The 68,386-nt window shown below is 44.7% G+C and overlaps 11 protein-coding genes and 1 pseudogene across 12 annotated transcripts in view; 6 read left to right on the top strand and 6 right to left on the bottom strand.

Moving 5' to 3' along the window:
* Positions 1 to 22,282: 22,282 nt before the first annotated feature.
* LOC128274014 (uncharacterized) lies at positions 22,283 to 23,267 on the bottom strand. Its single transcript, XM_053012098.1, has 2 exons — positions 23,162 to 23,267; positions 22,283 to 23,092 (listed from the first exon to the last, which is right to left on the bottom strand). The coding sequence occupies exons 1-2, from the start codon at positions 23,207 to 23,209 to the stop codon at positions 22,412 to 22,414; spliced, it is 729 nt and encodes a 242-aa protein (XP_052868058.1). The 5' UTR covers positions 23,210 to 23,267; the 3' UTR covers positions 22,283 to 22,411.
* Positions 23,268 to 24,281: 1,014 nt separating this feature from the next.
* On the top strand, positions 24,282 to 24,956 carry LOC128270734 (uncharacterized). Its single transcript, XM_053008148.1, has one exon. It carries the CDS (start codon positions 24,282 to 24,284, stop codon positions 24,954 to 24,956), a length of 675 nt encoding a protein of 224 aa, XP_052864108.1.
* A 793-nt stretch (positions 24,957 to 25,749) lies between these two features.
* On the bottom strand, positions 25,750 to 28,107 carry LOC128270733 (ATP-dependent RNA helicase vasa-like; annotated as a pseudogene).
* A 1,926-nt stretch (positions 28,108 to 30,033) lies between these two features.
* LOC128270732 (RNA-binding protein 10-like) lies at positions 30,034 to 34,479 on the top strand. The gene is made up of 9 exons (XM_053008147.1): positions 30,034 to 30,112; positions 30,410 to 30,500; positions 30,721 to 30,870; positions 30,934 to 31,005; positions 31,076 to 31,229; positions 31,316 to 31,385; positions 31,721 to 32,740; positions 32,808 to 33,976; positions 34,058 to 34,479. Exons 1-9 carry the CDS (start codon positions 30,106 to 30,108, stop codon positions 34,196 to 34,198), a joined length of 2,874 nt encoding a protein of 957 aa, XP_052864107.1. The 5' UTR covers positions 30,034 to 30,105; the 3' UTR covers positions 34,199 to 34,479.
* Positions 34,480 to 34,546: 67 nt separating this feature from the next.
* LOC128273374 (phosphoglycerate kinase) lies at positions 34,547 to 36,668 on the bottom strand. Its single transcript, XM_053011319.1, has 3 exons — positions 36,476 to 36,668; positions 35,977 to 36,325; positions 34,547 to 35,786 (listed from the first exon to the last, which is right to left on the bottom strand). Exons 1-3 carry the CDS (start codon positions 36,535 to 36,537, stop codon positions 34,950 to 34,952), a joined length of 1,248 nt encoding a protein of 415 aa, XP_052867279.1. The 5' UTR covers positions 36,538 to 36,668; the 3' UTR covers positions 34,547 to 34,949.
* A 2,508-nt stretch (positions 36,669 to 39,176) lies between these two features.
* LOC128270731 (ATP-dependent RNA helicase vasa-like) lies at positions 39,177 to 40,896 on the top strand. The gene is given in 4 exon segments (XM_053008146.1): positions 39,177 to 39,206; positions 39,282 to 39,336; positions 39,397 to 40,846; positions 40,848 to 40,896. Coding segments are annotated over 4 exon segments (1,584 nt in total).
* A 964-nt stretch (positions 40,897 to 41,860) lies between these two features.
* Positions 41,861 to 46,146, bottom strand: LOC128275707 (protein transport protein Sec24C). The gene is made up of 6 exons (XM_053014299.1): positions 45,991 to 46,146; positions 44,569 to 45,915; positions 44,331 to 44,499; positions 43,652 to 44,248; positions 43,384 to 43,577; positions 41,861 to 43,307 (listed from the first exon to the last, which is right to left on the bottom strand). The coding sequence occupies exons 1-6, from the start codon at positions 46,117 to 46,119 to the stop codon at positions 43,164 to 43,166; spliced, it is 2,580 nt and encodes an 859-aa protein (XP_052870259.1). The 5' UTR covers positions 46,120 to 46,146; the 3' UTR covers positions 41,861 to 43,163.
* LOC128270730 (basic salivary proline-rich protein 1-like) lies at positions 46,120 to 46,880 on the bottom strand (the record flags this gene model as incomplete). Its single annotated transcript, XM_053008145.1, has 2 exons — positions 46,767 to 46,880; positions 46,120 to 46,695 (listed from the first exon to the last, which is right to left on the bottom strand). Coding segments are annotated over exons 1-2 (690 nt in total), but the record flags the coding sequence as incomplete, so codon positions are not given.
* A 1,096-nt stretch (positions 46,881 to 47,976) lies between these two features.
* Positions 47,977 to 49,569, top strand: LOC128274801 (peroxisomal biogenesis factor 19). Of its 2 annotated transcripts, XM_053013112.1 has the most exons (4): positions 48,037 to 48,074; positions 48,125 to 48,240; positions 48,315 to 48,444; positions 48,523 to 49,569. In XM_053013112.1, exons 2-4 carry the CDS (start codon positions 48,159 to 48,161, stop codon positions 49,214 to 49,216), a joined length of 906 nt encoding a protein of 301 aa, XP_052869072.1. In that variant the 5' UTR covers positions 48,037 to 48,074; positions 48,125 to 48,158; the 3' UTR covers positions 49,217 to 49,569. The 2 variants fall into 2 exon arrangements, with proteins under 2 accessions (XP_052869071.1, XP_052869072.1); XM_053013111.1 differs by having other exon boundaries at positions 47,977 to 48,240.
* LOC128274800 (ubiquitin carboxyl-terminal hydrolase 3-like) lies at positions 49,463 to 55,694 on the bottom strand. The gene is made up of 7 exons (XM_053013110.1): positions 55,226 to 55,694; positions 53,423 to 53,570; positions 52,821 to 53,364; positions 52,241 to 52,738; positions 52,030 to 52,172; positions 51,804 to 51,950; positions 49,463 to 51,726 (listed from the first exon to the last, which is right to left on the bottom strand). Exons 1-7 carry the CDS (start codon positions 55,488 to 55,490, stop codon positions 51,495 to 51,497), a joined length of 1,977 nt encoding a protein of 658 aa, XP_052869070.1. The 5' UTR covers positions 55,491 to 55,694; the 3' UTR covers positions 49,463 to 51,494.
* Positions 55,695 to 57,528: 1,834 nt separating this feature from the next.
* On the top strand, positions 57,529 to 63,773 carry LOC128269678 (galactosylgalactosylxylosylprotein 3-beta-glucuronosyltransferase S). Its single transcript, XM_053007064.1, has 6 exons — positions 57,529 to 57,733; positions 59,115 to 59,195; positions 60,109 to 60,462; positions 60,559 to 60,821; positions 60,933 to 61,287; positions 61,607 to 63,773. Exons 1-6 carry the CDS (start codon positions 57,631 to 57,633, stop codon positions 61,666 to 61,668), a joined length of 1,218 nt encoding a protein of 405 aa, XP_052863024.1. The 5' UTR covers positions 57,529 to 57,630; the 3' UTR covers positions 61,669 to 63,773.
* Positions 63,774 to 65,558: 1,785 nt separating this feature from the next.
* LOC128270729 (apolipophorins) overlaps positions 65,559 to 68,386 on the top strand; it is a 9,786-nt gene continuing 6,958 nt past the window's right edge. The window contains exons 1-4 of the mRNA XM_053008144.1: positions 65,559 to 65,637; positions 66,133 to 66,791; positions 66,872 to 66,916; positions 66,989 to 68,386. The exon at positions 66,989 to 68,386 is cut by the window's right edge and continues 1,476 nt beyond it. Coding sequence (XP_052864104.1) covers positions 65,559 to 65,637; positions 66,133 to 66,791; positions 66,872 to 66,916; positions 66,989 to 68,386 — 2,181 coding nt within the window. The remainder of the gene's footprint in view (positions 65,638 to 66,132; positions 66,792 to 66,871; positions 66,917 to 66,988) is intronic.

Here is a 68,386-nt window from a genome sequence, read left to right as displayed (position 1 = left end):
TCTATATATGGCTGAAAAGAAATACGCGATAAAAATTAGTTTCTAGTTGTTGACTTGATTGAAAATTCGATGGACTACAATTGCTGTATAAAAATATTTGTATACAAACGAAAATTGATTTAAAGTGTCTTCCACAATCTCTGGAATCGGCATTGTGAAAGTACGCTGTCTTTGCTCGGTTTTGGTCTACGGAATTGATTTTCAAACAATTATTAATTCTCTCATTGCTGACAGGCCTTGTCGACGGTCTTTGTTACGCTCCCGGTGCTGAAATATCTGGAAAACATAATCAGCTGCAGTCATTTCGATGATGAGCACTTTGCTGCCTCTTCATTGTTTGCGATAGATTTTATTGCATCTTCTGTCGCTCAGAAAAATATCGTTTTCAAACAAGGGTCCGCTGCGGGCACCACTTTACTGGCGCTTCAGTAGCCAATTATGCCTCTCAAAACCGAAAACCGGCGAATGATAATGTTTCCGCCATTGCCAGTCAAAATTAAAATATTCCGATGGGCGTTTGGTAGGTTGAATGAAACCGGGAACTGGGTAGAAAGAATTATTATTCCATTTTTTCAACTTGTGCTCGACACAAAAGGAATAATTTCACATTTAATGATGGCAAGACTATCGATTACGAAGATAATTTACAGTGTTAATACAATTTCCAATGTATCATCCATTAGAATGTGACGACCTTAGCCTTATCGTACAACATAATACCGTATTTGTATAGTTTTACTCAACCGGACACAATTCCATGTCATGAATGTCAGGAGTTCAAAGCATCCCTATACTGATTTTAATATTAATATTAATATTAACTTATCGTGGAAGTAGTTTTCGACAAAGATGCTACAAGAGTCCCCGAGTAGTGATTGTAGCAATGCAAGTTTTAATTAATTTGTTCCATGCGTGCATGCTCGCTTGAAATGCTTTTTGCATAGCCCCTTAAGGACACATTTTTTGAAGCGTTTTATCGAGGCTGTCGACATGTCAACAATATGCTAATTTTGTCGTCACGTTCTTGTAAGCCACTTTTTCGTCTGTCATGGCGTACGGACCAATCCTGGAAGCGAACCATCTTGTACACTTCTTATAAGAACAGGAGGCAGGGTCGAAACATGACAATGTCTATCATGCGTTTAAGACGTCTTATTGTAAAAAGTGCAAATATATTAAATAAAGACACGATAGAGCAGTATATAACCTGCAATAAGATTGTAAGGTCATAAGGTATAATGAGTTTGGTCATTTTACGAAACCTTTAATTTAACTATAATTTGAAGCAATTGATAAGAAATTATAATGTAATTATGAGCAACGATAGTAAGCCATTCATAATTTGAATATTGGGCAAATTTTACGGAACCGCACCCACTAACAATCAAAGCTCGTTGAAACAGCCGACATTTTGCAGCGAGAAATGAGCAGCTCTCGCAAGTATCGTTTCGTAAACGATAAATGTTATCAAGATAAGGATGTCCTTCACCACCAGTTCGAAAACATGTTCCGGGTTTGGGGTTTTTGCCGCTGTCGAAGCCTATTGACAATCGTGTTTCATAGTGTCTTTCCTTATCTCTATCAATAAATTTTTACGAAATGGAACATCCTGAGCTGTCGTTATGAACAGACCCTGTGGCCCAACATTTTGTCTCATAATGATCGCAAGCTAACCAATTCGGTTGTCGCAAATGACTAATCACCCTTTGATGGGGTATCCTATTTAAAGGTTTTTCCAACGAACTATCTGGATATTGGACCCTGAACGACGAACAATTGTACGCAAAGGATGTTTTGGAACTTGGTAATTTCTTACAATTGCCCAAAAAACGCTACTAAACGCTTGCATTAGATTTGAATTATCTATGTATTATATATGATAATGATGATGATGATGAAGATGATGTTAATATGTTGATAGTATGTGTGCATATGTGTTTAATAAAAATAAAACTCTCAAATATGTTATTCGACCAAAAAATTCACGAACCATTCCTTAGAAATGCGTTCCAGTTTTTAGGGAATTGATAGCATAGCAACGCAATGTGTGTGGCAGAAATATGGATAATGTTTCGTGTCAAAGAGGAGGATTATATTTCTTAGATGTACATAACGGCTTTCCGGCAAAAAAGCTTTCCTCATTTCACTCATATTAGCAACCATACGGGGACGTAATAACATTGCATTAGCAATCGTGTCATGTAGAATTGTAGCAACTCAGTTAGATGGCGGCAGAACAGTTCATTCAGCACCGGAACCGCCATAAAATTTGAATAGCACTAAGTATCTATCGCTTAATATTAATTGAAGAAGCGGAATAACCTGAGTGCTCCGCACGTGAAAATTTATTGTAGCGGATGACTATCCTATGGCACATTAGAAAGCATTGGAAGCGCTGAATCGGATACTGAAGGATATACGAGGGCATGACGAACAGTTCGATGTTACGCTAATTTTATTAGGTGGGGATTTTGGACAAACTCTACCTGCTATTGCACGATCAACGGCCGCTGATGAACTAAACACATTTCAAAAATCATCAGTTCTATGGCAATATGTACAGAATTTGTCATTCAAAAACAAAATGCGTGAACAATTACTAACGGATCGTAATCCGAAACTTTGTAATGGTACTCGGTTCACTAATGAACAACATCATCGAAGCCACCATTTGAAATGGAAAACATAACGGAAAAGCCTACTACTACTACCACCAAGTACCACCAATTTCCATATTACCTAGCGATATGCCCTTACAATTGAACAGTGTCGCATGTTACTGGCTTTTGCGAGGACAATAACCAAATCGCAAAGCCAACCGTTACAAGTATGTGGATGACACCATCGTCAATAGTATGTGGGCTGCTCACGAGTTGGAAATCCATCAGAATTGTGCGTTTATGCACCTGGGAGGAAAACTAAACACACACACAACAAACATGATTTTCCCGATAAACTTTCCTGTTCAATGAAACCAAAATAAAATACGCTATTCGAATTATATGAAAACAATTATACCAGATTACCGTCACCCTTATAACGAATATCAACTTTAAAATTCCCTGAATAGCAATGGCAGCTAAAGACTGCGAAATAAAAAGAAAATCCACTTTAAGAAGCGAAGCAACGCTCGCACCTGGTACAGCTAGCATTTTATAAAACTATTGCCACATAATTAAATCAAATTAGGAAAAATGCTCGAATAAGCGTAAAAGCCGGCTAAAAGCGCTTTTCAGATGCAAGTAGTGATCCCGGCATCTTATGCTTCAAAAGACTCTTTTCGACCGGTCAAAAGCATTTATTAGGACGCCGCTCTGAATATAGCAATAACTTGTTTGCTCATTAAATACTTTAACCCGGGTGAGGGCCACTTTGTTCCAATTTTATGACGGTGTTGCGATTTCTCCGAGGGAAACGCCGGAAGAAATAATTGAAAATTATGTCCCCAGCCAACAACTTTCGTAATCTATTTCTAAGATCTCCATCTGTACCCCTTTTGGGCGGCAGTTCTAGAAGCTCTCTATAGGGTATGCAAACCTTAGGGATTTTGTGTATCTTTACTAGTCTGCTCCGCAAAAACTGGCCTGAACCTCGTTATTAAAACAGAACTCTCTGTTGTGTGCCCTTCAGATAACGACGAGTTTTGTCTATAAGGGTGATCTCGTCGAAGTTCATAAAGTACATCACAAAACAATAAAAGCAACATAATATTCTATTGACAACGAACGGTACGCATGTTTCGATGAAACCAATGTTCAATAAAAAGTGGCTTGTAAAATCGATTTTAAACATTGATCGTACAGCGTTGAACCTTCTTCTTTCGTGCATCAGGTTGCGTGTAAATGTTTAACTGTATATTTCAATCTGCGCAAAGCCTATTCAATCTTTAACCAATTATCTTCAACCGATCAACCTTAAGTCCTTTAGGTCACAAAGAGGTTTGAATTAAGCGTAGAAATCCCTCATATCAACAGTAAAGCCATACAACGTTTCATGTTGTTGACCAAGTGAGTATGTTATCGTCTAAGGAATGCACAACCAGACGGTCAGAATCGTGACTAACGAGGAATGAACTTAGCTTATACTGAGCAGAAGCCATGTCCTTTTTTAAGCTGTCAGTAAACATTCGATGGATTGAATTCGGTCCGAACAGATAACACATGTTTCAACGGTTTACTCATAATGTGGCAAATATAAAGATTTTATCGAAAACTAGTTTCAACAACTTATTTTATTTGTGCTAATTTTAGCTCTAGTAGTAGATCAATTAGTAAAACATTGTTTTTAGACATTTAAAGATTGAATGTAAATGAAGCATAAAGATTTCGATAGGGATTGTGTTTTACTACAATTAATCAACGTTAAGCCATAAAAATCATACGGCCAGCACGCACCATGCGTGGTTGGATATGGATATTTGTTAACCACAATGATCCTTATTCTGAGGCATGGTTTTTGAGAAGATCATTCTTTTTGCATCTTGTCCGAATGTATCCCCTCCCCGATTGGTAATTGGGCTCATGGGTCCTTGGAAGCCTATTCCGGAAGGTATTTTTATGTACATCCTTTGATTTGCGTCTCCGCTGAGTTCAGCAGCAGAATATCAATGCCCGTAGCTTACACGGAAAATAAGGAAACCGACCCGATGGTGCTTAGTACGTGACCGGCCTGCTTTGACGACTTAAAGTCATGCCGATTGTCGGTGCGCTACCTTTTCTAGAGATAAAAATTCAGCCGTGAGGTCACGTTTGCGGTCCCTTACGGTAGCCGTGATTAGTGCCATGTATTGATTGGCATAATATTAAACAATATCCAGTTCCATACATCAACAAAATCATGCAAAATTGCAAGATAGGGTTTCTAATGTGTGTTGCTGTATACTTTTTTATGACACACGAAACATTTCAACAACAAGAACAGCACGGACTAGCATAACCAGTCAGTCGAATATATTTACGAAGCCTTTAAGTAGCCGTAAAGTCGCTGCTCATAAAACTAACGGCCAAAAACTCTGCATCATTTGCTGGATTCTAAAGAAAAGTACCAATAGTAACTATTATATTATGAGTACGCATATTCTTGCGAATGACAGCGGAAGACAAGTAAATTTAGTAACCATTTAACCATATAGAAACATTGTTCTTTTATCTCCATTTCGAAATTGATTTTGAAGAATTTAAGCCCATTTTGAACATACTATTTACTAGGCCAGAAAGCGTAAGCATAAGCACAACAAGTCGTTTCTAGCGTCCAGTTTTTTGCCTGGCGCATAATAGAGAAGTTTCCCCAAGAAATCGCATTGTATTAATTATTAAATTTTAATAACACTCCAAAGTATGCACTCTACTCTGAGTAACAGCTCTGTACGGAGAGGTCGGTTGGGCCGCGTAAGATCCTAGAGAACCATATTCTCTTTATAGAAAACAGTAACGTAAACGCAATCGTAAACTTGATTTACTCTGATTTTTTCAAAAAGGATTCTATGTATTTAGGCGATTTATATTTCCAGTTTTATAATGTAAAAATATCATAACTGATTATTCGGTAGATCATTAGTAACAGTCATTAGTATGCACCGCAGCATTCGGCATCCGCAGCACCACTATCAATGCACGCAGGTTCAACTTGCTACGAATGCCATTTAGAAAGAAAACTCACTCGGAACGAATCGTGCACGTACCTTTCGGAGAATTTCGACCTGCATTGTAAAGACGCATTTTCTTCGCAAGTTATCCCTTAAGGCGGCAAACATTCGTACGATTCAAAAGCGGAACCGTAACGATCCATTTCGGCATTCCCGAGCCGAAGGTTTGGAAAATTGAGCAGCCGTCTCCCTTTTCAAATATTTCATTGGAATGCACGAGTGTAACAATCCTAATGCCACTGGTTGACAAATTGATCTCCTTCTTCGCTAAACTTTTCGCTTTTCTTATGCTGAAAGAGCCGAACGTCAAAAGAATGCAGAAAGATAGGGTTGTGGAAAGTCTGCACGGAAAAGCTTTGCCCGATGCTCTCCAGCTACGACCCCACAAATGTTTTCGTGATTGGAAATATATTATCCTCACATGTCATAGCACGGAATGCCTTGGGGAGCCTTCTGGAAAATGCTGGACCAACCACTATAGTTTTGCAAACCTCTTCAAGGGAAAACATGTTATCCTCAAACGTGTGAGTGCCAGAAGCCTTTTACTATCGCCATTATTATTATTTTCTTTTCGCACCAAGAAAAGAATGCTTTCATGCTTCTGTCAACCCTTCCAATCCAACCAATTATGGAGTGGAAGGGTTTAAATTACCCTAGCATATACACTAGAAGTAACATTACTGAAAATGTTCACATTTGCACGTTTCGGAATGTATGAGAAACTATTCACGGCAGCTGGCATGTAATCTTGTCAAGAAAAAAACCATGAGTTTGCTTAAATCAAACCTTTTTCTCAGCAAAAGCAAACATGATATTTAACATATCAAAAAGAAATATTTTCCAATGCAAAGTATCTCACCTGATTTGTCCAAAAACCAATTCATTAATGTCTATGCAGTGTCATAGAAAACTTTGACGATACATTGATGCATGCCCAGGAAAATGCAATAAAAATCGTTCATGGTATCCAAAGTGACGGCTCATGCTTCGGACTCGTTTTTGCAAATTATACCGTTTATCACAACATTTACCATATCAAATCTGGTCAAAGTAAGACGAGTAAGTCATAAATACGGCCCGGCTCGTTCTTCTAAGATTAAAAAAAAAAGGTGTGTAAGTGTGGCTGACAGGAGTCCTCAGTTGTGTGACGTCGTGTTTTTCTGAACATACGCTTTTTCTAAAAACATTACACACTAGCATAACCGTACTTGAGTGTGTTCTAAGGTAGCCAACATACCACCTTAAATGCACGGAAAAGGTACTTGAATGCACGGGACGAAAAACTACCAAAACTTTACAACCTTAAATGCACGGGAAAGGAGTGATTGATGGACAGAAACTGTGACAGAAAAGCTAGGGACATTGGTGCATCCAGTCCTGCCAGAATCATAACTTGAGATCAAACCGGCATCTGTGTCAGTGCATCGATACATCCGATCAACAACAAGCTGAACTTATGCATGTCAATTATAAAAACTTTATATAAGTTTCCGCTAGCAATTGGTTTGTAAATACATTGCTGAGTGAATGTTTTTATCTTTCTATTCAAAAAAAAAGAGAGCAAAAATCAATTGTTGAGCTATCAACTAATCAAACAGCTTGAAAGTTATTTAATATCCTGTATATATCCTGTATAGTTGCTTCTCATAGGTAGAACGCGATATTTTACAGCGGGTTTTCCTTGAACCATTCAATGCATTTAAGTAAAAAAAATGGAAATGCTTTGAACTCAAGCTACGTTGGTCTCTTAATGAACTTGGAAGTGTTTCCCCATCGACATCGAGGAGAAGTTATGCTCCTGGAAAATAACACAAATTCTCCTCCGAAGTTCACTAGCTTGTTCATTTCTAGAAACAAATGTTCACGAGCATCTGTGGTTCGGTGGATTATTTTTCCGACTCAAAAGTTAGTCGATTCCGGTCCTGTATTCGAAACAAGTCTCATTCTCGATTCTTATTTTGATAATTCGTGCAGACAACCGCGATGGTCATAGGCTAGGGCAAACGAAATTATGATGAAATTTAAAGAGTGACAGTTTTCGTTTTTCTATGGTTAGAACTATAAGTAGTTCTTTTTTCAAGTTTACTCCGTACCATGCTGTGAAATCATGCGGTCATGGGTGCTGAGCTCCACTTGAAAAAGGGCTTTTTTGCAAATGTTGATAGAACACATTTCACCAAGATGTTTGTTGCGAATTTTCGTCAAGTACAAGCGGTACACTGCAAGGCTCCAACGGCTGCGTAGCTGCTTCGCAACGCATGCCGAGCGAGAACCGTGTGCTCGTCTGCGAGACCATGGAAATGTTCGACATTTGTTTACCGATGTTGATGGGGTGGAAACTCCGTTTATTTATATTGACTGATTAGTGTTACCTTTCACCTAAAGTTTCAGCACAAAATAGCTGCTTACACACAGAGCTCAACTTTGTTTTATAATATTGTTAAATTAATATTATCTGAATTGCAAACAAAGTTTTTATCCAGTACATACCTTTTTATGACATTGTTTTGCTACTCTTCTCGAAGGTAAAGTTTTCGCTCCACTATATTAAATTCTTGTATTCTCTAACACAAATCAAACCACCTTCGATCAATTTTAAAGCTGGCAATTTATCAGCAACATTAAACAAGCTTCAGGAATGCCTCCACGTTGTTGTAAATTCGTTTACCAACGCATGTTACGTATGATGTCACTGTTGCCGAGCAGAGAGTACTGTGCGTGAACTAAGTAATGAATTCATAGTTACTTGTTACAGCATTTTTAGAGTAAAGTATGACAAGTAACAATGTTTATGATGTTTTCAATCAAGACTCATATACTGATTGCTCCCTCTTCCATTGAGTGTAAAACGTTTCGTAACCATTACCGGGAAGCTAACCGCACGAAATCAGTCAAACATTATATGATTTACGGCAATGCTTAAGAAGGGGCGACAGAAAACTGCCTGGGCCGTTATTTACGATTATCTCCGACAACTTGTTACAAAGGTTTCAAGGACACTAGAGAAACGCAAAATAATTCTGGGAAAGAGGCACGTAAATCAATGGCACAAGTAATACTTTGCGAAGCACCGATCAAATGGAACCGACAAACGTTTCGTAGATTCTGGAATAGAACGAGTTGGTATGATATAATCCTAAACAGTCACTGTCCAAAGCATTACCAATAGTAAAGAAGAAAACGGTTAACGTTTACTTGACTTTATGCGACTAAATTTTCGTACTAAACATGCAATAAAATATTTCTTTCCCAATTTTTAATTCGAGAGTGGAGGGCAATCAATCCACGGCATAACAATCGCGATGCTAACACAAACAAAAATGCCATCTATAATGTTTCTCAACTCACAAAACATCGATTGGGTTTCCGGGGACGATATGGTGAAAGACCAAGCCAGAAACAACAATTTTACGAAAACTTTATCGCCGAAAGGGCGCCCGATTAGATGCCGTAGTATTAGTGATCGATTGCACCGCAGCACTTGCAGCCAGCAAACTGATTGATGGCACCCAGAAACATCAAACTGCACATGACCTAGCCAGCAGCGCCCTTATTATGGTTTACCGTGCGACGAACGAATACTACAGCGTAACAATAAGCAGCATGTTGAAATTTCATTTCAAATATCTGTGCACTGTAAACTGAATTTTCCGCAAAGTCGGACAAGTTGAAATCCTGTAGTCAATACCGTTGAGCTACAGTAGCACTATTGAAACGCTGTGCAGAAATATCGAAGTATCTAGTTGAATACTTGTGCACTGCCGACCTCAGAGGTCAACAATGCCCTGTTACCAGCTGATGTGGATAATTAGAACCATGGCGATGGCCAACCGCGAAGGTCCTACCGACGACATGTCCGTATCGAAGTTCTGATTTTATCATTCGTTAAAGAACCGACACGTACGGCTCGTCCACAGACAAACTATTCACGAATCTGATTCGAGTCAATAGTTTAATGCAAGTTCCATGAATTTGAAATTCCAGAGCTTTACTCCAGCTGCTCCTGTCGAGTGGAGAACGTTGGTTGGTCTGGAACGCTCGTTTCGGGCCAAACATTGGTGCAGATGGTGATGGCCGGTAATTGTACCAACTATAGGGCACAACTTTTCATCATACTTTTCACTTCACTAAGCCCACCAAAGCCGTAGCAACGCCCACCCAACCTCCGACGTACCGAACAGGGTAATAAAACGTATGCCTTTTAAAATTCTCAGTCGCTGAAGAGGTTCTTCGCAGTTGGCCGGAGCTCAACGCTCCGGTTGGCGCTGCCCTTTCGCTCGAATGGTGTACGACTTTGAAATGTACACTAAAAGCCTTCCGTAAAATCGGGAACAAAAGGAACGAAACCATTTTCTGCAGCATCTGCACCGATTGCCGGTTTATCTTATTGGAGAGATGAGACATTATGACGAATTTGGGAAGTGAAGCATGCTTGAATGCATCGAATGCTTCATTGGATCGTTTAATAGCCTCATGTGGCAAGTTTTACGTTCTTGAGGAACTTTCTGAGTGTTTCAGTTTAATCGCTCTCGTTCGTCAATAGCCAATTATGGCTGACTCAGATTTGGCCAGCCTCGAAGCAAGATGTGCTCAGCAAATAATTTTACAAAGTATGGTAAATGAATTTCATTAGCCAAAAAGTAGACTGCTGATGTCGGTACTTACAGTGGTTCAGGATGAAGAAACCAGCCTTTTTTAAGTTGCTGGTACGTTATGAAGGTTCTCGTTATGTTTATCATACGTTTTAAATTTATCATTCTTTAGAAAAATTATAATTCAGCTTATTTTCATTATGGAAACCTGCCAAACAAACCTGTTCCAAAACCTGTGTACGGATTACTTTTGCTCATCTGACCACGGCTTACTTTGTGCGGCTTGGCTTATGCTCAACGGACGACGAGATTTAATTGCCTCGGTTTATCTTCATCATTAATTCATCGATATGGACACTGCTTCGTCTTCGATATCTTGCGGGCATTTATTACAGTACTTACTGGCTGAGTATGGCTATTTATTGCTGTATTTGAGACATTCATAAAAATGTAGTTTAATGTTAAAAAACGTGTTTCGTCTCATGCTCGACCTAACCTAGGCAAACCATAAATCGATACTTCTCAACCGTTGTTCATTTGAAAGGATCGTTGGAAATAGTACCTCGGCTAGGCTTTAATAATGAAATGCACTTTTCAAAACTCAATACAAAATTTAATAATATTTCTGCAACTCAGTCAGAACATCGCAGAGTAGCTATTTTTGAATCAAATGATAAGGCTAGATAACAGATTCTCCACCATAGTAGAACCAACAGAAACAATTCGAACAACTGTATCCAAATCAGTCTTGAGTGGATAAACGTTACCAAATTGAAACCGATTTCACTATCGCGTGAATCGAAATCAATTTAGAAAATGGATTCCTGCATCAACAAGACTCCCGAGAGTTGCAGACATGACGACAACTCGTCCGATGCTGCGGAATGAAAATGCGAATGATCAAATGATGCGAACTGAAACGGTCGCTCGATTTGCTTGAGGTTACATTACAGCAAATTAAATCTTCGCCTTCGGAAACGCGTAACTATTTTCTAATCGATAGCTTCCACCCGGGCCAGAATAGTACCGTTCCTGTGCACGTCGTGTGCTGTAACTTCTGTGTGAACATTCGTCATCGCTGTTTCCCCGGTAGATATTGCGCCGGGCTAATGTAATTAATAGCAATCAATAGAAGCGAATATGAATCGTTTCATTATGGCCGCAGGAATACTCTGTAGACATCCAAAATAAGACGCATGCAACGACATTCAACCTTTGGTCGTTTCATTTGCTCATTTCACGCAATGACAAAGGCAAGACTTCATCATCGTGCGCTCTTCATCATCTCTGAAACAATGCCGGCTTCATAGCTGGTTTGGTTTTGAATGCAGCAAACTCAATTTAATTTCTTTGTGTTTCTATATTAATTCAATAGAACGTACGGCTGCTTTTTATATTATAAAAAAAGACAGGTTCCTTTGAAAAAATTATAGAATGTTATGAAACCAAAAATAATATAAATTTTAAATAACTTACTTTACTTTAGCAATAAAATTTTATTCATAATTACCGTTCTCTTACGTTACAGTGGCCACAAAATCAATTATACAGATCAATCCTTTCAATTCCCTACAGATATAAAAAACCGAAGAATCAGCGAAAAGATTAGATAAACTTCTAAGAGTAAGCGTAGCGTAATACAAATAAAAGTTTTTATCGTTCTTTCATTCATTTATATGGCAGTTTTTTTGCCCATTTAATATTTCTACCTATAAAAAAACTTAACCACTGCTGCATTAATAGACAGCAGTTTTTGGAAAAAAGCTCTACTCATGTTCTAAATTCCCATCAAATCGACACGAATACTTTGAAAGTGTTAGATCTTTTGCTGAAGTCTTGTTGATGATGCAACATGAAACCGAGCTGACCTGAACTGGAATAACTGAAACTTATTTTCTCCGCTTGATTGAAAGGTTTCGCGTGGATGAGTTTAATGAACATTAAAGGAACTTGGTACACGTGTACGGTTCTGGTTACTGCTCATAAAATTTAGGAGATTGAAAGTACGAATTTTACACGCGTTTTAAAACTGGCTGTTGTTTGATATTTCAGATAATTTCTCAAGTGTTTTGTTTACGTTGAGATGACCTTTAGAACATCTTATTTTTTTCACTAATCCGATCAATTGTGTGCAGAAAGTGCACAAAAAAAAAGGCCAAAAAAACTTTGACTTATGTTAACTATTTTGATGATACGACGGCAAAAACTTGGAGCATCAAAAGTAGAAATTGGGAATCCCCAGATCTATTTGTCAAGCATCCTAACGTATCTTTGAGTCCGCACTGTACTGCTTTCAGTGGCTTTCAGTGGCTTCAATAGATAAATTAGATCATAAAACGGGCCGCTTTGTTTTGACTGTACGATCGGTTCCCCATACACTAAGGTATAATTTTCACGACCGTGGAGCAACAGTAGTGATTTTAGAACTAAAATCATCAACGCAACGCAAAATTCTTCAACTAGGATCTACGGATCCCGTAACCATTCTAAAATCATTACTCGGTTCACTCACGAAATATTGAATGAGGACACCTTCTGACTTGCTTTTATGTGCACAATATTGTTCCTCTCAATAAGAGACCAGTAAATCAAGAGTAATTTGCAAAGCAATTCGCCGACAGCTCATTATCTGAATGGTGAGCCCAAAGCAGCAATACCCAAACTTTTTGAATAAATATAAATAATAAATAAAATATGTATATAAAAAGTATGTATATAAAAAGAAACTTGCTCAAAATGTTAGATCATTGATAATATTTCTAGATAATATATAATTCTAGAAGTTGTTGTGGTAACTCTTTGAATTGCTGCTACACACGTCAAACTTGAACATTCCAAGCACATTATAACTCAGCTGCCAATATCATCCGTCGAAAGGCAAAATCTCACACAGCTTCCACGGCCATCATCAACTATTCGGCGTAATTGATTTTCCAGAAAATGTTGCGGTTGTGACTCTAAGCGTGTAACTAACCCAATTAAAATGAAAATCATGAAAATGTCGGAGCATCGCGGTTGTCCACAAAGTTGTCCCATTTTGCTGGCTTCATTCAATTAGAAGACTTCCTTCATTGTGCTGTCAAAAGGAACAGTGATAGGCGCCTCTAGATCGCACGAGGTAATATTAATATGGGACGCGGAACATGTCACTGCGTAGAACTAATGCCAACATTGACGTGCGTGTACGTTATTTCCGGTGGCGTCCAATTTTCCGCTAATATATCTAATGCCGTAACGTCTCTTCAGAACGTGACTATTACTGCCTCTACCGTTCATTTACTTTGGTTTGCAGTGTCAACTTTCCTGAATAACAGTACATTCTTGAAATATTTTTTCTTGTCGACAACTGCAACTTACTAGTGAACAAACTTGTACTGAAATTCTCGTTTTTTGTGCTTTTAAGAGCGTGTAAGGCTAAAGCGATCAGATGGCGTATAGATGGCGTTTATTTAAATAAAACGTGAGGGAAAGAACAACTCCAACCCTTTTCCCGATTTATCAACGCGAAGATCCGTACCCCAAGCTGGGCCATCAAATTATTTCACAGCATAAAAGTGCCTAAAAACTTTGTTTACTCGTATCTCCTAAGGGTGCCAACGAAAAGTTGGTTCACATGCGTACTTCCCGCTTCCGAGTGTGTAATTTTTCCTTTTTAATGAATGAAAACAAATTAAAAATGAAAATCAAACATAGCATTTTACTCCGCCATTCGGCACGGCACAGGTAACGCTGGCAAACGGAATCTTTGTAAAACCGATTGTTTGCCTCAAAACAAACTCATACAGAAGAAGACTTTCTAGCTTACTTTTAAAGCATAGGTCCTCGGGGTTTGTTGAAGATGTATATTTTTTGCAAGAAAATGTTTTAAATATTTTTCTATAACAGACACTCAGCATTTCGGAGAAGGACGTAATAACGAGCAAGCAACAAGATGTGGAACCGTGAAGATTACCCCTTACCGTTTTTGAATATTGTTTGCTATTACCTCTTTTGCAAATTTTCAATCTACATTGGCCGTGTTTGTATCGAAAGCGATGGAACATTGATGGCTAGCGTAGATAACTTAAAATAAAACCATTCTCAAATAACCACCATCCATTCCAATTAACTGACATATTTTCGTTTCGTCGATACTTCGAACGGCGCCTATTCTCTAATGATTATCTACAACCCTTTCCACGTACTGCAAACCACTACCGACGCGTGTCAAGTAAGGAAGTTATAAAACAATCGTTCGGTAAGGCTGAGTTGCCCAACAAATGATTAGCTTCTTAATGAAAACATAATTATGGTATTTCGACGACTCCGTTCACGCAAAAAGCTCTTGTGACGGGACAAACCGAACATAACAACAACGCGCTGTCACGAATGAACATCGCAAACTGTAATTTAATTATCTCCCAAGGCTTTGCGTTGATATTTCAAATTCAATTAGTGACACGCGTAACACGCAAAACACGGCTAGAGTAATCGGAAGAAAAGTTGCAAATTCCAAATGCGGGGTCCCAAATCAGGGATTACACATTAAAAACCTGTGCCATTACTTTTGCTTCAACCCGTGCTCTCACTTCGGACAGGTTGTTCAAATTTTAAGACAGGTTTATTAAATCGTAAAAATGGGCGAAGCAGATGTTGATTTAATTTCAGTTTCAACTGTTTCAAGTTTGTCATTAACTTCAGTATACAGGCAGACTTGGTTTCGAAACGTTTGTAGTTGTTTTGTAGAATTGATCCCTTAAATAATGAATCTGCAGCAGAGTTTTCGTAGGCAACGCAAAATGCGCACAACTGTTAGATATAAATACTGTAAATATCAGCAACGAATACTCTGTAGCTGGTAAGATATTTTACATCCTTAAAAAGTTCGTCAAAACCCTTCCTTTATCGGAAATCGATTAACGAGCGGCTGCCCTTCGAGTGTAATAGAAATACCTTTCCGGGCGGAAATTCGGAAATTGTTTGTCTGCGGCATAATATTCAATTATTTTGCGCAACCCCAACCTCTAGGCCCCGTAATCTAATTGGCGGTAGGAGCCACAATTTGCCTCGCAGCTTTCTTGGACAAACACCACCGCATAAATCCCGCATATCGTTCCCTGCTCGCTGCGAAATTGCCTTAAAGCTGTACAGGGTTCGTGGAGAGACTGAAGGTATCATGTTTACGCCATCTGGTTCTACCCGCATTAACACACCCGTTCTCGGTGGAAAACCCCTTTACAATGTTCACACAGCTCACCTTATCTCAGTTCGACTGGAACAGGAACCATTTTCAAACCCGAAAAAACTGATTGTCCCCAGATGGGCCTTCAACTTCTGCTTCACGGTTTCGTTTGAAAGTCTCGCTGTGTACACACTACCGGAAGCAACATGTTACACAGATAGCGTTTGGGGGCAAAAGATAAGTTTCCAGGGAACATCCTTCAGTTGCACGAACTCCTGCCAGTTGAACTGTGTTCAGTTTGGATATGAGTTTACTGAAGCCGGAATGTTCCCACTGTGCAACTTATTTAACACTAGATTCACCAGACCAGTCGTTTTAACTGGTCGTGTAATTTCAATTTAAAATTACCACTACCTCTGAAAATGGGAGATGCATGTTTTTATAATGAAATTAAATTACAATGAAAATTTTATTCAATTGTTACTGGTGCAAGCATTACATAATACATTATACAATACATTAGACAATGAATAATAAATATAAATAAATATGTAAATATGATAAGTATATTTAATGCGTTTTCCAAACACATTAGTGCCTCATTACTTGTTAAAGTTATTTTTTACTTACCTTACTGCTCTAGTCGTGCCTTACTGCTAGAGCAGTAAGGTAAGTAAAAAATAACCTTACTGCTGCTCCCCCTTAGCCTTACTGCTCTAGTCGTGAGTAAGCGATAGACAGTGCATAGTAATGGAACTTAAAATGTTTGAGCCCCACATCACAAACAATATAGAGTGGTGCTGTGAGAAAAATTTGAGTATTCTGAATCGCGAATTCACGAGTAGAGCAATAAAGTTAATAAGTACGAAAATAACTTTAACACTACTGTTCACGCACACGTTGCACCAATGTATCAGGAAATAAGCTCAATGTCCCAGTGCCCCGAAAACTAAAAACACAGATTTCGATGGTAACTTTCGCGAGTACATCATCAGTGTGCCATCAGGAGCAGTTATAATAATTGAGATAATCAAGCACCGTGAATGCCGGGTGGCTACAGCGCGGACGTAGATATTTTAATCAGGCCAAGTTGGTACGATGCCTTGGAACACATTTTCTCCGTTTTCAGAAATAATATCCGGCAAAACAATTAAAACTTCTACCCAACAATGGTGTGAAACATTTCCTGCAGCACCTCAAAGGGCACCCAGTCGTCGTCGGGACCAATTAGGACTCTTGGGTTGGAAGCTACCGATCTTCACGGTGCACCGGGAACTGCGTGGCAAAGCGAAAACTTATCCCACACCCAGCTCGTCTATAAACTCCCAAGAGCAGCCGCGGAAGGAACTGAAACCAATCGAAGTTTTTCGTTTGTATGTTACACGCGCGATACAAAACAGTCTTGAAATGCACCGCTAACCGTTTGGAAAGATGGAAGATACAAATGAAGTAAGAAATGGAAGCCAATTTGGTTTCAGTGTAAAGTAATTGATCAGCAGCACCAATTGGCCCATTCCGCAAACGTGTCACGTATCATTCGCTGATGATGATATTGTTTTGGGTTTATCATTCTATAACCCTCAACGTTGCATTGTATCTATCACTTTGCTACTTTGTTTAGATTCTCATTTAAAGTAGTGAACAAACATATAATTATGGCTATCTATTATCTCTGCATATCTTGTGTCCATGATGCGTTCTACATGCTAGGTTTCCCAAGAAACCTTAGGCTACGGCAAATTTTACCCAAAACATCATTGGTTACAGAAAGATCGTGTTCGAAGTCACAAACAAAATTAATTATTAATTATTATAAATAGTAATCACTTCACCAGATATTAGCAACATGTGCCCGAGTGCCATTTTCAATTAAGGATAGCAAGTGCATTGAATTGAGATTATGTTAGCTACTAAAGATAATGGTCCATTATAAAATGTATGTATGAAATTGCTATAGTTTTGCATCCTTCTCATAAACAGAACACACATAACGCATAGTATTACACAGTATTTAAGTTAATAACCAACCATACTCTTAAGACGTTTTGAGACAAGCTATTTAAAATCAAGCAGTATTCAATATGACTTTGTGATACTTTAAAAATGTGAAATATAAAAAAATAAACCGCAATGCGATTTCCAAGCGGACACTAATATGGCAGCTTCTACAATTGGTTCAGACCAAAAGCGACTTGATGAAGCGATACACTAAAAGCAATACATTTCCATTTTCGGAATGTATTTCCAAGAAAACTTTCGTTGCAAAACGGACTCAAGTTTACAGCCCCTTCCCAGCTACGAATATCATTGAGTGGATATTTCAATCACAAAAACACTACAATGCTTTCATCCACCAAAATATTCCGCTCACGTTCAGCACAGAAGTAACTTGCGTCACTATTTGTGTTTGTGACAGTTTCCTCCATAGCAGTGCACAGCCCAAAGCTATATTTTTAGTCGTTTCTCGCAACATCCAATGTGCTACTAACCCCTCTGCCCAAGGAATCTCGCACATCCTACGGTCAATTACGTGGATAATTTGTGCAGCCTTTAGGCATTTGGGTGGTCAATTCCGAGTTTGATTTGAACGCCAATCAATAGCAAAGTCTTGTTTTATCAACTATACTATTTACAAAACTTTTTAAATTATTTTTGTTGAATTTTATGTCTTTCTTACTGAACGAATCGACTCATTTTCTTGTTACACAATGAACGTATTCGAAAAGTTGTTACAATTATTCATCCGGCGTACGGTGCAAAAGCATCGTCTAATTCATCTGTTCACTATCGCGAAATATTATATTTTCTTGTAAATTCAATTCAAAGAAATCGTCCCTGTCTGCAGAAGAACCTTCAGGCTGGCGATTGCCTCGTTACAAGATACCACAGCACATTAAATTTTTTTTAATCAGACAAATAGAACACAATAAGTATCGTATAAGCATATAAGATCGTATAAGCATATAAGAACCACATAGTCCCATCTAAATTGCGTCGTGCCAACACTAAACACTACAGCACTAAAAATTCGGTGATAAAATCACTTAACATTTTTTCGTCGTAAAAGCACAACGGAGTTCAGAACTATTTCGATTACCTATCAGCAGATACGTTTCAATCTCCACCATTCTATCATCGCACAGTGTTGCATAGGGTACTGGTACTTCTAAGCTATTGCAAAACAATTTGTACAGCTGTACACAAAGTTTTCTCATTTATATCGTTGTACTGCATTTCTGAATATCGAATTTCTGAACAGTTTGGAGTTAGAAAATGTTGCGATAGCTCTAGGTTACAATGTTCGTTTCGGGAAACTAGCCAGAAACTATCGTAACAATCAAATGGCTGATGGAGGGTCTATTTAGCCATACGCACATAAAATAGAAAGGACCAGAGTAAACAGCAAATACTTAATAAAAAATGATAAGTTTATAAATTTTTTATCAATTTTCAATATACTGGTTGAAGCACTCCACAACACTCCTCCATTTATTTACACGGTTTGTTGAATTGTTTATTGAACCACTCTACAGTAATTTAAATGTTGACTATTTTAAAAGTGTGTATTGCACCCAATCATAATGGGGGACGGGACGGGAAACAACATGTATCGTGTGAAGGTCACTACTATCAATTTCCGTAACTGTAAAAAGTTCGCAGTAGAACCAAAAATCATGCCAAACCTGCACCACAACGCCGGAACCATGATAGTAAAAACCACACCACAATACCGAACAGAGATCGGTGCTTAGCCTGGACAGTTCGACAACGAATTTTCCGCTTCAGATTCAACAGGACGGTCGGAGTGGTTTTTACCTCACGGAGCCGCCCTGCGTTATGCTCATATTTAATGGTTCGTTCTCAAAACCTGCCGAACAGGGAATACGTTTTGCCGCAGGTAATTTACGGTGGTTTGTCGTGCGGTTACGTCCACCAACAGTATTGGATCACTCAGATGCTCGTAAAAATCATTCCGCGTTCGCGTGTTACATGTCACGGAGCTTCGTGTTTCATAAAATGTGCATCGTTGTTGTTTTAGCAAATTAAAAATAAATCAAATACAAAGAACACATTTGCAATAGCCTCACATCTCGCAGAAAACATCATACGAGTCCTTTCAACCCGGACGGCGAAAGATTTTTTGAAACCTGATTCTTTCTATCAACAGTTTACACTAGTGTGAAAACATATTATTATGTTACCATTCCTTAATCATTTTTCATTATATTGTTTTTAATTCGATCAAGCTATCAAATAGTACATTGCTTTTATTTGATTGTTCGTAACGACCTATATTAATTAATGGTAAAGCATTTGCATTTGATACCTCCTAATCATAGGTACGCTATAAAACAAGCGAATTATCCTCATAATTTTTCTCAAAGCACACCCAAAAAGCCATCGCTTGTTTACTTACTCGAGCTGTCTTAAAATTTAACGGATATGTAATTTTTCGCACCTCCACATCCTAACTCTGCGTCGCTTGCCACGTGGAGCATGCTGCCTCTTAAGTGAAACTTTCTCATTAGATCCTCATAAAATTTGCCACCGATAAGAAGCAGCCACACACACCGCATGGTACGGAAATTTCCATTTAATTAGTTGTTTGCCAAACGGTTACCCTGACGGATAGCTGAGCCTCGGGAAAGTGTTCTATTCGGAAAACGTTGAGACGGAAGAAACGTACCGTTATCCCTAATTCCGCATTTTGCAGCGATTAGGTCACGTTTTCCATCACCGCCAGACACGGTTGCTCGGGACTGGCGAACTGTGGAACGATGTTTGCAGATTAATCAAACCGACTTTCCAAGAGGGCGGCGATTGCTATCGTGCGTCAAAAGGTCGTTTCTTTTTCGCCTGTTTGGCCTGTTCCGCCTAGAAGAAGGCGCTACGGAAAAGCCGAGCCCGGCCACAATCCGGAGGGGAAAGCAAGGGGCGCTTTTCGTGGCGATATGTCGTCCAGCGATAGTAACAACGGTGTTGAAAATTTGATTATGAAGATTTTTCGCTAGAGATGTTCATCGCTGATTTTATCTCTTCGAGTACGAGAAAAATGGCGCAGCAGAGCACGGAGTCGGATATTTTTGTTCGATATCTGCTCTTCTGCCATCTATTATGGATTTTTTCACGGTGATCTTATAGAGAAACGTATGCGCTGAATTGGATCAAAACTTAAGATCCACCTTTATGCGTTAAACATTCTATACTACTTATTTTTTATTCAAAACATGTACTTGAGTTTGTGGCAGCTGCTCCCTAAATCGCTATAACAGGTATAATTATGAATGCTCAACAATTACAAGCTCAGTTAGATTCTTTAAACAGGATTTTGAAACTATCGATCAAATTCATTTAGTGTACTAATTTTTAGAGTATCATTTATGAATCTCAAAACTTCGAAATAATTGCCAAATTTGCACATAGTTAGTTTTACCAAAACCGATACAATCCGTTTGTCGTTTGATTTAAGATGGCACGTTTTTATTGAAAGTACAGTTTTTCTTTTTTACATTATGCAAATAGCAACGAATGTTTGGTGGTGCGTTGCAATCCCGGGATGATATTTGCACATCAAAAATAGTACCGTTAACTTGGACAGCGTTTTGCCATAAACTTCATTAGCAAACATTTGCTTCTGAGCCATTCTCACAGTTGCTAACCTCATTTTTCCATTTTCCATCCAACCGGAAGCACAACAAACTCGGCAGCCACCATATGACCACGGTATGGCTCATTGAAATTAACTCTCGAATTACGTGCTTCAGGCACTTTGCAATTCGGTGTGACATTTTGACTGCTTCACACAGCCACAGATGCGAGAGGACACTTAAAATTCAATTTCCATTAAAAGATTTGCATTATTATTAAAAAGAAAACCTTCCCACGGTAGGGTGGTTTAATTTTTGTTCTCCCGCATCGCATCGCAACGCTGAACGATATTCTGAGTCGTAATCGTCTGATAAACTTTTTCGAAGGCGGCAGAGAACATTGTGATAGACGAAAAATATGCGTCTTGCAGCCCTCGTGGCTATTTAGGACTTAAATTTAGGACTATTATTTAGGGCTTAAAATCGGTTTATTTGTTGTTTGAAAACGGTTTTTTTATTCGTCATTTACTGCATCAATTATAAACTATTTCCATTGCTAAATAAATACACAAAAAGCAAAACTATGATACAAAGTCCATAAACATAAACTCATTTTACTGTAATAACATATATGCATCTGCATATAAATGCAGAAAATGTTTTCGTACGTCACTTTGCTATTCGATTGTTAACAGCGTCATTCCCACATTCCTAAAGAAAATGGAACATCGTAATCCGCACTCCTAATCCGATAATACGAACCTAGACAAATGATAATCCCTTAACGTCAGCTGTAAACTAATGATGGCAAAAACTCCCTCGCAAAAAGGTTTCCCTTTACGTTATTTCTATCTTGTTTTGTTGGTCCAATTGAATTTTACGAGAGATTTCAATACGATATTTCATTCACGGTCCAGGAAGTTGAGTTGAGCAACACGGTAATTGGGTTTATAGCACCAAACCCGACCTTCCGCTCCAAGTAATATAGGTTCAATGGATCTGTTTTTGGGGCTGTTCATTTCATTCACAACTCGAAGGATGTCATAAATTACTTACGTAAGCAACAAAGAATTCACTGGATAAGAAACCAATCAGCACATTACGTATCAGTTTTATCAAGAGCTTCGTTTTATGACGTGATGATAATGGCTCGAAATCCGATTTATGTAATAAAACTGCCAGAAGAATAATGGTCAAATCATGAATGAATTCCCTTGTACTAATGCCGCGTGCGTCAAACGTTTGACCGATGTTTTAATTATAGATAGTACTCAACGGTTATCTTCCCTTTCCTCACCGATATAAAAGAGATTGTTAATTAAGAATTGAGCGAAATGATACTAATTATTTTCAGTATATGAAACTTGCTTTATAATTAATATATTTCTATTTTTCGTTCTGCAGTCTGCTCTAGCACATCACCTTGTTACTGCACAATCGTTCCCAGACAGATTTGTGTAAGCTGGGTCTTGGAGTTTTCGTAAGCCATTTTAAGAATGGATTCGTTCGTAAGCAGACATGATTTGTATCCAGCTCCCAAGTCGTTCAAACGCGAAGAAAACCCATCAACTGCGGCATTAACTTCGTCCAGAAAAGAGGTCGAGATGTTGGCGATGTCCTTTTCTTTACCCTCCAGTTTGGAAATGATCTGAGCTGGGCCGGCAATGATATTCTCGCCATTGAACACATCCAGCAGGCTTAGGCCGAAAATGTCCGACTCATCCACCAGCAGCACTTCGTAGATTTTGTCCACCTCTGCTTTAAGTCCTTTCTCTACGGTGTTGATACAGTTCGTGTATCCCACGCCAGCCACGTTCATATTACTGTCGAGCGTCGAACGGATAAAGCCCAAACAACTGGTCTCAACCGATCCATGTTGATGGCCTAGCTGATAGATCAACTGATCCTCGAGTTGTACCGCTTGTGCCAAAGAAGCCTCTTTGTCGCCGATTACGGTCTGGTAGAAGGCATCAGTTCTGGTGGCGGCATTCAGTTTAGCTCCTGCAACGGCATTGACGACTCTATCCTGCAAGTCCTTGTAGATAGGTTCAATGTCCTTCAATTTCTGCACCACCTGCGAAGACACTGGACGGGCAGCTTCCGAAAACTGTAATGTTATATACGATCAGTGTCTTTAGTCTAATTGTAACAGTTACAGATTGTTTCAATGACTTACACTTGCTCCTCCAATGGCAAGAACTACGATCGCAAGGAAGAACTTCATGTTGTAATCAGGCTGTAGAAAAGAAGCCGCTGTCAATATGCTGCTGATGATGCGTCTTTCTTTCGTCCTCGAACCACCAAGGCTGTGCTACAGTGCGACCAGGTCTGCTCTACTCTTGCGGACTATCAATGCTTTATACTTTGAAGCGTTCGTTGTTGCCAATGTAGATAACACCTTATCGAACTGTGGTTTATGGTTTAATGACATACAAAGAATCTACATCCCAATCAAGCAGTTTTATTACTTCCGGAAACATTCACCGGATGAGACCGGATCCGGTTAGATATAAATATTAAAATTTAAAATATAAATACTTTTAAGTTATAGTCTTCAAAAACAATTTATACATCCTATAAACTCCTCCCAACCCCCGCTGATAGAGCAGTCATTAACGCTCTTCGCAGCACGCAGCTGGCCTGGGTTCGAATCCCGATACCGGCGTGCCAGGGGGGTTGACCCGTAAAAATGAACTGTAGCGAATACCATCAGAGATATTAAAATTGTCTCTGGTGCAGGCTAAGATCGCCCAACAGTCGTAACGACAAATAAGAAGAAACTCCTCCCAAAAACCTTAAATCGTCAATGTGATAAATTTTAGTATTTTAACTAACTCCGGTAACTTGCGTCAAATCATTCTTGCAAAAACAATCGGTTCCTGTTTCCCGCTTCCAGTTAATATTCTGGGTATCGTTTCGCTCCGTACGATTCAAGCGGCAAATTCTTAGAACGATATAGCCTGAAAACCATGGAGCGTGCAGAGATTGATAACGTTAGCTTTAGCAATAATTTAATGACTTATCAGTTTTTGACCGAATCATGTCATATCCGGTAAGAAATCAAACTTACCAAACGTGAAACTGATATGGATCAGCAAATTCCTTTTTTCGCGTAATTGAAGCAATCAATCGTTGTTTATGATCCCGGATGCCACGGATGTGTGACGACAATGTTCGGTGTTCAGCAATGGTAGGCAACAATCGGTTTGATAAAATGAAGCCCAATATGATCCGTTGCACGAACCCGAACGAATATCAGTTTGCTTATGTCCGTGAAACAACATACCACGTTCAAAATGAGGTTCTTACCGGTCTTCGTTGGGCTGGTGCTCGTGTCCTGTACTGGAGAGACATTCGCCGCTAGAAATAATCGGCAAGATGTGCGGCAAGCCTTTCAACCGTTAAAAGCTATCAGCACCAAGCAGCAGCGCACGAAGCAAGTGGCTGGACGTGACACTGAGGAATTTCTTTCGCTGCAATCGCAACTCATCCTAAGTCAGGAACCGTATGTACAGCAGACGATCGACGAAGAACACAATATTCGCGATAGTTTGGAAACTGTCCGCGATGCCAAGTGTGCTGGTTTTGTGTCTACAGCCACCGATGCTCTCATGACGCTGGGAGGTATTTCGTTCGGCAACTGTGTGGCTAAGATCGATAAGGACATGTTCCTCGGTTTGTATTCATCGGCCACGTCCGCGGACGACAGCACCGCTCGTCAGGAATACGCCAGGACCAGCTTGTTGAGCGACTGGGGAAGAATGAACATCTTTACTGAAGCAGCAGCGATTAACACGATGATCGAAGAGAAGCTGATGATCTCGAGTGAGAGCGAGCGACTATTTGCAACGAGGGAACTGTCGACGGCACTAAAGGACGCACTGCAGGAGTGTCTGGTTAATGCACGGGCACTGTTGAGCCAGTCGCTATCGGCTGCGACCTCACAAGTGGACAATATTTGCGATCAATAAGATTTCATCACCGCCGGGATCTTGACCTTGACTGTGCTTCCTCTGTTTGCGTTTCTAAATACTTCTTACTATCGAACTTGTTAAAAGCTTTCGTTATTTGTTTGAAACTAATAAACAATTTCGTTACTTCTACGTGAAAGCTATACTTAACTATACTTTGGTACAAATTGATGCATTTTCAAATTTAACACTATCTGCATCAAAAACAATTCAAACTCCTCGAGAAAGAAAGACAAGTAGAAGTAGAACTGTAGACACGGTGCACAGCCCAGAAGCCCGCGCAATCCAGACTTCTATCCAGTCGTGGCGGAACCCGAAGATTAAGCCAAATTAATGTCACAGTGGCCGACGAAACTGGGGCACAGAGGGAACTTGCTCCAACGATACTCCGGAACTGGGGCAACGGAACCGGCGGTCAAGCAGCCGGCCAAGCTACTGGCCAAGCTACTGGATCTGGAACTGGATCAACTTCGTAATGGGGGCGTTAGAGTAGGATAGAATTAATAAGGTATGCGTGAACTGAGGGTGACCAAATTATTGTACGTTTATGTATATGATAAAGTAAAACGACATTCCGTTGGCTGATTGTTAACTTGAACCCCGACGTGTTTGATCATTTTACCCGAGTTCATAGGTTCGACAGTCCGCCTCGATCACACAAGGGATTTGAGAGTAAGTCAGGATCACAGACCGCAGGTTTGGTCTTTCGCAACGGAATAAAACTAAAATAATAAAAAAAACGTAAAAACGATATTTGGCGACAAGGTTTTCAATGTTTATTACAAAGCTGTGGTCACTCCTCCCACGTCTCCTCCGGCTCCAAAGCCGTCGGTTGCGCTTGGGCGACTCCCGAAGGAGTCGCGAATGTCGCGACCACCAAAACTGGTTGAACCATCGAACGGCCCAAAACCATCCGAACCACCAAATCCTTCCAAAAAACCCGGCACCGGCTGGCCAGCTTGCTTAAGAATCTTCACTAGATCGTTGGCAATGGCCGAATCAGCGCTGGGATCGTAGAAGGAAGTGGCCCTCCCCTTGTTACCGACGCGCCCGGTGCGACCGATACGATGAACATAGTCATCGATTCTGGTTGGCATATCGTAATTGATCACATGGCGGACGCTCTTCATATCGAGGCCGCGTGCCGCCACCGACGTCGCAATCAGCACCTTCATACGACCCGTTCTAAACTGTGACAGGGCCTGTTCGCGTTCGCGCTGCAAACGGTCCCCATGAATTGAGGTTGCCTTAAACTGCGTCTCTGACATAAACGTGGCCAGATAATCGGCGTTACGCTTCGTCTCCACAAAGACGAGCGTGCCAATCGGATCTTCGCTGCCGAGGATTTCCTCTAGCTTTTGTCGCTTGTCGAATTTACCCACCTCGTAGACCTCCTGCTGCACGTCACTACACGCTGCCCCAACGATGCCGACCGCGATGTAAATGTAATTGCTAAGGAAATTACCCGCCAGCTCTTGAATTTCGCGGGGAAATGTGGCCGAAAACATGAGCGTCTGGCGGTCCTCCTTTGGAGCCATTGTCGAATGAGACATTATTTTCTCGATTGACGGCAGAAAGCCCATATCGAGCATGCGGTCCGCCTCGTCCAGAACCACAAATTTTACGTTTTCAAAGTTTACCCACCCCCGATCGATGATGTCGATCAAACGTCCGGGTGTTGCGACCAATATCTGGCAACCTCCATTTATAAAGTTCATTTGACTGCGCCAGTCCGCGCCACCGTACAAAATGCACACCTTTAGCTTCACTCCGCTAGGGTCGTGGGCAAATTTGCGTCCTTCGTCGCGAATCTGGATCGCCAACTCACGTGTCGGGGCGACTATTAGGACATACGGGTTTCGGCTTCGCATATCAAGGTCCATTTCTAACAAAGTGTTTATCATCGGAAGCATGAAGGCTGCCGTCTTGCCCGATCCTGTCTGAGCGCAGGCCATTAAATCCCGTCCGGCGAGAACTACCGGAATACCGTGCCGCTGGATTGGGGTCGGTTTCTTGTACCCCGATTTACGGATGTTGATGAGTAATGTTTCACTCAAACCGGATGCTTCGAAGCTTTGTAAGGGGTTCGGGGGATCCTCGCCCGAGACAGAAACCTCGATGTCGTTCAGATTTTCGAAATTGATGCCAGAGCTGATGCCGGAACCAAAAATTTCTTTCTCGTCTTCCGACGGGGGCGGTGGTATGTACACCTCCCTCGGAACCTCGTTCTGTTGCTTCTCGTTGCCGCCGGAGCCTCTAGCAGCACCACGATCTCCGCGGTACGCAGCGTTGTCTGTTTTAAGAACGTTTCAAAATTAGTTCATGAACCAGCTGCGTTTAGAGAAATAATTACCATTTTCTTGGTGTTCAAATTGGGCGTTTCCGAAGCTTAGCCCCTCTTCGCCCGCCTTTAGCCGAGAATCGAGAAAAAAATATTTAGTTAAACAAGCGTCCAAAAACCGCATGTAACAATAAATACTCACCGTCTCTTCTTCCCATTCTAAGTCACTCATTTCGTTCGCAGCTAAACCTGTTGGTACACGTTCGTTCAAGCGCGCCTACAGGAGACAAAAGAAACGAACACATTATTATAAAAGCGAAGAATGACACAAAAAAGAAATCCGTGGTGCGATCGCCTGGTCAAGCATTTTCCCTAGTCCAACCAGCAAATCGATGGGCGGCAATAGCTCGACGCAGGGGGAAAAATGCCCCTCGAAGATGGTGTGCGCTCTTGCGGCGTGCATCAATTATTTGCGGATGAACGAACCCGGTCAGCCGAAACGTGCACGGAAGGCATTTTTCGTAGATCGCACCCAGAGAAAGGTAGGTTTTTTCGTCGGCAAACGCCACATAATGATATATTAATGCTCTCCGGGTTCGGTTAGTTGAAAGACAACGATTGAATCTTGTCTATGATTATCCTTAACTAAATGTCGGAACCTACTCCACTAAAGCACAACCACACCGCGCCACGATCACTTCTAACTGCTCCGCTAACTTTCGATTGCACAGCGCATCGTGCAGAGAACATCGACACACACCGAACACAATGAACGGCGGACACCCTTTGAAACACTGTCGCTGCTCCCGATCATTCGGGGAATCTTCGGTTTCGGTAAACTCGAAACAAAAGACGACCATCCATTTTGGAACGAACTACGACCGCCGGCAATGTGGTTGTTTACGTACAACACGCAAGAAACACAGGGGACCGTGAAAAAGAGCGGCAACGGACTATCAGCTGCATTTGACGTTCAACGCCTTCCATGCTTTTCACTAACACTAGCAAACGAAGCTCCGGAAGCTGCTGCTAGGGCGCCATTTTGTAAAGTCACCTTTTTAGTTTCTTCCGTAAAAACGGTTACAACCGGTAACGACTTGTTCTGCGCAACGTTCTTAGATTCTTGTTCATGTTCATACAGCTCATAGTTTTTTGAGAAGTTATCATGTTAAAGGCCGTTCACTTTGTGTCACGTTCACTGTTCACACTTAATTTAACACAAATTGAGTACAAAGTACAAAATTTGTACTGTATTTGTATTTTTGTACTTTATACAAAAGTTATTAATTTAGGTTAAACATAAGTAGGCTCTTACCCAGGATTACTTACCTATGAAGCACGTTCTAATTCACTTAATTTAACTTTAACTAGTAGTGTAGAACTAGTAGTGTAGAACTAGACGTGAGACGTCCGCACCGTATCGCCGCTGGAACCGAAAAGAAATGTGAGAATTTTATTTCCCGCTGCTCAGTATCAAGAGAGCGATTGAGAGTATGAAAAAGTGGAGAGCGATTGACAGTATGGAAAAGCAGAGCAATTTTTACTACACACTTTCACTGCACGAGTGTGTGAGGAGTCTCTCTCACTTTTTGGCAAAATGGTATATGTGATTGCCATCTCGAATCTCACGTGTTTCAATAGGAACCAAAGCGTCCGAAAAGTATTTTCCATAACCAAAAATTCAATGATTTTGTATGAAAGAAGAGATAGACAACTTTGATTTACAGCAATTGCCTGTAACTTTACAGGAAAGAGGTAAAGTGTTAAGAAGGCCATGACCATTCTTAGGTTACTATACGCCTTCGTACAAAACCAGAAACCGAATCCGTTGAACCCACCTAGCGCAGCTGCGTATGCGACGTTAGAAATGCGCTAAGATCAGCAGTTTTTGGCCGGTCCCACTTTACGAGCGACCGACTTAGCTGGAAACCCGACTCGATGAGTAAACCCGCTCTAGGATGTAGATTTCCTACATTACGTTTGCACCACTCCGACGGAAGTCCTACATCCTGATACAATCTTCCTTCCTCATCCCCTCACTGGCAGATAGTAGTCCCAAGCCAAAAGAGTCGATTTATTCAAACAGGTTCAAGGCGCAAACCAAGAGTGGATCCGGTAAATGAACGCGAAATCATTACCAGTCGATTTGTAACAATTTACTTACCTTTTCGTGCCCGGTCGCGTCCTTTGCCCGTTGGACGTGATTCTCAAATGGACGATAGAACTTTGCCGCTAGCCGGTGGTATGGATTAACCTCTACACCTGCACAGTAATGGAACAACAAAGGGAATTTACGCGGCCCTCATCAAAACGCTCGCAGCCAACAGTAGGTTCCATACAAAATGTGGCCAATCTCGCGCTAGGTTGCCTCCGGAACATAAAGTTATTGAAAAATGATATCAAGCAAAGCTTGCTTGCTTCGAAAACAAAGTTGCATGATTGTTTTTTAAATATTTTTTTTGCTTAAACTCACGATCAATGGTGAAATATGTTGCGAATAATATGCAAAATTAAGGTTAGAAAAGAAATACGCTGATTTTTCGGCAGATTCAGTCGCATTCGGCAGTGGTTTGCTGCTAGGGCTTTTGCAGAACTGTCAATGTCCGTTCCTCGCTTTGCTGTCAATGAATGAAAAAGTTGGTGACTCTTCGGGTGTAGAGTGGAAAAACAATATTCGCAGCAGTAATTTTTTGGTTTTCAATGCTCTCGGTGTTACTTATTGAATCAATAGAACAGCGCACAATAGTGATGCGGCGTGGAGAATTATTTGGAAATCAAAGTTTCATAACAATCGGGTCAGAGTAAGCCACAAATTAGCGAAGGAAGTCCGTGACAACAAACGCGCAGCAAGAAGCCAGTGCAGCGAAAATGGATTGTAAGTCTGCCATCTTTGAAAGTGTAGTACTTTGGTTGGTACACCTTTTTGGTGTGCTCTCGTCTACGAAGTATGGCCATGATTTCTTAGCCGTCCGCCGGCTAGGCAGGGGATTCGTTATGTTGCTCATTTGTTTTACTATCGTTAGCCTTTTGTTAGATTTACATTTTTCTTTGCCCTGAAACGATTGAGTCATCGTTTTCCACACGGAACCCCTTTTAGGCTGTGGATAAAAACCAATTATCCTATGTGTATGCGACCGAAAAATAATTTCCTTTGAAATGTGATTGTTTATAGTCTCACCGAGCCCAGACAGTGATACTTCTGGCTACTATAGAAATCGCAGCCGACGTGATGAGCGTGACCGGGGGAATCGAGGAAGATCGAAGTAAGCGCTTGCAAATAAAAAGCAACCGAGAAAAAACACAGCTACCCGATCCTTCCCCAAGCACGAAGAACCGGCCATCTCTGCACAGCTGTCGGTGCCAGTGTTGAGGGGACAGGAGGCGCCGACCGTACCGAACCTCCGAACGGCCATGCTCCGCCCGGAATGCGCACCCTAGGGACATCGCGCTGCAAAACTGATGGGATTCTTTGTTTGTTTTTAGGGAACGCTTCCGCAACAACAGTCGCTACAGCCGTAGCCGATCTCGGTCGTACAGCAGGGAACGTTACAGCTCGCGGCAGCGGAGCAATGAAAGAGATCTTTACAGAGATGAAAACGATCATCCAGAGTATGATGATGGAGGCTGGGAAAGGTTTGTGCAATCTGTGTAAAGTTTTTGTTTGTTTCATTCATCACTTTCGGCTCCCCTTTTCAGAGAACGCTACAGACCTCGTAGCCGAGAACGGGATCGAGAACGAAGATCACGCGAACGGTATCGTGATCGAAGGTAAGAGAACCCTTGAATGTCACCGTTAATTTGATAATGAGTGTCGATTGCGACCAACTTTGCATTACAGAGATCGCGAGAAGGGGAGTCGTCGCGGAGGATATTCTCCCAGCTCTTTGGACGATGGAGACAATTTCGACAGCGATAATGAGTACATGTATGAAACTACGCCCAACAATAATATCATTATTCGCGGGTTAGCCCCGCAAGTGACCGAAGCAGACGTAAGATCCCTTTTTTCCATCGAAACGGTTGCAATATGTATGTTCATTCAACTACTTAAGACCTTTGTATCTGTCCCATGCTACAGATCATAAGCGATCTCATTCAGTGCGGTCTACAGGCACTTCATGTGAGGCTGATTCGCAGAAAAAAGACAGGTAATAATTTGATTGAAAAGTGTTTCACAAATCGTAAATGTAGATGTAAACGATTCCGACGGGTAATGTATAAGCGAGAAGTGTATGAAGCACGAACAACAAACACCAGCGACTTTGAACGATCGCAGTCTCGATCTCAACAATGTAAAAACCTTCGAGCGTACCGAAAAGAAAAGTGGCAAGTGCATAAAATGGTGCCTGGCAATGACTAACCTGGCTGCCCCTACACTGGAGGGTGGAAATGGTGGTTGTTAATGTCCTGATCGCGTGTGCGGCGGATTAAGTTCGTAGTAATTTGCACCAAATCGAATTTGCCAACTAAACTCAAACAAAAGCGGACGAGATGAGCAACATTCTGACGAAAAAGATCATGCTTCGCAATCTGGACGTGCTGACGAACGAGGAGAGCGTGCTGGGCGTGATGCAGAAGTGTTTGCCGGCCGAGCTGGTCGCAAAGATCTCGAAGGTGGTCGTCTGTCGCGATCCGCTAACGTCCATTTCGCGCGGCATGTGCTATCTGCACTTTGAAAATCTGGTGGACTCGATGAACACGCACAATGCGCTGAAAGAGTTGGATCCACAGCTGTCGATCGATAGCCGGGACGTCATTATCTCGTACTGCATGGACACGGAGAATCGTAATCTGATCAAATCGAATCAGCCCGGTCATCCGCACCACCGCGACGCCAACCACCGCAGTGGAAACAATAGTGCCGGTGGACCGGGGGCGCATGGAGAGCACCAGCACCAGCAGCACCATCAGTCCGGCGGCAGTTACTATCGTGCGGACGGCGGTGCTGGGTATGATCGCGGTGGTGGCTACGGCAACAGACACAACGCGCACGAAATGAACAAGAATTCCGGAAGTGGAAATTCCACGGGCGGTAGTGGGGGTCGTAGTAACTACCAACAGCATTCCGGTACTCAATCATTCAACGCCACCGTGGCGGGATCCGCTTCGTCGCAGGCGACTACTTCGGCGGATGCAGATTTCCCGGGCAACTATACCCTCGCCGACGTTCCTCGCCTGGCGGAGTACAGTGCATCGATGTATGCGTCGAATGCGGCCGAACATGAGTATTATCTGCAGTACTACAAAGAGTACTACACGTCAAAGCTGTCACAGACGTTGACTCCGAGCCAAGGCCTTACAGCGGGGCCCGTGTCTTCCTCGGGTGGAAGTGAGACGGCCAACAATGGTGCGGCCGTGGCACAGTCGGCCATAGCTCGCAAGCAAGCGGGTGGTGCTGGTAAAGGGCCAAAGGCGGATGCTTTCGGTACGGGTTTGGTTAGCGGCACAAATCAAACGATTCTTCAGTTACCGGTCCCGAATGGAGTGGATGGCCGAAAGTACCGTACGTACCGCTCTCTACCATTGAATCGAATTTATTTTGTTTTAACCGGTCTTATTGTCTTTTCCAGCGGATCCCGACACCTCGGTTTACCAATATGACGAAACGTCAGGTTTCTACTACGATCCTACTACTGGTCTTTACTACGATGCCAACTCGCAGTACTATTATAACCGCGAAACCAGTTCCTACCTGTACTGGGACCCGGCCAACCACACATACGTATCTGCCCCATCGTCGAGTGCGAGCGCCGCCGCCGACACTGTCACCATAGGGCCATCGTTACCACCGGGGACAATGATTGCACCCTCTGCTGGGGCAGCGGCTTCCACTGCGGAAGGCTCCGATAAGAACGCGGAAAAGGTGAAAACGAAAGACCAACCACCGCAGGATAAGGTAAAAGTGGCCAAGAAAATCGTCAAGGACATGGAAAAATGGGCGAAGCAGCTTAATCAAAAGAAGGACTACAGCGTCATACAGCCGCCGGCGCGTATCGAGGAGGCCACTCTTTATTCTTCGCTCGGTCCATCGAAACCACTGCAGGAACCGCTCGGTAGCGGAGGTTATGCCGACGTCGGGTTTTCGCTGCTGGAGAAAAAGGAGCGTGTTTCTGGTACAACCGGTGCCAGTGCTGCCAGCGGTTCGGTCGCCAGTTCCGGTTATAGTAGCAAATCTACAGTGCCGGCTAGTAGAGCCATGGCCGGTCCGGCGTCTTATGGTGGAGGTTCAGATTCGGATCAGGAGCTCGGAGACGGTGATGGCGGTGGGTCCAGTGAGCAGGACTTGGTAGATTTCGATAAGCTCACGTGCTTGCTGTGCAAGCGTGCATTCCAATCACAAGACATTTTGATGAAGCATTTAAAAATGTCCGCCCTACACAAAGAAAACCTCAAGAAACTGAACCTAGCCGGCGGCGGTGGTACGGGTGGCGGCGGAGGTGGTGGTGGCAGCAGTGACGGAGGTTCCGGGGGAACCAGCACCAGTTTGCAACAGTATCGCGATCGTGCTAAGGAGCGACGAGCCAAGTACGGTGAAGATGAGGCCCCGCCGGTTAATCGCAGCAAAGAGCGCTTCCAGCGAGAGATCGAGAAGCAGAGCCAGTCGTCCTTTCAGCAGACCACGTCCTCGTCGCTCCCGATCAGTCACAACAATGTCGGCAACAAGCTGCTACAGAAAATGGGCTGGTCCGAGGGCCAGGGTTTGGGCAAAAGCAATCAAGGGCGTGTGAATATCATTGAGGTACGTAAGTGTTTTCCCCGCTAATGGTAAACGCATAAATGGTAAAAATGCATTTTGGTTTTTCCGATCTTTGTCCCGCAGGCGGAGGCTCGCGTGGCCAACGTCGGTCTCGGTATCAAAGCGAACACCGCAGCACAGTACAGCCGTACAACGGATGACTACAAGACTTACATCAAGAAAATGATGAAAACTCGCTACGAGCAGGTGGAAGGAACCGACTAACCTGTCCCATTCGTTCCAAAGCCAAATGGGTGTAATTCTCAATATTACGGTTCCAACCTTCGTACACCGTGTGCTGATTTGTTAGTTATGCTCTCTAGTGTATGTTCTCAGAAACTGCGTTCCCTTCCGAGAACCATAATGGAACATTGGCCACATCGGCTTCGGCTTCTTGTCTGAAAATGGTGTGTTGCTTACGGCTCAGTTGTACAGTAGGGCATAGGTACTATTGCACGGGCAGCGAGTGGTGCCGAGCGTAGTATTTTTTTTTACTGGCCTTCACACAATATAGCATAATAAAGTAATACAAAAATACACATTATATAGCCGTCCGATTGCTTTACTCTGATTACTGATTGATGTATTTCAAAAAAATTCGGGCCTTGTTAGTTCTCAATAATCCTAGACGGCAAAATACGGTAACTCTTGTTACCTACCTATCTCAATTGAGATTCTAGAATCCGATTCGGGACCCTGAAAGATGGTAGTTATGCTGTCGACGGATCTGTCACGGGTCACGTAAACAAAGATCATTACCAAATTCACATTATCAACCGATCTTTCGTTCAGCTGTAGTGCCCACGGCATCGGCTGTGGTGAGATACTTTATTGGTTAAAAACAAAGACTTAACGCACAACCTTGAATGATGATCGTGACTTATCGTTGTATGACTATGCGACGCAAACAAGCTAACATTATACATATTATGCCACACGCGGCGTGTGTTAAAAGGTTACGAGAGCGCCTTCCGACTTACGCACTGCTGAGCGCATCAACACCCGGCAGCAGCTTGCCTTCGAGCAGTTCGAGCGAAGCACCACCCCCGGTCGATACGTGGGAGACCTGCGATTCCGTGCCCCACTTGGCGCAGCACGAAGCCGTATCACCGCCTCCAATGATCGACACAGTGCCACCCTTCGTTGCGGCAACAACGGCATCCATCAGTGCCTTGGTGCCCTTGGCAAAGTTCGGGAACTCGAACACACCGGGCGGCCCGTTCCAGACGATGAGCTTTGCCCGAGCGATCGGAGCTGCGAACGCTTCGCGCGTTTTTGGGCCAATGTCGAGTCCCAGGTGACCAGCCGGAATGCCGCCGGCCACCGTGGCCTCGCCCGTGGCGGCATCCTCAGCAAACTTGTCACCCGTCACGAAATCGACCGGCAGATGAAGCTGTACGTTGTTTTTCTTCGCTTTGTCGACCAGATTCTGGACGATCTTTGCACCCTCGGCGTCGAACAGGGAGCCACCGATTTCCATGTTGTTCAGCACCTTCAGGAACGTGAACGCCATGCCACCGCCGATAATCATCTCGTTCACCTTGTCGAGCAGGTTCTCGATCAGCTGAATCTTGTCCGCCACCTTCGCGCCGCCCAAAATAGCGAGGAAAGGATTCGGCGGGTTGTCCAGCGCCTGTGAGAAGTACCGCAGCTCCTTGTTCAGCAGCAAGCCGGCCGCCCGCTGGCCGTAGCCCTCGCCCATCATCGAGCTGTGGGCCCGGTGTGCCGTTCCGAAGGCATCGTCCACGTACACGTCACCGAGTTTGGCGAGACTCTCACGGAATGTTTTCACCTTATCTTTGTCGGCTTTAACCTGACATCGAGGGGCGATAGGACAAGAGAAAGTGAACGGAGATTAGCTCGCACGCATTACGCAACACGGAATGTTGATTCTGTACAATCTCCCTCCCGATTATGTCGCCTTCAATCATAAACAAAGCATCTATTTTAAGAAGGGCCAACCGAAAGACTATCACAAACAACGTACACGGTTCCATACCAACCTTATTGCCGCTGCCATCGACACCTTTGCCTTCCTCCTCGACGTAGAAGCGCACATTTTCCAGCAGAATCACCGAACCGGCTGCCGGATCTTTGCAGGCGGCCTCAACCTCCGCGCCGACGCAATCATTCAGGAACGTTACGTCACGGCCGAGCAGCTTCTTCAGCTCGTCGGCCACCGGGGCTAGCGTGTACTTGGTATTCTTGTTACCGTCCGGGCGGCCAAGGTGCGATGCGAGCACGACCGATTTGGCTCCCTTCTCGAGCGCAAACTTGATGCTATCCAGTGCGGCCACAATGCGCTGGTTGCTGCTGATTTTACCCTCCTTGATGGGGACATTGAAATCGACACTGGTGAACGGGGCGGGAGACAATATGAAGACAATCGAATCGAATGATTGAAATACGGGTTATAATTCCCACAGGTAGCACGAAAAAGTCTTCAGGCCATCGACCGAACGTCCTTCTCCGTGCTCCACAGCCCAAAGCCGGCCAACTTACCGCATAAACACACGTTTACCCTTGAGGTCCACGTTTTCGATGCTAAGCTTGTTGAGAGCCATTGTTGCGAGCGACCGAGCAGTGAATAAACGTTTCACGGGCGAGTAATGCAAAATCCTTTCCTTCGTAAGCCGGAATCGCAGGATCCAGGGGCGATAATACAAGCGATTGCGATTGTTGCCGACTGTTTGGTAAAATTTTCAACGCTCTTGAATGTTGCTGCCTCGAATGTCACCCCAAGGGCAGCGCTGTCAGCGCTCCCTTTCGTCGATTACAGGCTTTGTCTCGGTCGATTTCTTCACCCGCGGGAAACGGCCAACAACCCAGCACAAGTTTTTGAATGTTGCTTCGGTCTTTCATTTTGCGATTACTTTCTTTCGAGGCTGACGCTAGCCTTTTTCTAGAAAATGAGCTATTTAGATCGCAAGTTAAGCTCAGTCATAAGCTGCTTCGGTTTATATGAAATGCTTTGTGTCCCAACCTGTATATAAATGTAACTCGTCGTCTTTCAGGATCAAAGCGAGCGTGGCGCAAAGTGTTTTCAATATCTGGTATGAACGTATTTTACCAGTATTTGATAAATCGACGCTTTTGACCTGGGTACATGTGAACTTCTATCTGCCAGTGAGGGGAGGATTCGTAAATTCCCTTTGTTGTTCCGTTACTGTGCAGGTGTAGAGGTTAATCCATACCACCGGCTAGCGGCAAAGTTCTATCGTCCATTTGAGAATCACGTCCAACGGGCAAAGGACGCGACCGGGCACGAAAAGGTAAGTAAATTGTTACAAATCGACTGGTAATGATTTCGCGTTCATTTACCGGATCCACTCTTGGTTTGCGCCTTGAACCTGTTTGAATAAATCGACTCTTTTGGCTTGGGACTACTATCTGCCAGTGAGGGGATGAGGAAGGAAGATTGTATCAGGATGTAGGACTTCCGTCGGAGTGGTGCAAACGTAATGGAAATCTACATCCGGAGGGACCTCAGATAGAGCGGGTTTACTCATCGAGTCGGGTTTCCAGCTAAGTCGGTCGCTCGTAAAGTGGGACCGGCCAAAAACTGCTGATCTTAGCGCATTTCTAACGTCGCATACGCAGCTGCGCTAGGTGGGTTCAACGGATTCGGTTTCTGGTTTTGTACGAAGGCGTATAGTAACCTAAGCATGGTCATGGCCTTCTTAACACTTTACCTCTTTCCTGTAAAGTTACAGGCAATTGCTGTAAATCAAAGTTGTCTATCTCTTCTTTCATACAAAATCATTGAATTTTTGGTTATGGAAAATACTTTTCGGACGCTTTGGTTCCTATTGAAACACGTGAGATTCGAGATGGCAATCACATATACCATTTTGCCAAAAAGTGAGAGAGACTCCTCACACACTCGTGCAGTGAAAGTGTGTAGTAAAAATTGCTCTGCTTTTCCATACTGTCAATCGCTCTCCACTTTTTCATACTCTCAATCGCTCTCTTGATACTGAGCAGCGGGAAATAAAATTCTCACATTTCTTTTCGGTTCCAGCGGCGATACGGTGCGGACGTCTCACGTCTAGTTCTACACTACTAGTTAAAGTTAAATTAAGTGAATTAGAACGTGCTTCATAGGTAAGTAATCCTGGGTAATAGCCTACTTATGTTTAACCTAAATTAATAACTTTTGTACAAAGTACAAAAAATACAAATACAGTACAAATTTTGTACTTTGTACTCAATTTGTGTTAAATTAAGTGTGAACAGTGAACGTGACACAAAGTGAACGGCCTTTAACATGATAACTTCTCAAAAAACTATGAGCTGTATGAACATGAACAAGAATCTAAGAACGTTGCGCAGAACAAGTCGTTACCGGTTGTAACCGTTTTTACGGAAGAAACTAAAAAGGTGACTTTACAAAATGGCGCCCTAGCAGCAGCTTCCGGAGCTTCGTTTGCTAGTGTTAGTGAAAAGCATGGAAGGCGTTGAACGTCAAATGCAGCTGATAGTCCGTTGCCGCCCTTGTTTCACGGTCCCCTGTGTTTCTTGCGTGTTGTACGTAAACAACCACATTGCCGGCGGTCGTAGTTCGTTCCAAAATGGATGGTCGTCTTTTGTTTCGAGTTTACCGAAACCGAAGATTCCCCGAATGATCGGGAGCAGCGACAGTGTTTCAAAGGGTGTCCGCCGTTCATTGTGTTCGGTGTGTGTCGATGTTCTCTGCACGATGCGCTGTGCAATCGAAAGTTAGCGGAGCAGTTAGAAGTGATCGTGGCGCGGTGTGGTTGTGCTTTAGTGGAGTAGGTTCCGACATTTAGTTAAGGATAATCATAGACAAGATTCAATCGTTGTCTTTCAACTAACCGAACCCGGAGAGCATTAATATATCATTATGTGGCGTTTGCCGACGAAAAAACCTACCTTTCTCTGGGTGCGATCTACGAAAAATGCCTTCCGTGCACGTTTCGGCTGACCGGGTTCGTTCATCCGCAAATAATTGATGCACGCCGCAAGAGCGCACACCATCTTCGAGGGGCATTTTTCCCCCTGCGTCGAGCTATTGCCGCCCATCGATTTGCTGGTTGGACTAGGGAAAATGCTTGACCAGGCGATCGCACCACGGATTTCTTTTTTGTGTCATTCTTCGCTTTTATAATAATGTGTTCGTTTCTTTTGTCTCCTGTAGGCGCGCTTGAACGAACGTGTACCAACAGGTTGAGCTGCGAACGAAATGAGTGACTTAGAATGGGAAGAAGAGACGGTGAGTATTTATTGTTACATGCGGTTTTTGGACGCTTGTTTAACTAAATATTTTTTTCTCGATTCTCGGCTAAAGGCGGGCGAAGAGGGGCTAAGCTTCGGAAACGCCCAATTTGAACACCAAGAAAATGGTAATTATTTCTCTAAACGCAGCTGGTTCATGAACTAATTTTGAAACGTTCTTAAAACAGACAACGCTGCGTACCGCGGAGATCGTGGTGCTGCTAGAGGCTCCGGCGGCAACGAGAAGCAACAGAACGAGGTTCCGAGGGAGGTGTACATACCACCGCCCCCGTCGGAAGACGAGAAAGAAATTTTTGGTTCCGGCATCAGCTCTGGCATCAATTTCGAAAATCTGAACGACATCGAGGTTTCTGTCTCGGGCGAGGATCCCCCGAACCCCTTACAAAGCTTCGAAGCATCCGGTTTGAGTGAAACATTACTCATCAACATCCGTAAATCGGGGTACAAGAAACCGACCCCAATCCAGCGGCACGGTATTCCGGTAGTTCTCGCCGGACGGGATTTAATGGCCTGCGCTCAGACAGGATCGGGCAAGACGGCAGCCTTCATGCTTCCGATGATAAACACTTTGTTAGAAATGGACCTTGATATGCGAAGCCGAAACCCGTATGTCCTAATAGTCGCCCCGACACGTGAGTTGGCGATCCAGATTCGCGACGAAGGACGCAAATTTGCCCACGACCCTAGCGGAGTGAAGCTAAAGGTGTGCATTTTGTACGGTGGCGCGGACTGGCGCAGTCAAATGAACTTTATAAATGGAGGTTGCCAGATATTGGTCGCAACACCCGGACGTTTGATCGACATTATCGATCGGGGGTGGGTAAACTTTGAAAACGTGAAATTTGTGGTTCTGGACGAGGCGGACCGCATGCTCGATATGGGCTTTCTGCCGTCAATCGAGAAAATAATGTCTCATTCGACAATGGCTCCAAAGGAGGACCGCCAGACGCTCATGTTTTCGGCCACATTTCCCCGCGAAATTCAAGAGCTGGCGGGTAATTTCCTTAGCAATTACATTTACATCGCGGTCGGCATCGTTGGGGCAGCGTGTAGTGACGTGCAGCAGGAGGTCTACGAGGTGGGTAAATTCGACAAGCGACAAAAGCTAGAGGAAATCCTCGGCAGCGAAGATCCGATTGGCACGCTCGTCTTTGTGGAGACGAAGCGTAACGCCGATTATCTGGCCACGTTTATGTCAGAGACGCAGTTTAAGGCAACCTCAATTCATGGGGACCGTTTGCAGCGCGAACGCGAACAGGCCCTGTCACAGTTTAGAACGGGTCGTATGAAGGTGCTGATTGCGACGTCGGTGGCGGCACGCGGCCTCGATATGAAGAGCGTCCGCCATGTGATCAATTACGATATGCCAACCAGAATCGATGACTATGTTCATCGTATCGGTCGCACCGGGCGCGTCGGTAACAAGGGGAGGGCCACTTCCTTCTACGATCCCAGCGCTGATTCGGCCATTGCCAACGATCTAGTGAAGATTCTTAAGCAAGCTGGCCAGCCGGTGCCGGGTTTTTTGGAAGGATTTGGTGGTTCGGATGGTTTTGGGCCGTTCGATGGTTCAACCAGTTTTGGTGGTCGCGACATTCGCGACTCCTTCGGGAGTCGCCCAAGCGCAACCGACGGCTTTGGAGCCGGAGGAGACGTGGGAGGAGTGACCACAGTCACTCCTCCCTTAGAGTTAAGTTTTTTTTTCCCTTAGAGTTAAGTTTTTTTTCGTAATTTAATAACTAAGTCGCGAGCATGGTTGGTGTGCTCGGGGGACTCATTTGACTCTTTGTAACGTTCCTTCAGCAAAGGAGTTAAGAACTCACTCTACCATCTACCGGATGTGTAATTCTATTACTTTGTAATAAACGCTATCGAAAAGATTGTCGCCAAATATCGTTTTTATGTATTTTTATTTCCTCAGCTCCTAAGCTTTTCTCTTCGATCATCGTTCGAATCGCTGCTGCTTCAGTAAAGATGTTCATTCTTCGCCTACATGCGTCTCCGTGTGAGGTGTCGAGTAAAAAGTCTGTGTCCGGCTGTATAGGAGTTCCTACGGAGTGGTGCCAACACAGCAGAGCGTTCTGTTGCAAAAGATATCTGACTTTATTCAAAGAAAAATCACGGTTCACGTAGTGCTTTTTCCTTAAAATTATCCAATTTTCGTCTCTTTCTATTTTCCATGGATCGCTTCTCCGTCTAATGGCTCTGATGCTTCTCGGTGGTGGTCGACACTTTTGTTGTTCATAGTTTTGTTGTACGATCTTCATCCCTAGCTGCGGCCATGTGTTTCCTGCGCTTGCTTATCGTAAAACCAACTGTTGTTGGATTTTCCTATTGCTTGCTTCGTAAATCACCTCATCTTAGTGTCGCATTCTCAACAGTCCTTTCATCGATAAAACTACGAAATGATTGGTATGTTGTGAGCGATCTACAAAATCTGCATTCTTCAAATAAACTTACACAAATATAATTCGATTGAATGTGTTATTTAAAAATGATCCCAGATTGATGATAAATAAATAATTTATATTTTCATGAGCTCGGCAATATTTCCCTAATACCACAAGCAAACCATATAGGTTGAACAGTTAGAAAAAACAGTTCATCTGATGTTGATTTTTACTGGTTTTTATTAGACATATTTTAAACAGTGGCCTGTTTCGGGCGTTAAGAACATTGATGAGCAACACCGCAAATTGCCCCAACGGAAATACTGAAGACATTGGGAGGTCATGCCAGAAGTAAAAATAATTTAAAAAAAGATAATGAGAAAAAACCAACGACAAATAAAAACAAATAAATCGTTTTCCATAATCATAATAGAATGTATAAATGTGGATATATTTTGCTATTATTCATATCTGCTCGGTTCGTAACTTCACATCCAAGTGTGCTATTCGCGTGTACCACATGCGCCTTACGTTGATTTTCTTTTGCCCTAGCGGGAGCTCTACATACTTTAAGTAACGTTAAGTTCCGTTTCGCTCAGCGCTTTGCGGACCAAATGTCTGTTCGGTAGGTGTTTTTATTTGCCATGATCGCCATTTAGTAATAATCTAAATAAGAAATAACTGAATAAAATTTGAAGAAAGTATAAAACAGAAATAGATAATTTACCATAAAGACCCGACACATTTTGTCCGGCATGCCGGCCCAGCTTAACGCACGGAAAAGGAATACAATTGTGTAATAGTTGATCTGTTTCATCGCTCAGCGTTGCACAAAATGTCCGTTCCAAGAAGAACAAATAAACTAGTGAAAGAGCGCAACGGATATTGCCGTCTTCTGCAACTTGTAACATCACCATCACCGATTACCATTTTCCCCCAAAGTTTCGTCGAAGCCGATTCGCTTTGGCACGATTCTGTGAGTAAGTGGCGGACGCATGATACTCCGCCGGCACCACAACCGGATTGCGACCAACGGTCTCGTGGTGGTTTAGCTCGGCTTCCCGCACCGCATCTTCGTCTTCCTCCTCAATCGTACCGTTCGGATCGGCGCCATATCCTGTCCCTTCGTCTTCGTTGTCCTCGCCTACTTCATCCTCGTCTTCGTCTTCATCGTAACGCGAAGCGATCCGATTACCGACGAAACCGTGACATCGTGTGGCGCTGATAAACTTTGCCCGGTGCTGCTCCTGCACCCGCCTATGCTGTTCCGCGCAACAAGTGTGTAGCCCGTCGCTGGTAGTGATGGCGTTGCCATTAATGTCGTTGCGGTTGGGAGTGGCATCCAGCGACGTGTACTGCTGGCTGGGAGGAGCAGTTAAACTGCTGGTACTGCTGGTGTTGTAGCCGGTAGTGGTAGCGTTGGTGATATTAGAAGTAGAGGTAAACGTAGTGGCTCCTTCCGATGCCGTAGCTCGACATCTATTGCTAAATCGAAACCGCCCGCCCAGGAAAAACCCGTTCGCTGCACTGGTACTATTGTCCAGCTAGCTTAGCATCTGGCGGATCTCTTTGTGCATATGGCAGAGGAAGTCGACGTAGCTCACCGAGCCATCGGTCGTACCGCGGTCCTCCACCAGGAAGTGGCGCAGAACGCTCTCCAGTTTGTCGCGTTGCTTCACGAGTGTTAGCTGATGGGGAGTATACGAAACGCAGGCAAAGTTTTAATTAAGCATCCCCCGCCAGGCTTCCCCGCTGAAAGCTTACCCTCATGCAGCGACGCTTCTCGCGCTGCAATCTGTCGACAATACCACGGACCCGTCGTGAAAGAGGATTATCGAACACCGGCAAACCCGTGCGATCGGTATCGATCTGCTGCGTACACTGTGCCCCGAATACCGACTGCGTAAACTCCGGTGACAGCGAGAGGCCCAGCCACATAAACATGTGCACACCGTTCTCTGTGGCCGGTGCGGGGGGAAACGGGGGGATAAGTATTAGAAATATTCTCAAGATTTAGCAACCGGCCACTCACCCAAAATGTATGCTCCATCTTCCAGCATCTTTTCGCCGGTACAACGGATTGCGGCCGGAATCGTGTCCGTTTCGAGCTGCAAATCGTGCAGCGGGATCAAGCGTGGGTAGAAGTAGTGTACCGATGCCGGCAGGTCCATGCTCATCACGTAGTAGATCACGTACGAGCGATCATCGATCGAGAGGTCCGAACCGCCCGAAAATGCATCGTTCTTCAGCAAGCAGTTCACGTAGAGGGGCAACAGTTTCATGCCCTCGGGTAAAATGAGCTGACCGGCCGATGTGGCCGAAGCGCAGTTTTTCCGGTAGCAGGCCAACAGCTGCACCGAGCGTTGGACGATCGCATCCTTCACTGCCTTCGGCGTGTTGTCCATCAGCTTTGCCAGGCCCTGCTTGGCGAAGAACAGCAACGTCGAATCGAGATCGCAGCAACGGAACAGCTCCAGCAGCTCACTGCACGTCTTCAGGCTGAGGTTGAGCACCCGGAGCCGCCGCTGGCCCGAACACGAGGTGTACAGAAGGGCCACCTGAATCAGCACCAGTTCATCCGTTAGCTTGTCGTCGTGCTTGATCTCCACCGCGACCGACTTGTCGCAATCTGCGGGGGCGAAACAAAACAGACAAAACAGTCAGCAACAATTCCTGGATCATCGCCCAAGCCCCCGGAAGCAGCCGCTTACCGATGCTGGCAATCTCCATGTCCTTGGTGTTGGACATGAAAAAGTGACCGAAAAAGTCGGTCGGTCGTATACCGGTCGACGTGCGCACGCGCATCACCGCGTCGAACGCGATCGGGCGCGAAATGTTTCGCACAAGATCGGCCACCAACCGGTGACCATCAATATCCGCCTGTAGGAGCAGAAACGTTAGTTAAAGTTAGTGTGGTGAACTCTCTCGGAATCCTTCGTGTCTTTTTACCTGGAAGTAGGTGTACTTGTACACTTCCCCTCCGGTCAGCCGGGCCACCTGACCGATCGTGGCCAGATCAATGTACGCGTTGTTGAACACGAACAAATCGACGGAAACGCCCGCTCCGACGCACTCCTGCGCCAGCATATTGTACACCGTCGACTGCGGTGTTAGGACCGTTTTCTCCTTCTCCGTCCCCAGCAGCTTCCGGTCTTCGCGTGCCTTCAGCTTGCCCGGCGCCTCGGCATTCGGTAGCGTGGAGTGGAACACGTACAGCTTACCGACACAGTCGGACGCTTTCAGCGCCTCGAGACCAGCTTGCAGGGCCGGCAGCAAGATGGTTTCCGTTTCGCGCGTATCGCCAAACATTTTCGGAATCTGCTCCATCAGCGCATCGATGACGGTGGCCGACTCTTCCACATCCACCAGGAAGCCATCCAGCAGTGGCATGAACATCTCCTGCAGATCACCGACCACCATCATCTGGGGCTGGGCTAGCGAACTTTTCAAGTTGTAAAAGTGCACCGAACTGTTGTACGTGATGAAGCCGACCTTCATCGACGACCGTGTCTGTCCCTGGTCCCGGGGCAGCTGGCTGATGATGTGCTTCATTTGCGTGCACAGCAGCTGTACCAGGCCAGATTTGACGTTGTTGTACGACACGTCGATTAGAAACACCATGGCCGGTGCGCACGGCGGCCTATTGTTGCGACAGTACTCTTTCGTCGCCACAAACTCGTACGCACCCAGCACGAGCTCGGGCCGCTCGTACTTGTCCATCCGCTGACCGGTGTGGTCGAGATGCTGAAAGTAGCCCGGCGGAACATCGGTGGTTGCTTTGCAGAACTGACACTGGAAGCGGCGGCCACCATCGACGAACTGCATGTGCGGACAGATGTACGCCTTGCAGCGGATGCATCGGATCGGTCCGAGCTCACCAAAATCGACGATTGGCGGGGCCATCTCCTGGTCGGCGAGTCGAGCGAAGGGCGAAATGATGAGCGAAAACGGGACCGCACTTTGCTTCATCAGATCGGCCGTCTGCGGAATGCTGTACATCGACGAGCGCACGAAGCGCGGCCCGGCATTACCCTGATCCTGTGTGACGAACCGGGTCGCCACCAGCGGTGGCACTTGACCGGCGTTGTTCGTCGAGAAGATGCCGCCGCAGCTTTCTTGATTCTCCGCCATCAGCTGGATCGGATTGGGCATGCTTTCCGGGTCAAGGCGTTTCGGTTGCGGCGGCGACGGAGCGGCCGGATAGTGACCACCACCAGGACCCATCATGCCCCCAGACTGATGGAACTGCTGCTGTCCGGGCTGCATCGAGTTGTAACCAGCGCCGGGAACCATTTGCTGGAATGAAACGAAAAACCGATACCCTTGCAATAAAAGTGGACATAACTTTAACAAACAAAAAACCGGCCTTACGTTATATCCACGAGGAGGCATAGTTCCAGCCGTCGGCGGAACCATTGGCCCCTGTGGACCAGGGTATCCCTGTTGCTGCTGCTGCTGCGGTGGTTGATGAGGTCCTGAGATTGGAGGTTGGGCCGGCATCGGGGGATACTGTCCCTGCCGTTGTTGTTGTTGCTGCTGCGGGTGGCCACCTACAGGAGGAGGAATTCCGGGACCTCCGAATCCTGCTTGATGCACCTGCTGCTGCTGCTGCTGTTGTTGTTGTTGAGTATATCCGGCATTCACCGGTGGACCTCCGGGATAGGCTGGTTGTTGTTGCGGAGGAAAGGGCTGCCCTGGCCTCGGCGGACCACCGGCTGAAGGCATCGGCGGTAAAGACGCACCACCATACTGTGCCGGAGCGGATGTTGGCGAAGGAGCACTCATTTGATGCCCATTTGTCTGGCCGTAATTGGTCGCAGGTGCCAGTGGCGGTCTTCCCACACCAGCAGTTCCGCCGCTTAAAGTTCCCGGTGGGCCATTGACCATGCCGGGTGGCGGTCCTTGCTGGAGCGGTGGTTGTTGAGGTTGCTGTTGCTGAGGCACCGGCGGGTAGCCAGCCGCGCCAAGGCCTGTAGCTGAAGGTGGTAGCACCCCCATGGCCGGAGGAGGAGGTCCGCCAACCTTTGGTGGGCCTCCACCAAGGGCCATGCTTTGCATTTGATTAGCCAAGTGTTGCTGTTGAAGAGTTAGTTGTCCGTGTGTGTTAGCGTTAACCTTTGGGTAGTTTGGAATTCGTCACTACTTACTGGCTGCTGTCCACCACCATTCATTGGAGGCCCCAGAGGTGCCGCTGGTGGAACTCCAGGTTGTGGCCAGCCCTGCTGTGGATATTGCCCGTATCCTGCCATTTGCGGGTTCATTTTGCGAGATTATTTTCCACGATTTTACTTTTGATCGAATGAAAATATGCTTTATGCACTGAAAATCAAAAGAAAAACGCACACACTGATTTACTGCTGTATCTTAGGTCCCATCTCAGCAACCAGTGCCAACATCGTTGAGCGGGGCACCATATTTGCCGCGACGGCACTTCCGGACGGGCCCCATCTCACCATACTTTGAGTACCGAGAGATGCCAACTTTGATGCTATCTGACGATGAGCATGGGGCGAGCATATTCCTTGATCCCCCCCCTCCCATAACCGATCGGATACCCACCTTCTTCAAGACCTCGTTATCGGATAACGCTGCTTTGGAGTTGCTTTTGTGGTCGCTCGTCGGGTTTGGCACTAACAAACACCAGTGCACATAATTCAACACCTTCGCTGTACTGTGGTGCTATGTGCGACAGCACTATCCAAATGGAAACGAACCCCAATAATCCTTTGGAACTGTTGAGAGTGCAAAGGGAAATCGGTCATCTACTAATTTCCACGTCAGACGTACATGAAGAAAACAGAACACTCGCAGCAGCAGTAGGCGGACGGGACGGACGTGCACAAAAGCGGCACGAAAGCGAATGAAATGATGATGATGATGATGATAAATAAAAAAATGATCGTGTCATAGCTGTCATTGTTGCCACGTAATTTAACGAACGATTTCAACGATTCCACAGGGTTGTGCGCTACAGATATCGGGGATGGAGCGATTATTTTCTAATTTGAAAAATATGTAAAAGCACACAGTCGTTGTGATTTAGTTTCAATTCATTCCCAGCGTAAGGTTATATCCGTCGACGGTTTAAACGGATGGCAATCTATCGGTTCTTCCGGGCAGTTTGAGCTCAAAGTTCAATAGTAACAGAAGAAAGTTTTGTAGAAAACACACCAAGTGCTTAAATAAGCTTCACAGGTTACATGATTGGTAGAAGCAACAATAGAAATAAGGTTACAATCGAAAGCGATAGATTTTCAAACAACACGTAAGTTTCCTTTCGTGTGTCTGTTTAGCTCCACTTTCGTCAAGTCGGGCTGCCAAAACACTCGAGGAATGTGCTGTCAAACGCGTGAAGACGTTTTGTTTCTTCGGATCCCGATTTTACGACCGATTTTCTCACTCCACCAGAAAGTGTGAAGTAAATACCGTTTTCTCCACACCCGCGTACTTTTCTGGTAGGCCAAATCGAGCGTTGAACTTGCGATACAATTGCATAATTATCTAGTGGACCGTCCATCACCAGCAACCCGCTACACAACATGTCGGATGCGAAGAAAACGGATGCTAGTCAGCCGTCCGGAGGGTCGTCGAGGGACAAGGAGCTGGACGACCTGCTCGATAGTAAGAACGAACAAAGCTACCGGCGACGGAGTGATTACGTAATACTTTTGTTTGCTGTTTTTGTCTACCATCAGGTGCCCTGGAAGATTTCAGCAAACACAAGGATGATGCCAAAAAGCAGACAACCAAAGCGGACGGCGCGGAACAGCCAGAACAGCATGAAGATCCACCAACGGAACAGCTGTGGAACGAAGAATTCATTGAGTACCGTCACACGGAGCCATCATCCAGGAAGTGCACTTTGAACCAGCATTTATTTTATCTTTTTTGTCCGTTTTCCAGTGAGCAGGCCAAAATGTTTGAGCAACACATGGCCTCCCTGTTCGGTGGAGGTGTAAAGGTCGACAGTGATCAGATCGCGCTTGGGTTTCAGCGAATCGCCGAGGCTGCCGGCATGGCTGTGCGAGCCGAAGGCGGTGGTGATGCCCCGGTGGCGGCAGTGAACAGTATCGATCCAACGATTAGCCAAAGCATAAGCGAAGCTCTGAAGTCGATGAGCGAAGGTCGAGAAAACTTGCAAACACCGTTTAGCCCCGAGGATATGGCCAACATGTTTGGCAATATCGATCTAAATGCATCCGGTGAGAACAACGCCTTTTTGCCGTTCATGCAGAGTATGATGCAGAGCTTACTGTCGGCCGAAGTGTTGCTGCCCAGTTTGCGCGATTTGGTCGAAAAGTACCCGAAATGGTTGAAGGACAATGCAACCACCGTGGCCAAAGAGGACAAGGAGCGGTACGAGAAGCAGCTGACTTTGATGAAGGAGGTGTGCACGGAGCTGGAGAAGGAGAAAACGGACGACAGTGCGGAGGTGAAGCGGCAGAGATTCCAGATTGTGTTGGAAAAGATGCAGAGCATGCAGGACCTGGGCCAGCCGCCGACCGATTTGGTTGGTGATATGGTGCCGGGAAATCTAAATCTACCGACGTTAGATCCTTCCACCTTCAGTGAACAAAATCCTTGCCCCATTAGCTAACTCACGAATGGAGCAGAGTAGGAGACCCCTTTTCGTATGCGGCCGCACCAGACTCTCGGAAACCAGGCGCTCAAGCCTTGTGCGTTCTGCGTTCTGCTATAGGAATCGGTAGGGTTACTCTTGATGTCTCTAAAAATCTATAAATGGGCATTTGGGGTCGGTGCATTAGCTTCGTTATCGTAAACCTAATTAATAAAGGCGCTGGAAGCGATTTTTGGAAATGACCAACAACACAGCTACGTTCGTTTTTCATAATTGATTCTCTTTATTACAGAAGTTTGTTCGTGTTTCAATTGATGCGTTAATATCTAAGATCAAGCCTAGCAAATAAACAAATGGTTGTAATGCTAATTTAAATCATATACCATATTGTATTAATTTGGAGGTTATGCAGAATCTGTGGCTTTCAACGTTTGTTGGAGTGTTTTCCTCTTACACTTGACTTGAGTTTAGCATTTATATGCTAAATTCGTACTGCCTTCGCCGTCCGTATGCTACAAACGAACCACTATCTTGCCAGAGACTGTATTTCCCCATAGCTCTAACTATTCCACAGCATCAGTTGCATGCCATCCTAATATCGTAGTAATGATAATGCTGTTACCGCCTTGAACTGCATGATAAGGAGTATTTGTTTTATTTGGTTGCTATGTTGCTAAACATTTTCGCCAGTTTATCTCGTAATTATTAGATTTTTCGGACAAAGTTTGTAGTTTGATCTATTTCTGGACGTCTCGCTTTTTTCTTCGGTTCCTAAACATGTGTGAATAGTGTGTTTTTTTTTGTTCGGTAGTTAGATAGAAGAGGATCAATAACGTTATGCATGCAGTTCACGAATCAAACGAAGTTGTTTGCAAAATGACACATGATCGCATTTTAAGCTAAAGTTAGGATCACTCATAGATTGTTTCTTGTTGCAACAATAGTAGCTTAAATAGGACGTAAAGCTGCAAAAGAAGAATATAGAAAATAGCCTAAAACTGAATGCAAAACACAACATCACAAAAACTCGCGGCCTCTTTGAGAATCACCTTAGAAAATATTCATTTCAAAATATGTTCATATATAGATCTACACCTTATATATAGATATATTTATATACGTGTATCTAATAATCTAGAAAAGGACCGCCAAACCAACCAACGACGTGTTTGTTGGCTCGCCTACTTTGTTATAGATCCCCATGACCGGCAGGGCAAATCGAGTTTAGTGAGCGAAATTCAATCAATGATGCAGCAACGTTCGCTTTGGCGTGTGAAACTCATTACGTTAAAGAATTAGATTTAGATAATTACGCAAACAAAAATGCATTGCTTTATCACATTGCCAATCGGACATCTTATCAACTAAACCGTGTGAGGTCATATATATAAGGATGAAAGAAGAAAATTGAAGACGGTAAGCATGCTTCCGAGGTTATCCAAACGGATGCGGATCCAAAAATTATCACACAGAAAACCAAATCGAAGAACCCAGTGAGACCATTCTTCTTTCACAAGTTGGAATCGATGTACCAATGTGTATGTGTGTGTGTATGTATGAAAAAGAAAGAAAAACCTGAAGATTCACTAAAGAACTCGCTTGGCCATTGCTGCGACGCATCGTGTAGCTAGTTTATCTTTCATATCTCCTAAACTATTCTAAAATCTAACTTTATACAATTTGGTCTTATATGTACAAGTTGTAGATTATCCAAACATGACGCTGTCGAATTTAGTTCTGCTTTGTGCGCGACACTATGAAGCTATCAATAGCATTGGCATAAGTAGTGCACAAACGAAAGGAAAAAGGAACTTATTTTACGGGCACTTCACAGATGACATGCTGCCAACGAAAGCCCACAAACCAAGCGTAGGTTGGCGACACAATCGAAGGACACAGCTAGCATTGTTTCGCTATTTGGGGCTCAAATTAATCTGCCACGGTTGTTAATGCTAATATTTTATCTTTTTATTGCTAAACAACAGGCTGATCACATGCATTCCCCGTTCCCATGCAATAATCGACCCCAAAAAATCAAGTCACGGCGCGTGTTTTCCTCACATTCCATTCCAACGCATTATCAGGATCATTGGAACACACGCCGCGTACCAAGTAAACACCGAAAAAGGGGCGATAATTATAACTCAAATTAAAACGCGTTGCACTTCGGGTGAGTGCGCAGATGCAACACATTCAACAAAACCCTCCAGAACGTCTGATTCAGTCGGAATAATTACGAATGAGATAATCAGTCTTGAGAACGAAACAAAAGCATCCCAATGTTTAGTGCTTAATCTCAGGACGACGATGTGGCTGCACCGGTGGATGATGACTTAGTGGCGGCGGTACCAACCGGCACCATTGACGTCGGTCGGTTGCCATTCGTCGGATCACGCTTGATGTAGAACAGAATGTACGGTTTGCATTCGGCCACGGCCGTACTGCTTACCTCCTTCACCGTATGATCGTTGAAATGCATCCACACGCCATTGTTGATGGCGAATGATGTGTAATGGCCACAGCTGGAGCTACAAAAACACGGTACAGATGATAACACACTGGGGGGTTTTGCTTTGGTTGTTCCGGAAGCGGAATTACTGCCTACCCATTGCCGTGATGAACGATAACGGCAGCTAGATCGTAGATGTTACAGCTGGAATTGGAGCGTCTTGTTTCCGGTCCATTATTTAACACAAACTGTGACATATCGAGCGCGTTGATGGGGAATGCTATTCTCAGGTCAATTTTGGTTCTGCATGGAGAAGAAATATACCAATTGGACCGAATTCTATAGAACAGAAGTTGGACGATAGAACGATTGTAACACATACCGGTAGAAGTTGTTCCATCGAAAGCGTTTGATATGCAAACATAACACATTCGGCAGTCGGCGAATCCAGAACCGTTTCGTTGACTTCTGTTTGCATTTGCACGAATTGCAATAGTACAGTTCAGTTTCTGCCAACTCTTCGACCTGCAGCGAAGCGACATTAATACTTTCAGCGGAACGGAAATATCTCTCAGTTGGTTTTTGGGGTTTACCTCCGTGAAACTGGATAAACAATCGGAAATGTGACAAACCGGTGCTGACCCGTTACCCGTAGCCTCACCACTGGCACCGCCGCTCTCAATGGGGCCGTGTTCCTTACTGTAGTACTTTTCCGGAATGTCTAGCGACAGATCGAGGAACGGGTCGTGCTTTTTGCTCTCCATCCCGCAGATCAGGCAGCGCACCTCGCTCTGCAAGACCCCACCGAACACGTTCGTCACGATCGAGTTGCGTCCCTTGGCCTGCAAATGACTCAGCCCGGACACGTTGTAGGGGTTCTTGCTTTCGCCCGACTTCGCAAGCTCGACCGGAAACGACACTTGCTGTAGCTCGGTGTGCAATCGGTCGAGCATGTAGCGCAGAAACTCGTGCGCATCATGCTGCCGATGTCCGCGAAACTGGGGAACTACCTTCCAGATGACCAGAAAAAGGCATTCGGGTGAGATTGCCCCCTTCGTTCCATCGCCACCTTGGCTAAGGTTCAGCAAAACCTACGACAGGGTGAAAGAAATCAAACACGCAGCCAGTTAACAGTGACGGCAGGAACAGCACACGGACACGGACAGTGCTTACCTTCCGCAGTTCCTCCACAACAAAAACATCATCCATTGCGTCCTTCATGCTGCGCGAGTGGTAAGCCTTCTGCTTGTGTTTCGCCTCCAGCGCAGGCATCGTATTGAAGTAGCAGCTAAACTCCTGTATGTTGCTCAGCGACTGTAATACTGAGTTCATAAAGCAAGTGTTGCCCAGATTCCGCAGTCCGACGACGCGCCGCATCGACTTCCGCTTGGCTGTCGTGGCACCATTTTCGTTGTTGCTGTCGCTAGAAATGGTGCGCTTTCTGGGCCGCAACTTGCGCGCACTAGTTACCGAGGTGGGATGGGAAGGGGTGGGCGCGGCCAGGGCCGTGGGCGATGGTTCCTCCCAGCCGGAGTCACTGGACGACGATGTGCTGGCCGTTTCTTGTATCGATTTCGACGAGCTAATCTCTTCCAGCGTGGAAGACGTCTCGGAGATCGTGTCCATCTGGTCTCCCTGACCGTCCTTCAGCTCTTGCCGAATCTCATCTATCGAGTTCCCGACAGTGTCGTTTATCACGAATTCATCACATTTGTAGCTGAAAACAACAACACATTACACGGCACGATCCGAATTTGGCTGAACGTTTTATTTACCAGTATACTGATTGGTTGGCGGTATTCATGCAAATGTTATGGTTTCGATTGCCATTCGAGTGCTTCAGAGCGTGTCCGTTATCGTACCGGCCACAGAGCACCACACCACATTGTAAACACATCCAGTTGTCTTTATTGATGGAGCATTCTGCAAAAGAAGCGAATGGAAGTCAAACAATAATTATTGTAATGATTATATTGAAAAATACTCGAGCTACTAGATCAATCCTAAACATGGCCAGGTAACAAAAACTCGCAATCATTATTCTAATGATCTAACGTAGGACAAAATAAAACACAAAGCTGGCTAATTATTTATAGCAAAAAAATGTATATGTTTGCAATACTTTTCTTCAGCCGCGGATAGCGCAAAGAAGAATCGTTGTCAATCCGCGCCCGTCTGATGGTGTTTGTGCGAACTCAGGGCAGATAGCACGAACACACACGGCTTCGCTCGGATACAAAACGATGATTTCAGTTTATTTCTTTTCTTCATTATCTATTCGTTCCGTCTGCGGAAAGCACCGTACTTCTTGCGTCGCCTGCTTCCTGCGTCGCTATAACAACTCGCCGTACGAGCCATAATTATGATTGCACACCTTTACCCAAAAGGATAATATCGCTGCTGCTTGCTAATATAATATCATAAATCACGATGCATACATTAATGCAGTACCGCAGACCAAAAGTGCGACAGCGCACAAGCAAAGCAAGTACAATATGCTGTCTCCGACCAAGGGGCTAAAAATATGTTTAGGCAATTCGGCGATGTTAAATATAAGAAATGTTTTACTAGCTGCATCTACGACAGTTTGCACCCCATCCGCACCCTGCTGGCTGGCCTTGAAAGACTCGCCGTTTCCATCCAAAGCGCGACCAAATTGTAAAGCCCCCCCCCCCTCCTTTCTCTGACAGAGATTGTCGGAAGTTCTTTTAGCGACGCATCGAATGAAGCTAATCTAGTAGGTGCCACTGACCGATAGGAAGTCGCGTGGAACCAACCAACCACAATTTCGCGTCCATTTTGTTCCGAAGCTTTCGAAGCGAAATAAAATTGCTCACGCGGTTTCTGCTTGCTTCTCGTGGTGCGCCGGACACAGTAGAATAATCATCGATGCTTGCAATTTTGCTCTACAGCAAAACTGCTTTTGTGGCCCTTCTGAGACTATTGAAGGCATCGATTCGCCGGAAAAGAGAATGCAAGGGTTTAAGCTAGTAGAGGGTGGCCTGGCAAGTGACACACGACGAAGGTGTAATAAATTTGACGTGTGATGTAATATCGATTTTTTCGCTAAAGCAAAGCCCAGGACAGAAAATCAGAAAAACACAGTAGTGTACGCAGCAACGAGAATCCCATGTTCGACGAATTTTTTTTAACCTTTTCCCAAGGACTCATTGAAATCACAGACACATTGCTGTCTTTCATCAAACACAAAACAGCTAATTGATGCTCGGCCAGAAAAGCAATCCTTGACTACATGGAGACACACTCTTCGCAATTGTTGAGCCCCCCCCCCCCTCCGGGGCTAGCCTCTCTCGTCACTACACAATTTCTTCGACCCCTCAACCACCCCCGCCCGATTGATCTTTTGCCATATGTCTCATTCTCACGCTCGGCCACCGTCACACTACCCGTCCTTGTCACTGGTTACTGCACGGTGGCTTGGATTGTCCTGTGCGCCGATAGAACGGATCAGTTGATCAGCGAAAATGCTACGTTCTATGAGCGTCCACCGATTCAGGTCACGCACCGCAGCGGGGGTTGGGAAAAGTTTTTGCGCTTCGCCAGTGGTTCACCCCTACCTGAGCATTTCCAGTGTCTCGCAGGTACCGTAGGAGATGACGCAGTAGAGGCGGTCAATAGATCATCGCCCAAGGCAAGGGCTGCCCCGTCCGGCAGCGGCCCAGGGCCGTTGGCAGCAGCTGGCGCAGAAAGCGTCGACGAGGCTAGGCAGATTTCCGACGACGGCGATTCTCCCGCGACGGAGGTGCCGCTCCCCGCACTTTTGGCCGCCCGCACCGAATCTTTGCCGAGAGACACATTTTCGACGATGTGCGGGCAATCCATGGCCGCTGGTTGGCTCGGGTTCCCGAACGCACGGAGATTTCAAGACCACGGCTGCTGCTGCCGCCCGACGAGTGAACGGCGGCCTGCTCCCTGCTTACGAAACCCCGCCGTGACGAGGCCTTCTGCTGGCTGGTGGTCGCAGCGCACCTTCCCTCTCACAAGCACACCCTCGGGTGCGTGTTGGTTCGCCTCGCCGTGCGTGTATCGTGGCCACCAATCGCATGGGCAATCGTGGCGGGGCAAAGAGCAACCGTTCTACGTTTCGTGTGACCCACCGAGCATCGGGCAGGACATCGGCCCGGACGGAACGGTCACTTCTGGTTGGGCACAGCTCCACGGGACGGGCCACTTCTCTCTCCCGGACCCGGACAGTTGACCGATGTTTAGCGTTTCTTTTGTTTCTCTAGCAACGGGCACCGCGAAAACCTGATCCGCTTGCGGATACACACCGCTACCGCTGCCGATGACGGGTTCGACACGGAACGGAGTTGACCAGCGCCACTTTGTGTATCCAGCGGCTACGAAAACGTTTCAAAACTAAATTATGTATAAAAAAAGAACCATTCAGTGTGCCTTCTCAACACTCACAACACGCACACTGGGGCAACGTTCGCGAATGTGTACACGAAGCGATGCGTAGTGTGCGTGATGCCCCGTTTTGCTTGTTTTGCTCATATGATGTTCTGAAAGCTTGCTCTGGGCAAAAAGCTTGCTCTGACCGTGCGAATGGTACGTTCGAAAACCACTTTAGTACTTTATGCAATTGTGTTTTTATTGTTCAATTTTCCAAATCACTTGTGCAATTGCCAAATGAGCTTCCGTCCTGTTTGGGATCACCTTCGTTCACTGGCTTAACGTATTCCATATTTGCCATAGTAAGAAAAGGGAGCACAAAATCCCTTCATTGTTCGAATCGATTAACTATTTCATTGAGTCGGCATTATGAGTTGTGGCAAGTATACAGCATCCAAAACTGTCTTTTGAAAACTTTCTTCGGGAACCAATATAAACGGCCAATTATAAACGGCCAAGTTGAAAACTGTAAATCAATCCGAAGAAGGATTAATTGATTGTCCGAAAAGTGAGAAGTGAGAAGAGTGAGAATGAGAATTCGAACAAAAAAGTGAATTGTCCGTAATTTACGAAAAAACCCGAATGAAATTCTCTCTGTATTTCTCTATTCTCTTCCGAAGACGAAACGGAGAGCGGAGAGCGGACGAGAGAGAAACTTGGTGCGTCGCGAGAGTCCAACAAATGTCAAAAACGACTTAGGTCGACTCGAAGAGATGTGAAAACCACCAGCTAAGAAGCTTCAAGCTGAAAATCAGCGTCCAAAAAACAGCGAATACCGTGCGTGCGTCCGTGCGTTCGCCCTTCTGTCGCGCGTTTTTTGTGTGTGGAGTTCCGCAGCAATCTACAAACGAAAAGAAGAAATCTGCATCGAAGTTTCTAGTTAAAATGAATGCCATCTCGTCCAGCAGTTTGTTGTGCCGCCGCTTTCTTCGGTTCCATTCCGGTTAGCGCGAAAGTGAAAAAGAGCGAATCGCACAGCACCTCCTCCTAGCTGGTGCACGTTTCTGTGAGGAAAAGCAGTGAAACGTTATACAACCCGCGCGCGCGGTAGTGAAAGTGGTGCGTAACGGTGCCGCACAATCAATGAAGTAGCGTGCCCCTCCAGCAGCAAACGCATCCGAATTTCGCCACTCCGACTGGTGGTGCTGATAAGTGAATCGTGAACCAGCAGCAACACGACCTCGCACAAAATTCGCCACAATTTTAGACTATGACAGCGCTACGGGATCGTCGAAGAAGGCCTTGAAATCGCGAAGCGCCAGTCGAAAGTGTCACCGTTCGCGCGGGTGGCTATTTGTGGGATGGCCCCGACAATAACACCACTTAGCACGAAATGGTCCCACTAGCACCGGGGGGTGGCACACGCGAATTTCTTGGTGTTGTGGCGAGTTTCCGGTGCTCGAGCGATTCCGCGGCCCGTTCCAAGTGCACGAAATTCGCGCTCTTATCATAGTGACTAATTTTCGTACACGAGCGCCTGGCCCGGGCTCCGCCGGTTTTTTAATCTTATATCAGCTTTAATCTGCTAAAAATAAATCCCCGCGCTCCGTAACCCCAGTGTCACACGATGGCCACCAACCGCACTCCCGTGCTGCGGCGGAACAGCTCCAAGCTAATTGTCTTCGTTATCATTTTAATAGTCACGTTGTTCCTTGTCTACAATAAGGAAGGTAAGGAGCGGTGCATTACTTTGGTTACATATTGTACATATATAATGTTCGTGGTGTGTTCAATGGTCAGGGTTATGCTTCTTTAAACTTCCATGGAAAAGCAGGAAAAAAATTACCACCCCCAACTTAAAGGACAAACAAAACATTGATGCACGGCATAGTGCACCGCTTCTATCGAATCTTTATTGAGGAAACCAATAAATGTCCTCCTAACACTCATTGGTGTGGTTACAGGTCAAACAGTGTGTTAAGTAGTTGGCATGCAGTTGTAGTTATGTTTTGGTTCTCTCGCCGTCGTTATATACGTTGGGTAATGGTCGGTAATTAATCGGTGTTCCACAAATAATAACAGTCAAGCTGGCGGCCACATAGATGAGTTTTTAACAGGTTTTGGTTGTTTGGAACGTGATGATGAGAATAATTGTAAATTATACTCTTTTGCTACCGGAAGAAGCTGGATAGCGTTCTGTGGCACACAATGCCGTAATGCCATCCGAGAGCAGCTAAAAGAAACGGCTGTGGAATTATGTCGATTGCTGCTGGCTTAATGATTCGGGCGCTACCCATCAAACGCATTGCTGGTGCCCTATTTTGCCAAATGCTAAATTATTATGCTGCCCGTGTCCACTTCGCTGAAGCGCGCACGTTGTGCATTCGACCGTACCCGGTGGAATTGCTTGTTATCAATTTGTGCGGCGGGGTAACGATGAGTCGTTCAAGTTTCTCGTGCTCCTTCAATTACGTAGCTCGTTTTCGGGTCGCGTGTTCTTGATTCAATGGGAATTGACATCCAATTGTGGTCAGCCGCTTTTATCGTTTTTCTTTGCCATCAAAATAGTCCCCGGTGTGCCGTGTGTACATTTTGATAAGGCTTTTCTACGTTCAATAGCATTTAATTAAACTGCGCGCACGATACGGTGGAGTTCGTTCAATAACACTTAATGGATCAGAACGATGTGTAGAATGGTTTGCAGTTCTCTTCCGGAAGAGTTTCGCTTGTCACGTGAGCGAAATGGAGATTTAGTTGGTTGGACATGCAATAACTCTTGAAAAGCCAATAACTACCATGCATCGGCATGTGAGCACATCAATCAGCTGCGGGCTGCAGTTTATGGTTGTTTAACAATGGTCGGCATTATTCCGTCGAGGAATCCTGGGTTTTAACCTGTTGCGAAGTGTGTGCACTATCGTGGCGTAGTGTGTACCGTGTTGCATGGGGGTTTATATTTAACCGCTTTTGTACTGTTGTTTTCCTGTTCCTAACTGTGTTGTATTGGGCGGTGGTTCAGTGTTTAACGCACGCGCAAATACGGCGAGATGCTATGTATCTGCAGCTTGATGGCAGCTTTGGACATTTATTTCAATTACTCTTCTTTTGCAGACAAAAAACACGAAACTGACTCACCAAATGCCGTTACGCGGCTTGAACTTTTACGGAGCAAGAAAGGGTTTCTTCATAAAGGTACTACTTTACTTTGCCTAAGATCACTTATTGTTACTCATCGTCCATGAATGCAACGGAAAGATCGTGTCCCAGTCTCGCTTCGTCTTATTCCACCACTTCTCTGAAAGCTAAAGAATGTGGCCATTTCGTCATTGTATTGTTTACAAAATAACTGTAAACTAAATTGGCAAACTAAATATGTCAAACTGAACCACACAATTGCCGAATGAATGAGTCATGGCTTTTGAAATTTCGTTTTGGATCGTGAGAATGAAGAAAGAAAATGCCCCATTTTGCTATGGAGCTTGAAAAGGGTTGCTGCGTTTTTCCAGCGCCAACCATGGTGCCCGGTTTTGTGTTCATCAATTGACTGTTGCGTTCAACTGTTCTAAGCTTCTGTATTGCAATGTTTTCAAGAAGGCGCTGATAACACATTCATCGATTACACAACTGATGCGACCGCTATAGATGTAAGACTCCTCTGCGTCACCCATCAACATCTTCCAGCACATAAATCACCACGTGCGGCAGGGTATTGTTTTGCATCAGGTTTTATTTGTCTAGCCGGGACCCTGTAGACAAGGGAGATAGAATTTTTCTGGGATGACATTAAAGTAACTTTGTTACGTTTAATTAATCGGTTCTGAGAGACTGTCGTCTTACGCTGAAAATGATTTGGCCACGAAAATAATGTGCGAATGGTGCACATCAGAATGCCCAAATCTTTTGTGTCGAAGCGGCGAACATCGATGACTTGAGACAGGAAAAGTTTTAATGCATTTCGAAAACCGTTTTGTTTTGTTCTAGTTTTTTTGCTCATAGATTGAAAGGTACGATGGATGGATGTAGATTTTTACTTGTTTTTTCAGTGCACAATATATTTTAGAATATCTCGAGAAAATAATTTCTCTTTCTTCTCCCTCCCTTTCAGATGAGTTTGACAAAGAGTATCCGTTATTGCTCGTTAATGAACAGCTGGTGGTGTGTTTCGAAAACAGCACGGACTCACGAAAGCTTCCATACGTAACGGACAGTCCTGAAGCGACCGATGAACCGAGCACTACGCAACGGCTGCTGCGACGTCGTTTATTTCCAGCGGCGCTTCGATCGAAAGGAGAGGTTCCTATGATCTACTTTGTCACTCCAACTTACCCGAGGCGTGAACAAATTGCGGAAATCATTCGTCTTGGCCAAACGCTTATGCATGTGCCGTACCTGCACTGGATTGTGGCCGATGATACGGACACCTGCAGCCAAACGTTGAACAATCATCTAAAGCAATTTGGTAAGGAACAAGAAAATAGAGAAAAAGCGTCCCGCCCTTGGCCATATGATTTCTAGGCTAACGATTTCGTTCGTGCATTACTGGTTTCTGGAATAGGCATTCCTTACACACAAATTGCCAGCCCCATGCCGGAAGTTTATCGGGCCCGGAAGAACGCTCCCCGGGGAGTCGCAAACCGACGGGCGGCCCTCAACTGGATACGGGCGAACGGGAAGAAGAGTGGGGTGCTGTACTTTGGTGACGATGACAACACGTTCGATTTGAAGCTTTTTAGTGAAATTCGGTACACCAAGAAGGTGTCCATGTTCCCGGTGGGCTTGATCGGAGATTATGCTGTCAGTACACCGATCGTGCGAAATGTAAGTGTCGCCTTCGAATCGTCAACACCAGCTGTGTGCTTACCGCTGCAGGATGCTGTAGTTAATTAAAAATGTCCCCTGTGTCTCCTGCTGTTCTTCATTTGCCCGCAGGGACGTGTGGAGGGTTTCTTCGATTCGTGGCCAGCAAAGCGCAAGTGGCCCGTCGATATGGCGGGATTTGCCGTTAATCTGGAGTACCTGGCGCACAGCCCGAACGCAACCATGCCGTTCAAGGCGGGCTATGAAGAGGACGAGTTTCTCAAGAGCATTGGCCTAAAACTGCAGGACATCGAACCGAAGGCCAACAATTGCACCGAAATTCTCGTGTGGCACACACAAACCAAGAGTAGCAAGTCGCCCACCGTACGAATCTCTATGGACCGGCAGAAGCTAGATAAGGTGAACCTTGGCTGGCTACTGAAACAGCTCGAAACTATGGGTGTCAATCATATCAGTGAATCGGAAGGTAAATATTGGGCGATTGATGCTTCTTGTTTGCACTCCAAGAGTGGTTCATCCACCAATTTGTAGTTAATGATACGTAATAGCCCTCCCTAATGTGTTTGTTTACGTACCTGTGTTATCATTTGTAGTAAACACGTTAAGCAAACATAGCTTGAACAACGAATAATCCATCGTCAATTTGGTTTAAAGAGCGTAACAATAACAGCTGCGTGTACCAGTTTTGCTCTATGAGATATCCGTTTTTTGTTTGCTCTTCCGATCCGGCACCGCGTCTTGTTGCAAGCCTAATCGTTTGAACGATTTTTTCTTCTCTTCAACAGGCACAACTGCACAGGCAATCGTGGATGGGAGCGTAAAACCACTATCATTTTGGTTCAGCTAATTGCTGGTCACAGCGCCACTACCATGTAAGGCCATCACAGTTTTAAAGGATCTCTGAGACTCATTGCTGTGCACCACAATTCAATATTTCTCCACTATTTTATGGTTTAACGTCATAGGTGTGTTTTGAAACTGGACCGACGATCTTTGTTTTTCTGAATGCACAGTTTGTAATCTGCACTGTAAAATGGTTCCCATCATAATTGTTTTGTTTGACTGTGAAGGCGTTGCCTCTCCCAAATGAACTATTCATTTACGTGTGTTGTTTTAGCTTATAAAGCAAACGATTCCCTCATGCCAAATATTAATGCTTGTCCTAAGCTGCTCTCCGACAGACGAATTACAATCGATGAAGTCGTACAGTGCAAATCATCGCCAAGCGAACAAATAACTTAGTTGATTGACCACAGTCAAAGAACGGAGCACGAAGCATCAAGCTTGGAGGAAGATGGTCCATGTCACATCATATTCAGACATGATAAGCACAAGAATTACCAACAAAACAATCGTGGTTAGTAAGCGATATTTAATGGCAAATTAACAATTTAGCTCCTTCAAGTACGGTATCGCTTTAAAGACACGCCCGTGTGATAGTTCAACTGCTGCGCGATAACAGGATGTTTTGTGAATGATTTGCTTCCAATATTTGTTAACTCTATGCATCATCTCACGACATCCACTCCAACAAATGACACTGGCGGAAAAGAAACTTATTTTAGCATTAGGAAAACCCTGTCTCCATTAGAATACTTGACTACGATGCACAACCCACAATAGGAGAAACAATCATGTGATCATGGCAAAACGTGTGAGGAGCTTTGTTCATCGCTTTATCTTGGATAAGTTATTGTTTTACAGCATATCAATTAGATAGTTTTTCCCCTCCCCGGCAAAAGGTGTGATTTGTTTGGAAGGCGTAGAGCCGTTTTAAGAAAATATGAATCTGATCTTAACATAAGACGTTATTAAACTTATGCGGCACTCACGATATGTGTTATCGGTTTATAATTATGGATCAGTGGGCAACGAAGAACGCAACTTTCTTTCCAATTGACCAAGCTAGACAATGATATTGAAGATACACAACGATCCCAAACGTATTTTAGTATCCAGTTCCTTGTGGCATGTCCGTTTTCCGACATAACATTGTTTACAGAATCCCAGCTTGGTTTTGTTTTCGTTGTTCTTACGTTGTGACACAGTAAAATTTACAAAAAGGAATATCGTGCGAAATTGAACGATAAACTTCCCTACATCAGCATTCCAAAACAGATTTTTGGTTGAAAGATAGCAGCGAAGAAGCAAGATCGTGATCTAAGCTAGTCTCATCCGATCGTTATGAATGCGGAGGGCGAGAAGGACGACACCGAGTGGTACCAGCAGCTGCGGGCACTGGTGAGGGTCTATGTGTTCGCGTAGGACGTAGCTTAGGTTTCCTGTGATATTAGTTTAACCATGGACTAGTTTGCACAATATTGAGTTTACTGGCGAAAACAATGCACAAAAATGCCCCCAAACATGAGAAGAAACCGATGGAACAATAGACAATGATAGATACAGGTAGAATTGTTTTGAGATTAAGCGTCTGATACACAATCGGGTGCCACCAGCTTAGTAGTTAAGCACGGACTCATACGCAGCGAGTTGAGCAGTCATTTGTCATTAACGCCTCTTCCATATTAGAGGAAACATCAAAGCAATATCATCACCATAGAAGAATGTGGTCTGGCCGTTAGATAACGGATCTGTGTGTGCGCCAGGGCAAACGCAGGAACACATCCATCCATCTCAAAGGCAAAAACCCTTTTTCTAACGTCTTAAAGTTGTCGTTTAAACAATTTTACTTGATTGAACCATTCACTAGGTACAAGAACCTCCATTATTCTGTCGCACCACGCAGATTCTTTCTTAGTTCCTTCAAATCGAACGGTTGCACGCAAACGATACCACAAGAAAATTATTACCATACAAAACACTGTGTACAGACCTTCGGTGACCGGTCGTCTTCGAACGAATAGCGATTACATTTGTACAATTCAATTTTTAACAAATTGCAAATGGTGTGTGAGAAGTACCGATTTTGATATTTGCGGGTTTCAGGTCGAAAAAAGGAAATAAAAAACAAAGTAAGATTTCATTCATGACGATCGAAAGAGCGCAGCAGGTTCTCTTTGCTTTGGCTTCGGTGCGAGTTACAGAAAGAAATTGGTAAATTCATGACTTCTCTTTCGTTTACGTATACGACATTTTATTGAGTTCAATAGGCTGTTTGTTCGACGAATTTTCATCAACAAAAGATTCGGCCAAATGTAGGCCGAATGTTTAAACAAAAAAAAAACAATATGATTAATTGAGACATCTTCTCAACCGCGTCGTCCACACATAATCGCTGCCAGATTGGCTCTTCCTTTGGTCGCTCCGTAAAGCTATTTCTGTGTCTGTTGCTGATAATGCGTGATGCTGATCTGGCTTGACCGTTCTGGACCCTTCCGAAAGGCCTGCGTTAATCTCCGCAAACAGCATCGAATCAGAGAATCCGTTTCCAAGTGTGTTGGACGCGTTCTTTGCCGGTATCTCCTGGGGGTTCCACACACACACGCAGGAACCTGCTCCGGGGTGCTACAGTGTAACAGGCCTGTTGATCATAAGGTTTCCTCTCCGGGCGGCGGCACGACGTTGATGATCGTGCAAGACCTTTGACATTGGACCACTGATAACGAGGGCGCATCATCCCATCATTATCGGCGACTGTGCACTGCGCTGAACGCAGAGAATTGAAGTGAAAGACCTCTCCATTTTGCCAGTCTGTTTCTTCGTTCGGTACGGTTCGGTTTGTTCCTTTGCAATCCGCAGTGTGTGTCCTGGTGTAATGGTGGAGCGCTGCCACACTGACTGTAAGTTCCTTTTGGGTTTTCAGTTTCCGTTCAGTGGAATTTACTGCAGTGCTTTTTCGGTGGTTATGTGACAATATGATGGTGTCTTTTTTAAAAAAACCAGCCATTGGTTGCGTAATAATGTGAAATGAAGAAACGTGCGTAAGGCGATCGTTTTAAATGATCCTTGACCACGTATGCTTTACCGTGAAAGTACAGGAAGGTGTTTTATTATGGGTTATTGTACAATTTCAATGGCTTAAAGTAGAAAATAAGATGTTCACGATCAACGTTAGAAACACAGATCAACGTTAGAAACCGATGAGTGGCATCCCGGTTCCGGTCCGAAGGGGAAATGATCCTCACCGTTATCAGTGACGGTAGTGAACGAAGAAGAAGGGTGCATGGCTGAAAGAAGAAGAAAACGAGACAACCGAAAGGGAGATAAAGAGTGAACGGTATGGAAATAAGTCAACAACCGCTGGTTATTGACGTTGCAGGCAAAGTTCAAGTTTACGGTGTCTCTTTCAAAGATCACTTGGAAGTCCATTGATTACGCTTCAGGCTCTATGTTGTGTGTGTGTGTGTGTAACGTGGCTGAAACTGATAGCGTGTCCTGTTTTGTAACGGCATCTCGAACTGTAGACCCTGTGCTGGAATCTTGGCGATAAAGGAGTGCCAGTAGTTACGAGAGACGGGCGCCACTACCCGCGATTATTGGCGCGACGATGTGATGTGATGACGATCCTTTCGGGATGACGTTGAGTTCTAGGTATATGTAGCAACAATTTTGTGTTGTGCGAAATATCCTCCAAAAAGTGCTTCGATAATTGTTGTGGAATGAAGACACCCATTGTGATGGCAGATGCTCCGGTGTTTTAGTGGAATGGTTTGTTGTTTTGTGCGTTTGAAAAAAGGTTTTTTAGTCTGTAATATGAAGCAGTTAACGTGAACGGGCATACGGTGGTTAAATAAAATTTATTCTAATAAATATTGTAAACTAGAACCAAATGCAACGATGAAGACGGGGAAAAGATTGATTTGTGCGATAGTGGTGCTGCACCTGCTGGCGTTGCCAACGAATGCTTATAAAAGAAGTAAGTAGTAAAGCGTTCTTTAATTCGTATATTTTCCATGCCAAGAATCGGCTGCAAACAGTAATTAATTTTGTACAGCCTTAAACACTAGTTGATATTGGAATTATCACTCTCAAATGTAATTTAAATATTGCACCTTAAGTTGATGTATCGCTGTTTAATGTAAATTCATCTACGAAAATAAATTCTTGCAGCTTATTGAAGATTGAAAGATGTAGAAGTTTGTCTTTAAAAACACTTGTATTTGGTCATAGAGCATAGCTTTTGAAAACGGAATAAATCGATTGTTCGACGGAGTCCACAGTGATGTTTGGGTGCATATTCCACAGCATTACAGCTTATGGCCTCTTTTAATATAACTACTGGCCTCTTTTAATTCAGCTACTTCTTTTCTTAATGAAATACTTGCCATTCTTGTGAGACTCTGGTGGATCGTTTTTTACTGTATACGCTGAGTTGGGATTCACTTGTGTCATTTTCCCTCTTGTGGCGTAGATCCACTTAAAGATCCTCGGATATGTGGCCGGCCCGCGTGCCCCGAGGCGAACACAAAGTTCCGGTACCACGTGGGCAGTCTGTACAAGTACGAGTACTCGATGATCGTGAAGACGGCGCTGTCCGGAAGCGGTGACAACACGTCGGAGATGCACGTTTCGGCCGTGGTAATCCTCGACTTTCACGCACCCTGTCAGGGCATTCTGAAGCTTTCGTCAATCGAATTGCGCGAGCGCGCGGTACAGCCGACGGAATCCGCCGATCAGGACTACGCTGATTACAACGCGCCAGATTTGAGCGACACGAACGACGTACATCCGAAGAGTGAAACGATTGCCGACGAGCTAATGCGGTTCGATCTCAGGTTTGCGTACTATGATGGTACCATTAGTGAAATTTGCCACGAGGACGATGAGCCTGTGTGGACGCTCAATCTCAAGCGTGGCATCCTGTCGACGCTGCAGAACACCATGCCACGGTTCGACATTGACTTTCCGACCGTGGAAACGGATGTGTCGGGAATATGCGATGTGGCGTACAAAACGAGCGGTCGCAATGGGACGCAGCTGTTGTTTCACAAAGTGAAGGACATCGCTTCGTGCAAGCGACGATACAAAACCACCTCCTTCATCCAGACCGTTCCGTACGACTTCCGACCGGTAAGGATTAGAGCTTCACCAAACAGCCAGTGAGGGGAGCCGTCTTTCAATCGCACTTCTTCTTCATCCTGTTTCGATAGAATTACGTTGCTTGGCCGATCCTGAATTCTTCCAGCTATTGTGATGTAAGTAGCGTTTTGTGTAGCCCTAAACTTCCTGATCCGCAGACTGTACAGAGAACCATTGTGTCACACTAGATCTCGGTGGACGATTTCGTCTACAAGAGCGTCATCTGTTACGAGCGTCACCAAATGGTACCGTTCTCGAATGGGTTAGCCGGGGCCGTAACGGAAACCACCACCAGGCTTACGCTGTTCGACGAAGAAACGTACACGCAGGACGAACCGAAGGAGGAAATTGACATTCAGCGACGATCATCGCTGTTGTACGATCACACACCATCGCTGAGAGAAAGCCACGATGAGATCAAGGCATCGCGCGACCTGTTGAAGCATCTTTGCGCTTTCGGGTTTCCCAACATCAAGCGAGACTTTCCGGACGTGTTTCTAAGCTTCCTGAGTGCCGCGCGTACACTGTCGATGAACGCGTTGCACCAGCTGCTCTTCCGTTCGGGAAGTATCTGCGAGAATGGACGTAATCACATTCTGGAAAGTCTACCCTACATCGGCAGTCCGGCCTCGGTGACGCTCATGAAGGATCAGATCGTGAAGCGCGAGGTATCGTCGGCATTGGCGCGCAAATGGATGACTTCGTTTGCACACCTGAAGCGGCCGAACGAGGAAGTGCTCGAGTCGATGCTGGAACTGATCGAGCATGGCAAAGCGATCGGTGACAAGTCGTACTTCCTGGCGGCCACAACCGTCGTCAACACGTTCTGCCAGATCGAGTACGAGTGCGAGGAAACGGAGACCGTCCAAGCGATCGTTCGGACGCTCGAAAAGGAGCTGCTGGAGCTGATCAACGATCTTGGAGAGGATCGGGGAAGGAGGGACACGGTGGTTGTGCTGCTGAAATCGCTCAGCAATATGGGAGTGGTGGATAAGGAGTTCAACTACGCGCTGCGACGCGTTATTGAAAACGATGAATATCCGCCGGAGGTGCGAGTCGAAGCTGTCAACGTATTCCGGCGCCACGATTGTCTTCGCACAAAGGACTACTTCCTCAAGGTGTACTCCACGTTCGAGATGGACGTCGAGGTGCGCATTGCGGCGTACTTGCAGGCGATGCGCTGTCCGGACTATCTGTCCGTGAAGCTGATCAAGCACGTGCTGAGGACAGAGGAAGTTAATCAGGCCGGCTCGTTCGTGTGGTCTCACCTGAGCAACCTTGCCAAGAGTGCGTCGCCGGTGCGCGTCGAGGCGCAGGGTTTGTTGGCCGAGAACGACTTGGGTAAAAAGTTCCGTCTCGATATTCGCAAGTTCTCACGCAACTACGAGCAGACGCTGTTCTTCGACGAGTACAACTTTGGCCTGACGGTCGACAGCAACGTGATCTTTGGCACGACTTCATACCTGCCCCGCACGATCCGCCTAAATCTGACGACCGATCTTTTCGGCGAGTCAATCAACTTTCTCGAGCTTAACCTGCGCACCGAAGGGCTGGAAGATTCGGTTCAGGAAATTTTTGGCCCCAAG

The sequence above is a fragment of the Anopheles cruzii genome, chromosome 3 (genome assembly GCF_943734635.1).
Source record: "Anopheles cruzii chromosome 3, idAnoCruzAS_RS32_06, whole genome shotgun sequence".
Taxonomy (NCBI): domain Eukaryota; kingdom Metazoa; phylum Arthropoda; class Insecta; order Diptera; family Culicidae; genus Anopheles; species Anopheles cruzii.
Note: the sequence above shows the minus strand (reverse complement) of the source record. Positions and strands in the feature narration are given on the sequence as shown.

Excerpts from the sequence above, each read along its gene's own strand:
- LOC128274014 (XM_053012098.1), bottom strand. The coding sequence starts at position 23,209 with ATGAAGTTCTTCCTTGCGATCGTAGTTCTTGCCATTGGAGGAGCAAGT. Across the intron at positions 23,093-23,161 it reads TTGCCATTGGAGGAGCAAGT|TTTTCGGAAGCTGCCCGTCC; the intron begins GTAAGTCATTGA and ends ATAACATTACAG.
- LOC128270734 (XM_053008148.1), top strand. The coding sequence starts at position 24,282 with ATGAGGTTCTTACCGGTCTTCGTTGGGCTGGTGCTCGTGTCCTGTACT.
- LOC128270732 (XM_053008147.1), top strand. Across the intron at positions 30,501-30,720 it reads GGGAATCGAGGAAGATCGAA|GGAACGCTTCCGCAACAACA; the intron begins GTAAGCGCTTGC and ends GTTTGTTTTTAG. Across the intron at positions 30,871-30,933 it reads GATGATGGAGGCTGGGAAAG|AGAACGCTACAGACCTCGTA; the intron begins GTTTGTGCAATC and ends TCCCCTTTTCAG.
- LOC128273374 (XM_053011319.1), bottom strand. The coding sequence starts at position 36,537 with ATGGCTCTCAACAAGCTTAGCATCGAAAACGTGGACCTCAAGGGTAAA. Across the intron at positions 36,326-36,475 it reads GGTAAACGTGTGTTTATGCG|TGTCGATTTCAATGTCCCCA; the intron begins GTAAGTTGGCCG and ends CCCGTTCACCAG. Across the intron at positions 35,787-35,976 it reads TCGATGGCAGCGGCAATAAG|GTTAAAGCCGACAAAGATAA; the intron begins GTTGGTATGGAA and ends CCTCGATGTCAG.
- LOC128275707 (XM_053014299.1), bottom strand. The coding sequence starts at position 46,119 with ATGCCGGCCCAACCTCCAATCTCAGGACCTCATCAACCACCGCAGCAG. Across the intron at positions 45,916-45,990 it reads TGCCTCCTCGTGGATATAAC|CAAATGGTTCCCGGCGCTGG; the intron begins GTAAGGCCGGTT and ends GTTTCATTCCAG. Across the intron at positions 43,308-43,383 it reads AGAAGCGTCGCTGCATGAGG|CTAACACTCGTGAAGCAACG; the intron begins GTAAGCTTTCAG and ends ACTCCCCATCAG.
- LOC128274801 (XM_053013111.1), top strand. The coding sequence starts at position 48,159 with ATGTCGGATGCGAAGAAAACGGATGCTAGTCAGCCGTCCGGAGGGTCG. Across the intron at positions 48,241-48,314 it reads GCTGGACGACCTGCTCGATA|GTGCCCTGGAAGATTTCAGC; the intron begins GTAAGAACGAAC and ends GTCTACCATCAG. Across the intron at positions 48,445-48,522 it reads TGGAACGAAGAATTCATTGA|TGAGCAGGCCAAAATGTTTG; the intron begins GTACCGTCACAC and ends TCCGTTTTCCAG.
- LOC128274800 (XM_053013110.1), bottom strand. The coding sequence starts at position 55,490 with ATGGATTGCCCGCACATCGTCGAAAATGTGTCTCTCGGCAAAGATTCG. Across the intron at positions 52,173-52,240 it reads GTTTATCCAGTTTCACGGAG|GTCGAAGAGTTGGCAGAAAC; the intron begins GTAAACCCCAAA and ends GCTTCGCTGCAG. Across the intron at positions 51,727-51,803 it reads ATCGTTCATCACGGCAATGG|CTCCAGCTGTGGCCATTACA; the intron begins GTAGGCAGTAAT and ends GTGTTTTTGTAG.
- LOC128269678 (XM_053007064.1), top strand. The coding sequence starts at position 57,631 with ATGGCCACCAACCGCACTCCCGTGCTGCGGCGGAACAGCTCCAAGCTA. Across the intron at positions 57,734-59,114 it reads CCTTGTCTACAATAAGGAAG|ACAAAAAACACGAAACTGAC; the intron begins GTAAGGAGCGGT and ends CTTCTTTTGCAG. Across the intron at positions 60,463-60,558 it reads CAATCATCTAAAGCAATTTG|GCATTCCTTACACACAAATT; the intron begins GTAAGGAACAAG and ends TTTCTGGAATAG.